General features: G+C 41.7%; 1 protein-coding gene across 1 annotated transcript; it reads right to left on the minus strand.

Moving 5' to 3' along the window:
- Positions 1-9,484: 9,484 nt before the first annotated feature.
- On the minus strand, positions 9,485-54,755 carry LOC126203074 (endocuticle structural glycoprotein SgAbd-8). The gene is made up of 4 exons (XM_049937312.1): positions 54,647-54,755; positions 39,361-39,611; positions 18,209-18,464; positions 9,485-10,103 (listed from the first exon to the last, which is right to left on the minus strand). Exons 1-4 carry the CDS (start codon positions 54,656-54,658, stop codon positions 10,002-10,004), a joined length of 621 nt encoding a protein of 206 aa, XP_049793269.1. The 5' UTR covers positions 54,659-54,755; the 3' UTR covers positions 9,485-10,001.
- Positions 54,756-72,089: the final 17,334 nt, after the last annotated feature.

Here is a 72,089-nt window from a genome sequence, read left to right on the forward strand (position 1 = left end):
AAAACTTTGTTTACTACCAGTAAAACTTTGGCATTTTTCCTTGTTGATTGCTTACGTAAGCCAATAACTTTGTTTACTTGCAATAAACATATTTTGAAAATTTTACTAATGTGTTTTGTTTACTTATTATATTCTTCTATGATGTGTGTAAACATGGCGCCATAGGTGCATAAACTTGCCCCATATCCGGGTCACACTTACGGACTCGGCATGATCCTATATAAAATTATTTTGCACTCTTATATGTAATTTTGAATTATAACTATGTATACAAAGTTGTACTTTGACAACCATACTAAGAGATTAAACAGATTTAAACACGATAAATATAACCGAAAAAAATTTCAAAAATTCTGGAGTAATTCGGCAAAAATCTGCCCCGATCTGCGCTATACATTTAACAAATCATGACTAGGACTGAAAACATTATGTTGATTTTCTTATCGGACCTGCAGCCTGATCATGCAGTCATCAATACACAGTGTTTCAGAGGTAAAGCAGCCATCTTCATGCGAGAACAGTCTAATATTGTCGCACCTGGGGATATTAGTCTACAAATTCTCACGTGAAGATGGCGGCCAGGTGGACCTCGCGAATGTTTTGTTCAGATGACTGCACGGTCCGGCTGCAGACCCGAGGAGAAAATAGTCAGTTTTTACGCATGAAAAGTCTGCAGAGTCAAAACATTATGTTCTTGTAATAGAATGAAAGGCATTCAATTACCAACGATCAATTCCGAAAAGTATTTGCATCGATGGCATCAATGGTGGAAAGTTTTATGTGGAGTTATTTATCTTGGAGTTAAATGTCATGTGAAGAACATTTCCAGAAACGATGACGTCTTATAAAGTTGTAATATTATATACACCCAAAGAACATATTCGAGAATAAATCAGCTAACAGTTACGGAGTTATACCCTAAGTAAAATAAAGGGAAATCGTTTTCTGTTATAGGCACATTTCGGAATATGATTGCAGAGGGAGTGAGTCAGTCTGCATATCGTAATTTGGATAAAATTTCCCTAGGTACAGAGCAGTGTTACATTTTCAGGAACCCTTCATGCAGTATAATGTTACTATGTCTACCAAGGACATATTTAAATGGACAGTGAAATAACACTCACTTTGCAATGAGATCATCAATTTGTTAATCCATTGAATTACCGCTTACCTAATTCTCCATGATTTTAAGAAATAACCAATGAATAACAGATACATTTTTGAAGTGTGCTTGTAATGCCCTTATCGTAATTAATTTTCGGGAAAGTAAAATATCTGTTTGCGAGTCCAAATCACGCTCATACTCTTAGTCTACCTGGAACATTCGTGATATCTTTCACATCAATAAATAGACCACTCATGATGCAACTCCTAGAAGCGTCAACAGTATTGATTTTAGGTACATTATAACAACTTTGATGTTATTTGTAAAGTTGCCCATATCATCACATTCAGAATAAAACTGTTACTATTTTGAAATATATTGTACACCAGCATTAGTTATCTGTAGTAATCCCATTAACAGGTATTCACGATCTGTTTCCCCCCACCCCGTGTTTTTTTATGAACAGGAGGCACTTTTGAATAGACAAATGTTTGTTATATATTGCTGAGCAGTAATGTACGGCAGGAATCAGTGTAACATAAGGAGAAAAATAGTTTAAGGAAAATACAAAATCAGGAGAAAGTAATACAAGGGGAAAAGTAATATAAGGAAAAAAAATATGGTTGGTAGACGCCTATGGAGCTACAGATGAGGTTTTTGTGAAGTCAGAACATCAGAAGGGGACACTTGTAGTTGTTTTCTCCATCGTGAAAAGCCGCAAAAAATCCGTAGATACGGTGGGTAATACATTTACGTCCGGCATTCTCAGAGATAGAAATTTATTGTAACATAGGGGTGACACACATCAGGTAAGTTTATCTGTGTGTGTGTCATGCCAGCAGGTAAGCGAAAACGGATAAAAGGCAAAAAAGTCTGCATATTTCCAATCGAACTAATCAATGTTTCATCTTAAGATACTCTTCACATAAATTTTTGCCTAGATTACATCTCTCTTGTGGTATATATTGTACCATATAGCCTCAAGTCCATAATTTGAACGACATATCTAGTTGTCATCTAATATTAGCAGTATCCAAAAAGACTTAACTGCAATTGAACTAAAAATTCTATCTACACGAAAATATGAATAAGTTATCGAAATAAGATCGCCAAATTATATCTGAAATTTATTCGAACGATTGAAAAAAAAGTTCGTTCTGAGATGTTTATCTTAACTGAGTGTACAATAAGAAATTTAGTTCTATTCAACGATATGTATATTTTACAGCTTTCGAAATGAACTGTAATTAACAGTAAACAGGCTGATTGGTCAGAAGCAATATTATGAATATATTTCAGCGTGTTTATCCGAATCAGCTTAAGTTTCTATAAGTATTTGTAATATACATGGAAGTAAATGGCATCAAGGAGACGTTGTCTATTAGGAGACGGTGATCTCAGATATAACGAATGGCGCTATACTGTATCCTCAGTACGAATGATAACTGAAAATTTAAAACGGGGACATTGTTGCGGAGAGCTCCGGTTGTGAAGTGGAGTGGCTGGAGGAGGAACATGCGAACGATAACCAATCTTAATGAATTTTAAAACATTGTATGTAAATCATGTCTCTCTGTTCTTTAACACAGGCAAATTGTTTGCTGAAAGACTATACGTGGGTTGAAATAGCCACAATAGTATTTAGGAGAGCGTTTCGCTCTGCTCCTGCACATTGTTTATTGTATTAAAAAAAGAAAATAACAGAATGTAAATTTCTTGTGACAGAAGTTGCAGAACGTAGACAACTACTTTCATCGACAAGAACAGTTCAAGCAACCACCAAGCACTATCGATTAAGTCCCAGCGATTCATGGTCTTCAAGTATAGTTTCTATGGTCATTCCAAAACAGTATACAAAATTGCATTCACCCTAACTTTCACTATGACTCCATTAGACCCGACCATCTTTGTCTAGGGGTAGCGTCTTCCATTAGTGTAAGTAACACTTCCTAGGTCCTGGGTCCGATCCACACACCTGTTTAAAATTTCTATAAAAATCATCTGCAATGGCGGCGGAAGATTGCTGGTTTTCAGCACCTTTGGTCTGTCAATTAAATTATGAAAGAAGGTGCTGGACAGAGGTACACGACAATGTCTTGCCCTTTGGGTGCGAAACTGCCCCTAAAAGGCGAGAGAACCTGCAATGGTCAACTGCATGAGGATGCAGAAGGCAACAAAAACCAGTATACGCAACCAATAATTGAGTAAGTGCCATAATGATCTCTCCAAGGGCAAATGATCCCATATCAGTCGCTTACTCGTATCTACCGGATGGGAGGGTCAAGGGAAGTTAACCAAGAGATAAAAGCTGAATAAACGATGAAAGGGTGGTGTGGAATGTGAGAAGTCTGAATCCGCTTGGAAAGCTACAATATCAATCTATGTGTACTGGGCGTCAATGGTGTCAAACAGAAAGAATAATTTCTGGTCACATACATTAGGGAAAAATCAGCAGCAGCAGAAAATTGATTAACTGGAGCAGCACTCGTTATGAATAGGAAGGTAGAGCAGAGAGTGAGTTACTGTGAATAGTTCAGTGATGGGTTTGTTCTCATCAAAATCGATAGCGAACCAACATCAACAGCAATAGTTGAGGTACACATACCGATGTCACAAACAGATGATAAAGAGAAAATATATGAAGACACTGAACGGGTAATTCAGTACGTAATGGCAGACAATATTCGAATGAACCTGGAGGACAGGAACACGGTGGTAGGGGAAGAAACAGAAGACAGAGTAACTGGGTAATATATGCTTGGCAGTAGGAATGAGAGAGAAGAAGATACGGGTAAGCTAGTAGTAGAGTATTTATTTATTTGCTGTGGGAGTCCACAGCCTCAACATGATTTCTTTTGAGAATGAAAGTATGGTCCAGGTAGAGTGTATTCTTTTTATTAACTATGCGATTGGCCCCTTTCAATCTTTGGACATTTTCAAGATGTACCCCCGTCCACATATAGCAGTGACATATTTATTATAGTGTAAAATGAGGGTGGAAGCTTAAGGTATCTACTTCAAAGCGACCAAAGGTTGGAATTGGCCAATCGCATAGATAATAAAGAGAATGCAGCATACCTGGTCCATGTTTTAACTGACAAAGAATGAAGTATACCTGGAAAAGCTCTGGAATACGGGACTGCAGGTGGATTACGTCATGGTCAAGCAGAGAAATCAGATGTTATGTAGACTGTAAGGCTTACTAAGGAGCAGACAAAGATACTCGTCAGAGTTTAGCAATGAAGAAGGGTAGACGGAAGAATCAGTGTAGGAGCAACTGGGATACCAAAATACAGATTAATGATAAGATATCTTTAAAGTTCTGTGAGGCTGTTGGCGCTGCAATTCAGCTGAAGGGTTAATAACACAAACAGGACAAACATAGCCCACTGGACATTGGCTGCGAAGAAACATTGCTTCATAGATGAAATTAAATAACTGACGAAAGAAGGAAATACGAAAATATTGATGGAAAGACAGGAAGGCAACAATACTTAGAAATGAAAGAAGTACGAAGTGCTGGGAGGATAAAGCGAATTGGCTGCATAAAAATTGTGAAGAAATTAAAAAAGGAATGGTCGTGGAAATGATACATCCATCAAATAGAAAATACGAAATGGACGTCGCTGAAATTGATAACAAGGTCGTCAGCATTAAGAATGCAATGTGAATTCCACTTTGAGGATACAGAGTACGTATAAATGGTGGGAAAATCGAATTTTTTAATGATTTTATTAATTTCTTAAGTCTTTCCTGATTACATTGATATAAACATTATAGAGTGTCAAGCGAAGAATGACATATAAAGTTACATTCATCTATGCCGCCACGCCCCCTTTATTTCTGTTACGGAAACCGGTATTATTTCGAAAATAACTGTGAATTTTCTGTTTACAGCGATAAGACGTATGATACATTTTATGTGTTGGTAACGGTGCAGTTTTCTCGTGTCTGTAAATGACTATCTTTGCTGGTATTTAGTTTTGTTTCGCTGAAGCAGTTTGTTCACGTGCTACTGAATGTTTGTTGCCCAAGTGTTGCATGTCTTTATGAAAGGTTCAAATGGCTCTGAGCACTATGGGACTTAACTTCTGAGGTCATCAGCCCCGTAGAACTTAGAACTACTTCAACCTAACTAACCTAAGGACATCACACACATCCATGCCCGAGGCAGGATTGGAACCTGCGACCGTAGCGGTGGCGCGGTTCCAGACTGTAGCGCCTAGAAGCGCTCGGCTTATCTTTATTGAAGTACATTTCCTTTAGTGTGCAATAAATACGAACTATGCCACGCATCAAGAAATTCAATGAAAGGTAATTCCGTCCCAACCAGTTCATAAACAAAGCAAGCCACACTAACCAATGTATCAGTTCTTCAGGGAAGAAACTCCCACACGGCACGCGTCTTGGTGATTCAAATTTTTGTGTGAACAATGACGCTGTTTCTAGTAGTTTCGTTGTTGTTGATGTGAACATCTTATCTTTTTTAATAAAGGAAGTGGTGAAATGTAAACAATCTGATGGTGTGGGCTGTCTGGAAATAACTGAACAACAAAGTACCAGGAACGGTTTAGCGTTATAATTAGTTGTTCTGTGTAGACCTTGCACTAAATCTACCCCGAAAATGGCTTCAAAACTTCACAATATGTGAATTTGAAGTTAGTGTTTGTAATGCGTGCAATAGGAAAAGGAAAAAAAGCTCCTCAAACGTTTTGTGGTTTGATGGACCTTCCTCCTCTTCCCAGTAGGTTGAGCATGTACATAAAAATACTTTTAGGCGCCTTAACGGTTGTGTCTAAAGCATCTATGAAACGTGTAGTAGAAGAAACTGTAAATATTAATGGAAAGCGAAAGATAGTGGTCACATTAACCATCATAAGCATTCTCTTTGTGAGCCTGTTATGAATGAAATAAAATCAATTTTTAGAGACCTGAGTGACCCTGTTTTGGTTATTAAATGCCCTCATGGTGGACGCTGAGAATACAAATGAAAGTTTCTACCACTGCATATGGGAAAGATTACCCAAGAATGTTTTTGTAGGACTAAATACATTAAAAGATGGTATACTAGATGCAGTGATGCGTTTCAATGATGGAGTAGTAGGAAGGTTGGAAATTTAGAAATTTTGGCGTAAAATGTGGCTCTAATATGGAAAATCAATTGCTTGCTTGTGACGGACAATGGGTGGGTGAAGCTGAAAAGTTCGCTCTTCAAATTACCAAAGAAGAAAGAAGTGCTAAAAGGAATGCCAAGGTGAAGCTTAAAGGTGAAGAAATGCTGCAGGATGAAGACTATGCTTCAGGAATGTTCTGAGGCATTGGAATATATCTTCATTCACAATTTCGCGCAAGTTGTATTTTTCAGAATTCAGGTACAAATATTTCCTAAAGTTTATAAGCATAGTTGTAATTTTTTTCTGTAACTTGTACTAGGTCATACGCATGTAGTAGACCTAAGGTTTATTGCAGAAACAACTAACTTATAAAAAAATAACAATTTTATTAGGAAAAAATTATAAAAATTGAAATGTAAGATGTGATATATTTTTTTCCTTGTAGTATACATAATAGGTGGAATTAAATAGGTCTACTACATCAGTCATTATGTCATGAATGGTAAAAATTTGGTCTCCTTCAAATGTGCAACATTGGGTTAAATGGTAGCTCAATTTGAGGAAGCACTTTGGAAAAATAATTGCATCAATTTCTTTGTAATTTTTTAATAACCCTAAACAGGTTCAAAAAATATTGATAATACTTCTAATTTATTTATAAACTGTGCTGCATTACCTGATATCAACAAAAATGTGTAAAACATATACATTACAAACAGTGTCTAAAAGGAATTGGGGTTGATATTTACATAACATTGAGCTGCAAAAGTATCCTGTATCCTTAAACACAGATGAGAGAGCAAACAGATGGAAAGAGTACGTGGAAGGCTTCTGTGAGAGGAAGGAATTATCTGAAGACTTGATTAAGGAACAAAAGAGTGTGGAGGGGAGTGTGATTCAATATTACAGTTTGAGTTTAGTAAAGCTTTGAAGACTTGCAATAAAAGAAGGCTGAAGCGATAATATAAAACTTTCTTTCGCAATTTATGAAATCATTAAGGGTAGCGGTAACCAGATATTGGTGGAAAGAATTTATAATTGTGGAGACGTACCTTCTGACTTTCGGGTAGACGTCATCCACACAATCACGAGGGTAGCCACGGCAGATAAGTGCAAAAACTATAGGCACGGTTAACAGCTTATGCGTCCAAGTTGCAGGCAAAAATGCTATACAGAAAAGTTGGAGAGAAAATAGGCGGTGTAGTAGGTGACGACCAAGTTGACTTTAGGACAGTTAAAGGCATGGGAAAGGCAGTTGTCATCCTAAGACTGATAACAAAAGCAACGCTGAAGAAAAAAACAAGATACCTACCTAAGATTTGTCAACCAGGCAAAAGCTTTGTGAGCGTAAACTGTAAAAGATGTCCAAAATTCTGAGGCTATTAGGAGTAAGCTATGGTAAAGGTTAGTATACAATGTATACAAGACCCGAGACGGCAGAATAAGACTGTGAGACCAAGAAGTAAGTGCTCAGACTAAAAAAGATATAAGAGAGATGCAGTCTTTCGCCCTATTTTTCAGTCTATAGATCGACAAGCACAAAAATAGCGGTAAAAGAAGCATTCAAGGGAGGGATTAAAATTCAGAGTAAAAGAATATTGATAACATTCACTGTTGACATTGCTATCTCCAGTGAAAGCCAGGAAGAGTTTAGGACATTCTTAATGGAATGAGCACACTACTAAGTGCAGAATATGGAATGGTAGTAAATCGAAGAAACACGACAGCAATGAGGAGTAAGATAACACCGAGAAACGATTCCGCTATCTTGGAAGTAAAATCACGAATGACAGTCGAAGCACGGAGGACAGCAAAGACACGGGCAAACAGGGCATTCCTGACCAAGAAACGTATACTAGTATCAAACACAGGACTTAATTTAAGGAAGAAGTTTCTGAGAACGTACGTTTGCAGCACACAATTGTATGGTAGTGAATCGTGGACTGTGGGGAAACTGGAAAGGAAGAGAACCGGAGCGTCTGTTACGTGGTACGATTACGAAAATTGGGTACTCTTCTACCGTAGGGAATTAGAAGGTTCACTACGGAGCTGGTGGAGAAAGATACGTATGCAAATTACAAACAAGAAAAGGGACAGGATGATAGGGCATGTGTTGATGGATCAGGAAATAATTCCCATGGCACTTCATGGTGCTCTAGAGGGTAAAAACTGTGGTGGTAGACAGAGATTGGAGTACACCCTAGAAATAGTTGAGGACATATAGTGGAAGTGCTGCCCTGGGATGAAAAGAGAATGACACAAGAAAGGAATTCGTGACGGATGGCATCAAAGATCTAGAAGACATATGAATCTAATAAAGTGCTCATTAGTTTACAGGTAGTCTCTTTGTGAATGTGTTAGTTTTCATGTTTACTTTGTATGCAAGACACGCAGAGAATTCGAGGTTAGGAATATGGTAACAAAATGTGCTTGTGTGCTGTACTTAGATGTACAACATAAATGTCAGGGCATGAGTTTAAACAGATACTGTTCTTACACCACATCAGATCATTATCTTGATATGTGTATTCCTAACTCAAGCGACACCATGATGTTCGTCCAGCAAAGCAACTTTTGAAAATAGTAGCATATGAAATTCTATTTTAGTATTAACTATGTTGTCCGTATTCTGTCCTGCGTCTGTTCCACAGATTTAGTGTGACACTAAAATACAGAAATTTACAAATTTTTTTCACTTCTTGGTGTAAAATACTCATTGTCAGCTTACATTCGTGTTCAGTAAAACATTCAATACTTTTTCCCAAATGAACGCTACCATTGCTGTACCTTACATCAGTTCCCTAGTATATTTTCCCGTTTTTTCTTGTTAAATTTTTATCTCAATTCCGACATTCCTTTGTAATTTACGAAATTGTCTGAGTAGCAATATTCTCATCTCTTTATTGTCCGTTGTAGAGTGCATGCTTATACAATATATACAATATTATTTTACGTGTGAAAGAAAAGTAACATCTATGTTCATCTAGTGCTGATGAAAATTTTATTGCTTGGCGTAAAGTTCCGGTTAACTTTGAAGGCCTTGTAGTATCGTATGTAGAACCAATAATTACTTGTAGATCAAGTTCCGGATACATTTCCTATTTGTACAATTTGCTACCAGTTACATGCTTGTATATTCATTCGTCGTAATAGCGATCGTATTGTATTTTCATGTAGTTTCGGTATAATGTAATGATGAGGAATATGTATGAAAAAATAAATTCTAATAAAAGATGTCGTGTAAAAACTCTGGAAAGAAACAATGTTTGCCTTGTTGAACAACATTTATTTCTGAGAATGAAACACAATTTTGGCACAGTTTGACGAATGATTATAATGGCAAGTCGTGTCCAACAATAGTTTACTTTATGTATATGTGTGTATAAAATGAAATGCACACTACAACAATAATGAGTACAAAAACACACAGAGACTATGTGAAATGCAAGAAACTTAAGAAAGTCTTAATATCTAAGACTAAGTGTCAAGATTCTCGCCTGTATTCTTTGTCATACCAGTTTAGTAGCAATGTCATCACTTCTTACATTCTCTAAGAACCTTAAATAATGCTACAAACGAATGGAGACCAGGTGCATAAAGTGAAGAGGACGCAGTGGAATGGAATAACTTAAAGCGGTCTTCCCAGGGCTCCGTCAAGTGAACTTAGTTGCTCGGATGCACTGCTTCGCCTTTTACCACTTGTCACGCGCGCACGCCCCTGTTACGCGTGGTGCGAGAATTGTCCGTATATACGCGGTGTCACCTCGTGCGCCGGATAGTCACTACTGGCGGAACCTGCTGGGTGTCGGGTAGTTGTCAGGTTCCTCTGGAAGGGCGCCATCAGCCAGGTTCTGCTGGAATTTTGGGTTTCTCGCTTCCTCCTCCTGAAACAAGACAGTAGTGATTATTTTTCAGACACTAAGTGGAACTTAAATTTACTCGTCTTTCACGCGTGAGACAAGGTAGCAGCGAACGATTTGCCTTCTCCTGATATACTTCCAAGATTATGTAGCACAGTTTTACTTGTGAGGCTAAGCAAAATCAAGCAAATCGTTATGTGGGCAAGCAAAGCCTTTCGTTTCCAGATGAAACTGTGCCGATGTTTGCTGGGCTCACTAGAACTCACGCCTTTTTATTACTGTTTCTATTACAACAAACTGACAAATTATATCTTATAATTAACCATTCTGGAGTGAACTGTCCACCCAAAACATTCTCCCAGGATCACTAATTCATGGAGAATGCAGGTATGCAGCTTTGTGGAATTTTGGAAGTGAGAATGACTTACTGATTTATAGATGAGCTAAACTGGGCAGTTTGTAATGGCTAGATGGCATATTGGGTATCATATTGGGTATCATAACGGTCGAAAATCGTGAAGTTCTGGATTATAAAGGGACTCAGGACACGGCACTAAACAGTACGCGTTTCCTGTCACTCACGTCTCCATTAAATGCGGAGACCAAGACTGTACATAATTATGTTAAGGATGTGATGTAGCGACAGTTATCACTCTTTGGAGGTAGTGTTGTCCACCTGTGTAAGGTATGCTGAGGTGTTACCCGATGGTTTTATTCCTATGTTACGCATGCGCGACATGGCGTGTTGTTGTGGGAGTGCATGTAGAGTCGCTAAAGCATAGGCAAAACTACGGATTTTGTTTTTGTCCGTTTCAGAGCATCGGTTGTAATAAAAGTTGATACAGCACTTTTCGACATTAGTTCCTAAATTTAACAGCTGCTGCTATATATGTATTTACTTATAATTTGCAAATACCAGTCTGGCATAACAAATAGCTTACACACCATACAAAAAATCTGTCTAAACATCTTGCTGTCAAGTAGTGAAAACTTTGTACTAACAAAAGTAAGACATATGTCTACGATAATATTCTGATATATTAGTTATTCATTTCAAGTTATTGGTTAATAATATACAGTTCTAACGCTATCAGATTGTGTGACTATGTGAGTGAAGAGTTAACCAGTGAAAAACTTTAGTACGTCAGACTTTAAAAGATGTTGTTGTTGTTGTTGTGGTCTTCAGTCCTGATACTGGTTTGATGAAGCTCTCCATGCTACTCTATCCTGTGCAAGCTTCTTCATCTCCCAGTACCTACTGCACCCTACATCCTTCTGAATCTGCTTAGTGTATTGATCTTTTGGTCTCCCTCTACGATTTTTACCCTCCACGCTGCCCTCCAATGCTAAATTTGTGATCCCTTGATGCCTCAAAACATGTCCTACCAACCGATCCCTTCTTCTAGTCAAGTTGTGCCACAAACTTCTCTTCTCCCCAATCCTATTCAATAACTCCTCATTAGTTACGTGATCTACCCACCTTATCTTCAGCATTCTTCTGTAGCACCACATTTCGAAAGCTTCTATTCTCTTCCTGTCCAAACTATTTATCGTCCATGTTTTACTTCCATACATGGCTACACTCCATACAAATACTTTCATAAACGACTTCCTGACACTTAAATCTATACTCGATGTTAACAAATTTCTCTTCATCAGAAACGATTTCCTTGCCATTGCCAGTCTACATTTTATATCCTCTCTACTTCGACCATCATCAGTTATTTTACTGCCTAAATAGCAAAACTCCTTTACTATTTTAAGTGTCTCATTTCCTAATCTAATCCCCTCAGCATCACCCGAATTAATTTGACTACATTCCATTATCCTCGTTTTGCTTTTGTTGATGTTCATCTTATATCCTCCTTTCAAGACACTGTCCATTCCGTTCAACTGCTCTTCCAAGTCCTTTGCTGTCTCTGACAGAATTACAACGTCATCGGCGAACCTCAAAGTTTTTACTTCTTCTCCATGAATTTTAATACCTACTCCGAATTTTTCTTTTGTTTCCTTTACTGCTTGCTCAATATACAGATTGAATAACATCGGGGAGCGGCTATAGCCCTGTCTCACTCCTTTCCCAACCACTGCTTGCCTTTCATGCCCCTCGACTCTTATAACTGCCATCTGGTTTCTGTACAAATTGTAAATAGCCTTTCGCTCCTTGTATTTTACCCCTGCCACCTTCAGAATTTGAAAGACAGTATTCCAGTTAACGTTGTCAAAAGCTTTCTCTAAGTCCACAAATGCTAGAAACGTAGGTTTGCCTTTTCTTAATCTTTCTTCTAAGATAAGTCGTAAGGTTAGTATTGCCTTACGTGTTCCAACATTTCTACGGAATCCAAACTGATCTTCCCCGAGGTACGCTTCTACCAGTTTTTCCATTCGTCTGTAAAGAATTGGCGTTAGTATTTTGCAGCTGTGACTTATTAAACTGATAGTTCGGTAATTTTCACATCTGTCAACACCTGCTTTCTTTGGGATTGGAATTATTATATTCTTCTTGAAGTCTGTGGGTATTTCGCCTGTCTCATACATCTTGCTCATCAGATGGTAGAGTTTTGTCATGACTGGCTCTCCCAAGGCCAAGTCAGAATCCACATCTGCCCCTGGAAATGTGTTACAATTTAAAACCTGGTTCCTAAATCTCTGTCTTACCATTATATAATCTATCTGATACCTTCCAGTATCTCCAGGATTCGTCCAGGTATACAACCTTCTTTTATGATTCTTGAACCAAGTGTTAGCTATGATTATGTTATGCTCTGTGCAAAATTCTACAAGGCGGCTTCCTCTTTCATTTCTTCCCCCCAATCCATATTCACCTACTATGTTTCCTTCTCTCCCTTTTCCTACTGACGAATTCCAGTCACCCATGACTATTAAATTTTCGTCTCCCTTCACTACCTGAATAATTTCTTTTATCTCGTCATACATTTCATCAATTTCTTCATCATCTGCAGAGCTAGTTGGCACATGAACTTGTACTACTGTAGTAGGCATGGGCTTTGTGTCTATCTTGGCCACAATAATGCGTTCACTATGCTGTTTGTAGTAGCTAACCCGCATTCCTATTTTTTTATGCATTATTAAACCTATTCCTGCATTACCCCTATTTGATTTTGTATTTATAACCCTGTAATCACCTGACCAAAAGTCCTGTTCCTCCTGCCACCGAACTTCACTAATTCCCACTATATCTAACTTTAACCTATCCATTTCCCTTTTTAAATTTTCTGACATACCTGCCCGATTAAGGGATCTGACATTCCACGCTCCGATCCGTAGAACGCCAGTTTTCTTTCTCCTGATAACGACATCCTCTTGAGTAGTCCCCGCCCGGAGATTCGAATGGGGGACTATTTTACCTCCGGAATAATTTACCCAAGAGGTCACTATCATCATTTAATCATACAGTAAAGCTGCGTGCCCTCCGGAAAAATTACCGTCGTAGTTTCGCCTTGCTTTCAGCCGTTCGCAGTACCAGCACAGCAAGGCCGTTTTTGTTAATGTTACAAGGCCAAATCAGTCAATCATCCAGACTGTTGCCCCTGCAACTACTGAAAAGGCTGTTGCCCCTCTTCAGGAACCACATGTTTGTCTGGCCTCTCAACAGATACCCCTCCGTTGTGGTTGCACCTACGGTACGGCCATCTGTATCGCTGAGGCACGCAAGCCTCCCCACCAACGGCAAGGTCCATGGTTCATGGGGAAAGCTTTAAAAGATATTGTTATTTAAAGATGGCTTTCTGTGGGCTTCTAATTTGGCAAAATTAGTAACAATACAAGGGGAGCAACAACGTTCAATGGCCACGGTTTGCCTCAGCCAATAAATAAGTAAATAAATAAAGCGCTGCCCCACGTTCTAGAGAAGACAATCTGACTGCGTAGATTAATGAGCGGCGAGTCAGAATACTCTTTCCATAGAAGAGGGTCGTGTCTCCATCTGCTCTGAAAATTTTGATAAAGCTTTTAATCGTGTATTTTGGTGTCGAGCAGTGTGACAGACGACAGAGTAATGCGATTATGATTCTATGAGTTTGATGATTTCTAAAATTTTTTTCAGCTAAACTGAAACTTACCTTTCTTGGTACAAATGGTATCATCATTTTACATATTACATTGGCGTTGCTTTGAGACACCAGCTAGAACTCTGTAACCTTCGGCAAGTAAATTTGATCTTTGACTACTGTGTGAACGTCTGGTAAGCTCATTTCTATTGAGGTTTCTAATCAAAATGTCGGTAGTTCGATATGGATGCTGACAGTGAGAGCATGTAGTTTTAGTGAACTAAATAGTTTAATTACAGAATGTTGTGTAGCCACCCTCGGCTGCACAAAATTGGTGTCAAATTGACCATGGTTTCGACAGCTCTAAGGCGGCCCTCATCAGAATAAAAATTACATAGGATTACATGTAGTAACACCCATAATTTTATGCAGCAGAGGTGGCTATACGTACGTTCTGTAATTAAGAGAACGCACTGTTGCTGGACTTTAGCCAATAACTATGTATAAAATTTCAAGAACTAAATAGTGTAACATGCTGACAATCTTGAATATTTTTTGTCAGAACTGTGCACTCGAAAAATGTACTCGTTGTTCACTAAGGACATGATGTCAGTGTTTGCAAGTTTGTGTCCAGTAGAGTTATTTGTCGAGGATGTTACCTCATTTTGTTAGTGAAACTGACAATGGAAGAAAGATACATATGTTTAACAGTACATTCGAAATTTTACAATTTTTGTAATAAGTTATACGGGATGTACACATGAAACCTTCCTAATGTGCAAATGTACATTTAAAGAACTATGAGTCGTAGATACTTGCTGTCTGCGGCATCAGATAAAGCAAGTCAGAAAGTCTTCTGTAGGTTTTCCTTTCCCACACGATTCTTTCTGTTCTGTTTCAGGCGATAAATATTTACCAGATATGTCTACGCTTTAATAGAGCTTAATGCCTGTTGGGGTATGCAGAAACGAAACCGCTCTTTGCTTCCAAAGAAATTTCAGACGTCAATTTCAAAGGCAAACGTGGTAAGTAAACACGATTAAGGCATGGTATGATAAGCACCTGGCTACTGGAAATGTAAACATACAGTGAGGGTCTGGCAGACAACGCATCGGATTAAATGGTAGAAGAGAGAGGCTTTCCAAACAAGTGAACAAGCCCACTGATCTCACTTCACCAAGTATCACGAGACTTAAACATATCCTGACCAACAGTTCACAAGGTGCTGTGTAAACGACTTCGTTTGCTTGCTTACTAAGTTCAAATCGCGTAACGACTGAAGCGGATGTATTTTCCGCTTCTCCACGAATTTGCTATTGAGATGTTGGACCGGACTGAGCAAAACCTCAAATATCAACTAAATGTCGTTTCCGTGGATGAAGAAACCTTCCGCGTATGTGGGAAGGCCAATCGCAATTATTTTGCATATGTGGTTCGGTAAGCCGACACTGTTTTTGGGAACATATCAGAGTCCGCAAAAAGGTGACTGAGTGGTGTGCACTGCTGGAAAACAGTATATTTGTATCGTTTTTCTTCTTCGAATAAACAGTAACAGGAACCGTTCGTCTGAAGTGGTTGAGAAATGTGCTGTCCTTGAGCTTCATCCCCTTCAGCCAAATGCGAACGAGCAGGATAGTGAACACTGAACTGCGGTTTCCAATGTTTCCACCCTGATTTCGTGGACTGAACGATTCCTCAGCGCTGGAAAGGATGCCATATACTAAACAAAAGGCCATCACGACCTGCAGACGTATCCGCTCTCGATTTCTTCCAGTTGTGTTACGTGAAAGACATTGTGGATGCCTCATCTGTACGTCACCTTAGTAACACACAGAAGAATTCGGAATGCAACAGCCTACATCATCCCAAACATGCTTCTGCACTCGCAGGTTGAGATATATTGAGAAGCATCAAGCCATTCCGAACATGCACTTCTCATTCTTTTATAAAAGTGTTCTATTAGATTTAGATTAGACCCAGTAACTTTCTAATTCGAGTGACGAGTTTGGTAACAGTGATTGTAAGGATCAAGCCAACTCTATATTCCTCTCTCTATTCTATCTCAGCTTCTGTGCATGTAATGCTAGATTTTTCGCCTGTGTCACCAGAGATCTTTGAAAGTCAGCAGTTACACAGAGCAGGGGATGCGAGCCAAGACGTTCCAATGCGTTATTCTGTAGACAGCAGGAGTGAATTGAGAAGAAGTGCCAGCAGGTGGTAGAATGCACTGATCCAGCTGGACACGGCAGTTACGTGGTCAGCTATTGCTATTGCAGATCAGATGTTGGTCTCGCGCCAAAGAACAGAGCACTAAAAGCGATGACCCACGGAGACTCATTCCAGTAGATGTGTTTTTACAGCTAGATTCTTCCGTCAAAGTACTTTCTCCAGAGGGCAGTGTACTTTAGGTACTGAATTCTCAGAAGGAAACTGAAAAGAGGACACATTCTAACAGATTACTATGTGCCTGCCGGTCCTGAAAGCAGATTAACAATTCAGATTCTGTATTTTTTCTTTCACTGTTCGGTGAAAGTGTCGCAACAAACATGCGCCAAGACCAGATGGAACAGCAGATATTTTCTCTACCCACAACCAAAAACGAAACGTGTTCTCAAAAAAAACAATTAGAGAGAGAAGTCAAGAACCATTTCCTGAAGTTTTGTTTGAAGAAGAATAAACATATGACATGATGCAGCCTCAAAAGTCCGGAATTTTTTGGGAACGTGCAGGGGAAAGGTCAGCCGACAGCAGAATAAGAATATTGCGCTTTTGGTTAGAGCTGGACAAATTTTTTCTCACTGAGAGTGATTTATTATATGAGAATCCAGTGCAGAGCAGACACAGGAGGCACTGCTAGTAGACACCCACTTGCTTCCATAATTTATGAGTTGTCATTTCGTGGCAGTAGAAATGCGAAGAGCACAGATGCTCTGGAGTTGGAGGCAGATGATGCTTGTACGTAAATTACTCGCTACTTGTGAGGCACCTGAATTAGCACACGAGTTGTGTTGTTGTGATGGCATCCATTGGAACCATCCACAGTCCACTCGTCAATTAACACCAATCATATCTGGTGGCATCAGCTGGTCAATAAATTCATTAGCACAATCGCTGTTGCCTACCTACGGCTGTTTGTGATAAATTAATATGTTACGAAACTGATTACGGTCGATCCCATTCCCTGAGATTACATCACCAAATATGTCAGTGTTTATTTTAACTTACTGTCAAGTTTCTGTTGAGTGTTCTTTGCCATACGATCAGCTAATATCTTTGGACGGTCAGCAACGTTAGCTGGGTGGTCACCGTGTCTGACTGCCTGGCATCGGGCTCGGGTTAGGTTCCCAGCCGGGTCGGGGATTATGTCTGGTCAGGGACTGCGTATAGTGTTGTCCTCCTCACCATTTCATTGACACGAAAGTCGCCCAATACGCCGTCAACTGGAAAGACTTGCAGTTAGACAACCGCACTTCCCGAGGTGGAGGACTTCTGACCACCAATGTCACACGATAATTTTCATTTCTATGCAGTGTCGTTCATTAATCTGTGTGCACTCAAAACTTTCTTTATAATAAAATTGGGTACACTTAGGCCAGATAATTGATTTTACAGTTAATGAAGCCTATTTAGCCTATTCATGCCGTCGGCCAATATTAAAATGTGGATATTTCAATACCGGAGACTCAGTATTAGGGCAACCTTTCTAATTAATAGCGTTCATTAAAATACATTTATAGGGTATCTAAGTGCTGTGGGGACGAATATACTTCTCAGAAGCGCAATTGATACAGGTCACTGTACCACTCCAGAGGAAAGCATCAGGTAGACTGGCATTTCGCAACGTTATAGTGTAGGTATTTTACAGTTTACGAAAGGAGCCCATTTAGAAATGTAGTCACACGTTGTAGAAAACTTTTTAAGTAGCTTTGCATGAAGCCACAAGTATCTATGTCTCACAGTTTTCTTAATTGCTTTTGGAAATCGGGGAAGCCTGATGTGTATTGTTCGTGAACTTAATCAGGCGGCAGATATGTGTTGCTTATTGAGGTAAGTGAACAGTGGACAACAAATAAACTGGACAACCACGAGGGTGTGGCGTGGTGCAGCTGATGTACGCACCTGCTGTTGCTTGATGCCTGCATAGATGAGGTCGAGCGACTTCTGGATCTCCTCGGGCACCGGCGGCGGCGTGGGGATGTGCGAGCCCTCGGCGCGGAAGCCCTGCTCGTCGGCCGTGTACGTGATGGTGATGAGCGAGCCGTCGGGAGCCGTGTACGAGTAGGACCCGTGCTGCACCAGCGCCTCCGTGTCCTTGTCGCCCACGTTCTTCAGGAAGCCCGTCTCCTCTGCCACGATGTTGTTGCCCGTCTCGTAGCTGGCAACATCGAGTTTCAGAGGTCAGTACATTGATTCTACTAATTGTGACATAAGCTGTTCACTTCAGATTTGCCCTAAGACAGGAAAACTTTGCGTTTATATCTACAATGTTATGTTTCCGGCAGCATCACGTTTCGTTTTGTTGAATATTGCTCTGCTTAGACTTGTTTTCGCTGTACAGTGTCGGTGCATCTATTCTGCAATTATTGAGTTACGTGCATTCAGTTTGTTCACTATTATTTCAAGAAATAAGCTGTACAGAAACTGCAAATGTTTGCAGCATATAAATCATTTTATGTTGTTATAATGTCTGTAATTATACTCCAAATCTTCTGTGTAACAGAAACAGTTATTTTAAACTATCTGAAAAGGAACCTGTCCCTTTTGTTTCCTGAACAGGAAGAAAAGTATTGTGTTAATGATTTTATATGTACACCATCTAACTTAATCAGAATATTTCCAGAATGAGATTTTCACTCTGCAGCAGAGTGCGCACCGATATGAAACTTCCTGCATATTAAAGCACACAGTTTTAATCTGCCAGAAAGTTACTCAGAAGAAATTGTTATAAAATACATTTGCTGTTTTGCTTTCGGGTGCAAAGACGAGTAAGTTTCTCTCAGGAGTGTTAGTTCTGCAAAGTCTTCAGGAGAACTTCTGTGAAGTTTGGAATGTAGGAGACGAGGTACTGGTGGAATTAAAGCTGTGAAGAGGGCTCGTCACTCATGCTTTGGTAGCTCAGACAGATGAGCAAAGGTCCCGAGTTCGAGTTTCGGTCCGGCACACAGTTTTAATCAGTCAAGAAGTTCCAGTAAATTACGTGCTTGTCTAACAAGCAAACATGGATCATATATGATCATTTCTTTAGTGAGTACCATAGACACAATAAAGGTATTAAGTTTTAATTGAAAAATAAAGATTGCAATCTGCACGATGACGTGTTATGTAGACATGTTTCCCAGTTGCACCTGATACTGGCTCAAAAGCCGATACTGCAATAGTGAAAATAATAAAAATAATACATTCAAGTGTCAGCAATGTTATCTTTTAATGTTCGGTTGTCTGGCCGACACGATTCATTTAACTTATTTCCACAGCATTTCAACATTTCTTATGTGCATTATTGACAATCATACAAGATAAACTAATTTCATCAGCTATTTTCTTCTTTTCATGAAATTTCCAGTCATCTAATGTGCATCTGAATTTCAAAAAAGTTCAAGCTATCTATTTCAGACCTGAATAAGTCGAGATTTTCCTTGTTGTAATTCACGCTTCTCGTCGTTATGTATTACGCAATAGAAATGGGAACCTTTTAAATCAGTATGGTAAATTTGTTGAAACGGATTGTGTTCGTGGGAAGACTACCAACCTTTCTTTCTTTTTCCTATTAAAATTTCCGCTCAGGTAATCCCGAGCGGCTCAAATTTAGACGTGACTACCAGAGAAATGTATAGGTTTTACTCAGAATGTGCCACTCATGGTGCTTCTCTGGAAGTGACAAATGGTTAGCAAGCTATGTGCAAAAAAATCGCTGCTTTTTTGGCGGAATCCTTTTTAGATACTAACGGAAGCAGAGGTGGCAGTACATCTTTTTGAATGGTCTCCATGAAAGTGTGCGCGTGGAGGGGCCCAATTTAATAACTACAAAAAGATGTGAGTGTAGGCTTCGTTTAGAACGGCGCTTCCACTCCAGCGCTCGGCATTTTCCCTACAGCCCTCTGAGCGACCCCCCACCACCGCCACTCTCCCCTCGCTTCCCCAGCCGACTGTGCATCTCGTGTCCACGGCCGTTTGCGCGGAATGTATACTTTGTGATGCCTACACCGTGACGAAACCTGTTCCCGAGCGCCTGCCAGCTGTTCAGCAAGTCCAGCGCTCCAGTTGCCACAGAGTGCAATTGTTATTCGCCGGAGCGCGGCCGAGACCTTTGGCGAGGCGCGGCCGCGACATTCGCCTTGCAGGCGAGAAAACCGGGGCCGCAATTGTCTTGCGCGCCGGCGGTCGCAGAAACTGGTTCAGCTTTCACCTCTGTCTTCGCACTCTGACGCCGGTTCGATTCCCGCTGCCGTACCTACGCGCTTTCCCCATCGCCGCCCGCGCGGTGGCATTTAGGCCCAGTACCATTTCCCTGTTGCGACCCACGCCTCTGACTGTCCGGGTCAGCCGCTGCTCGTCCCTGTGTGACGCAACTCTCCAGTGGAGAGTGAAACCCAGGCTGTCTGTAGCCGTCGTGCGGCCGCCGGCTGCGCGAGGCTGCGGGGTTGCGCAACAACCGGTGCCGCATCTCCCGCCTCCTTCTCTCTCTGTCTTTCTCTCTCTGACTCTCTCTCTCTGTCCATCCCTCTCGCACACTCACTCTCTCTGGGACGAGTCGAAGAGCCCGATTTACGACGGTACTCCCGTAAAGGTCGCGCCGGCACGACTCGCACGCCGTAGCCTCTTGCGTCACCCTGCGACCAACCGCCGTTATCTCGCTAGGAGCACGCCAGGGTTGCGAAGAAGCCGCGACCTTTCGCGCATGAATAGCTCAAGCGATTTAGTATGCTTGTACTTCGCTCATCACAATAACAACTACTCTTCGATGATCAAAATAGCAACTCCCTGCTGGAGAAATTACGGCATTTGATCAAACGGCTGTTACTTCGCGTTAAAGGGTTCTGTCATATGTGAACGACCACAGTGCGTTTCAGCTGCTGAGCCATAAGTGAATGTGAAGATCCTGGTTCAATTACCCGGTGCCAGAAATTTCATCCAGGAATGTTTCTAGTGGGAACAAAGCAAGGAAATAATACAAAAACTATTTGTTAATAGAAGCCCGCCGGTGTGGCCGAGCGGTTCTAGGCGCCACAGTCGCAGGTTCGAATCCTGCCTCGGGTATGAATGTGTGTGATGTCCGTAGGTTAGTTAGGTTTAAGTAGTTCTAAGTTCTAGGGACTGATGACCTTAGAAGTTATGTCCCATTAGTGCCCAGAGCCACTTGAACCATTTGTTAATAACATCTTTTAATAGTCCGCATCGCATTTAAGTAACATTAAGTGATAACTAGCATGAGTCGATTACACAGCTAGATTCAGATCTGTTAAACAGGTTTAGTGTCTGCTTGTAAAACGCCCTCTGCTAACGATTCTGAATGTGCCACGCACTACTAGACCCACTAGCACTGTGCATAGCCTGCTTTCGTTGACAGTTACTGTGCAGCGATACTGCATGCAAAATTTCGGTATCAGTGACGACTTGTTAGATGTGTCTTGTATACGTAACATTTTATCTCAGTGATGTACGCCATTGTTTTATTGAGATCCGATTCTTCCATGTGTGTCCACTGTGTCCACTGTAACAGATAAAAGATGGCTTTATAATAAAATGCAACTAGTCATCACTTAATGTTATTTACTTGCGACCTTGACTGTTAAAAGATTTTATTAATTTTTTTTAACTTTATGCAAAACTCTTTAAATCGCACGTCTAAAGAATCAACTGGAACACCTAGTTATCTAGCTAGCCAACGCGTTCCGCTTATTAACTTCCGAAGTTGCCTACCCGTTCAATTTTCTTTTCAAACGCCCTTTCAGTTCATTGTATCATTGACATCTTGTATCCATTGCATCCATCTTCTACGTGGTCTTCCACGATTTTTCCTTCAGCTGGTGGCCGTTTATAGGTTCCTTTCGGTAACCGGCTATTGCCGATGTGCTTATACCAAGTTCATATTTTGCTATGGCATCGAGAGTAGTATCTGCTTCTCCTGTAATTTCAAAGTACTCTTTAATTTCCGATGTGTTGCAGGCTGAAGATGTGATAACTGCTTCGCCAAAATCCACCTCAATGGACATCAGTTCATTGTTCTCCTCTTTAGGATTTTGTTATTTTCAATATTTCTGCGTCATATGCTATGATACTCTCTGCCATTTGTGTGTACAACAAGACTTTCGTTTTCTTCGTATTTTGTGATTTAACAGCATAGAGTTATGATGGCTAATTACTTTTTCTTACCCAGTTTTATTTGTATTGTCTTGTGTGCTAATTCCATTTGTTGTAAAAGTGGCCCCCAAGTATTTAAATGCACATACATTACATCTTGTAGGATCCTACATCCAATTCCTCTCGACAATCTTCATCTACTACCAATTATTCCCTGTTTTTGTGTTTATTATGAGGCCCCAGTTTGAGTGTTCATCGTGCCGTTCTCTGAACATACAAATGGAGTCGTCATTGTTTCCGACTATTGGGAACGGGTCATGTGTACAGAGTAACGCGTACTGTATTCCTTGTCCTACGTTTCCTTATTCTATTATATTAGAACGAGAATTTTATTGTGAGGGTGCAGATAAGGCAGTATTTCTACAGAATCGGCAGCTCCGCAAGTGTGATAGTATTTTTGTAATCGACAGCGTATGTCAAGAGATCGTGATCTCTGTTGGTATAATGAATGAATAGCGCCGCCTGGATAGCTGCTCTTTATGTTGATGGGCATAACCAATTATTCAATCTGCCAAAGATGTATGAGACAGTTGGACAAGATCTTGTAGCTTAAATTAAGGAAGGCGATTCCTCGATAGGTGTCACACTTCAATTTGTGACCCTTCCTATTGAGTGGAAAAATCAGACCCGCTTTCCATTCTATTGGTAGTTCTTTGGTCCAGATTATTTGCATCGGCCGGTGTAGTCCTTCTGCAAGCTACTCGCCTCCTGCCTGGATCATATCGGCTTGTATTCTTTATTCACCAGGGCTCTTATGATTCTTAATCCATTTTATTAGTGTTTCGATCTTACACAATGTAGATGGGGTGTAATCTGAGTCAGGTGTGCTTAGATAATGGAAATCGATGCATACATTGGGTTCATCACAGATGAGAAATTGGTGGAAGTAATTCTTCCCTCTTACGGCGATTTCACTATCATTGGTCAGGATTTCGTCTGCCGAGTCTTCGACAAACTTCCGTCTGGCCTGGTACCCTTTGATAAAATACTTCACCTTTCTGAAAACTTCCCTCGTCTTATTTCCTCTAAGAGCCGTTTCCACCTCAACGATGATGTCTTTGACGTACTTTTTCTTTGCTCTTCGAGGAAAGTTGCTTGGGTAGCTATTAGAACTTTCTTAAATTGTGCTTCACTCGGCAACAGCTCTGTCTCTCTCACTCACTTGCTCTTGGCTCCCTGACTCAGTTCCAAACTATCAGCGCCTTCCTTCGCAGATCACATTTGCTTGACAACTGGGTCTCGTTTGAACGTTTCCTTTGCTGTGTCTGGCTCTGATCTCCATATGTCCCTCCACTGTCGTCCCGTTTCCTGAATGCTTCAAATCGGCCGTTAAGATATTTGTGCTACATCACTTAAGATGTACAGGAACTTCCCTTTTTCCATTGCATTGTTTATTTATCTGTAAAGCTGAGCAACTTAAATCGTTTATGGTCAGTCACCAAAACGGCAGGCAGCTTCTAGCTCCATCTTCTCTGCTTCTGAGTTTCCCATATTCTAAATGGTTCAAATGGCCTCAAGCAGTATGGGACTTAACATCTGAAGTCATCAGCCCCCTAATCTAAGGACAAGACACACATCCATGCCCGAGGCAGGATTCGAACCTGCGACCGCAGCAACAGCGCTGTTCCGGGCTGAAGCGCCTAGAACCGCTCGGCCACAGCGGCCGGCTATATTCTAAAGACCGACTGTATTAACTCATAAAAATTGCAATTTGTAACTGACCTTTCTAAAATCGTTCAACACGATAATGTCAAAAATCTATAACTAAGGAGTTATTATAGTGCAGAAATTTAAATTTTTTGTGGATCCGGTACCAAACATCCCAAGGCTGGGTGTGATTAAAGTTAACAGCAGGCTCTGGGCGCCTACGGTCATGTGATCTGTCTATTGCCCTTTTCACACACGGCCATTGTAATTACTAACACTCAAGAGATGCACTTAACACAAAATCCTTCAAACCACTGTAACATGAAGGAATATATGTGATCCGCAGTAATGATGACACAGTGCATAACTCCCACCACTTCCTTAAATTATTACCACAAGTACGGTGGAAGCTCAGGTGAATGTCCACCACGGCAAGATGTTCCAATGACCCTCGTCCGTGGCGCAGTGTGCGTTTCGAGCAGCTGTTCACCCGGTTGCCGGTACACCAGGACACGAAAATGAAGTTAGTGGAACAATAGATGTGATTCATTCGACCTGGAGACAAGTTCCAATCGATCCACCACCCAGTCTCGACTATCATGGGCCGACCGTATTCGCACCTGACGATGTAGTCTGGTCAGTTACTGCGGAGACCGATGTTCAGCAACGTACGTCGAGTAGTATGATCCGAAACACTTGTCCCTTCATCAGCAATATATTCTTTCGTCAGATCCGTCAAAGATCGCTGCAACCGCGCGTTAACAGAACGACAAAGCATCACACGTTGAGTGACGAAGCGTTGACGTCCTACAGCTTGTCGCCTGCTAGTGCTTTCACTGTCCTTTCACTGTCCTTTCCATAGATGCTCTTGACAGTGGCACGCCAAATGTTGACAAGTTCCACGCTTTCTGAGATTCTCGCTACCAGGTGTCGGCCCATAACTATCTTTCCTTTGCCAGAGTCGCTTACATCGATGGATTTTCCCATGCTTACCGCGTCAGAACCCAGTAACGCTATGACGTGGCAGTTTCGCGTTAGGCAGTGGTCGAAATATTTTGGCACGGAAATGAAGTACACATTTCCTTAAAAATAATCGGAAGATTGTTTAGCCTACTTTAGATGACGATAAATGGCTCTTGTGTCATATGCATATGCAAGCTTCTTCGGCAAATGGTACTGATTAATTCTTCGAGAACATCTGCCAAGCATTGCCTTAGAATTCGACTTGACTGAATTCCCGAAAACAATGCAACAGAACCGTTCCTAATACGAGGGGAAGTCAAAATACAAAGGGAATTTTGAGAAAAGGGCTGTTAATATTATTGATAGAAAACTGAAACATACATTATTTTTGTACGTAGCCTCCCTACACATAAACGCACTTTGTCGAACGTTTCACGAGTTTCTTTAATCCGTCGGAGGAAAGAAAATTGGTTGCACCCGTAACCAATTTTGTACCGCATCAGTAACTGGAAATCACTTGGAGTCAGCTCTGGATTGGATAGCGGGTGTTCCAGCAATTCGAATCTCAACTCCTTTTTTGTTTCGGCTGTCCGCTTGCAGACTACCATTCCGCAGTTTTCCGCGAGGTTGGGATCTGATTGCAGGTTTCAATTTAGTTCGCAGCTCAATACTTGGCACTGTTCACAGTTCACCTCTTGGGATGAAATGAATGACAACCCCACCTTTCATTTCCCAGCATAGCGTTAGAATAATCTTACTATCTATCGTCTGATATTTAAATCTCTTAACTGTGATGAAGGGGTGTTTCCAAACAATGCACGCAGCCTTACTTTTCGGTTCGTGATGATGTAGTCACGTTTCGTCTACACGAACGATTTGCTGTAAGACTCCATCTCCTTCGCGATGATGTCCATTCCTTGCGTTTTATGCTGCGCAGATAACTTTTTCGGTACTTAACTTCCAAACATTTTGCAAAAATTTAGCCTGCCCCAACTAAAAAATTATCTAATCTGCCCCTGAAAAGGCCATGAAGGCCCAACGGTACCGACCGGCAGCCGCGTCATCCTCGGCCCACAGGCGTCACTGGATGCGGATATGGAGGGGCATGTGGTCAGCACACCTCCGGCCGTATGTCAGTTTACAGGACCGCAGCCACTACTTCTCAGTCAAGTAGCTCCTCAGTTTGCCTCACAAGAGCTGAGTGCACCCCGCTTGCCAACAGCGCTCAGCAGACCAGATGGTAGCCCCTAGCTAGCCCGACAGTGCTCCGATGATGTGACGGGAACCGCTGTTACCACTGCGGCAAGGCCGTTGGCATTATATCTGTACTACCTGAATGAAATTACGCCAATCAACTATAACAGCTTAATACGCGAATAATACCTGTCGGTTATAACTGAAGCCCAAGTACCCACGGACGTCCAGTGCGGGCTGTGACTATCATATCGGAGCGATACTTGATAGATATACGCTGGAAAAGAGTTTGTTCAAACTGTAGCCACCATATGCAAATGCAGCACTGCACAGCATCTCATCGACATTCCGGTGCTTATTTGGAACAAATTGTGAAATTGGAGGTTAATATTAAAATCGACACTGTACTTGTCTCACTCGTTTTACCTTTTCTGCCCACGCCCCTTACCTAACCCATTATACAGTATATAGAAGCAGTTCTGTACGTCTTTCTTGCATTCACAGCGCCAGATTTACACTTCGTGGCGAAATTTGGAACTAATTAATTTCTCGTGTAAATCGATTCCGCATCAACACATCACGGTACCTACTAAGTTCCGGTGCCATATGATAATTACAGACGACACTGGACTTTGGCGATTAGCTGTACTTTAATTATAACTACCCAGTGCGCCATGGACAGTCAAAGCGTGAAATTTTTTGCCACGTAGTGCTCAACACCACATCTGAACCGCAGCCACCCTCCTGAAGTAGACTGCTTCACCATATTTATGATCCGTTTGTGACCTCTCGAAGGATAATGACTGCTTTCATCGCAATTCGTATCATTCGCTTTATTATGTAACGCCACTTGACTCTCCCTTTGAATGAGCTTACAAGCGGAATGAGTAATGAAAGTGTTTCTGTCGGCATTGTGTTGCTCCACAGCAGCGGATTGTCACCTGTTTTTCGACCGCAGACCGCAGCTTTCGTGACCCACGACGGACGCGCCACGCCACGTGGCGCGCAACCTTCACGTGGAGCCGCCCCTCCCAGATCTGTTACAGCGGGTGACTCCACTTTCTCCAACGTCTCAGGTTTGGGAGTGGCCGGACAGATGGACAGACAAAGACGGCATTGGTCTATTGTCTCGCCGGCAGAGGGCGCCCTCCTGCAGAACTGAGAGCCGGAGGCACGTCCTCCATCACACGGGTGGCGCAACGGTCCAGCTCAACAGTGTCTCCCTGCACGTTGATCACCAGTTTCTATTCCAATACTCGGCTCGTCAAAAGTGCAAGTACACAAGGAGGCAATAGTAAACCACCATCGACATTGTTGTTGTTGTGGTCTTCAGTCCTGAGACTTGTTTGATCCAGCTGTCCATGCTACCCTATCCTGTGCAAGCTGCTGCATCTCCCAGTACGTACTGTAGCCTACATCCTTCTGAATCGGCTTAGTGTATTCATATATTGGTCTCCCTCTACGATTTATGCCCTCCACGCTGCCCTCCAATACTAAAATTATGATGCCTTGATGCCTCGGAACATGTCCTAGCCGGCCGGTTTGGCCGAGCGGTTCTAGGCGCTTCAGTCCGTAACTGCGCTCCTGCTACGGTTCGAATCCTGCCTCGGGCATGGATGTATGTGATGTCCTTAGATTAGTTAGATTTAATTTGTTCTAAGTTATTGAGGACTGATGACCTCACAAGTTAAGTCCCATAGTCCTCAGAGCCTCTTAACATGTCCTACCAACCGATACCTTCTTCTAGTCAAGTTGTGCCACAAACTCCTCTTCTCCCCAATTCTATTCAATACCTCCTCATTAGTTATGTGATCTACCCATCTAATCTTCAGCATTCTTCTGTAGCACCCCATTTCGAAAGCTTCTATTCTCTTCTTTTCCAAACTATTTATCGTCCATTTTTCACTTCCATACATGGCTACACTCCACACAAATACTTTCACAAACGACTTCCTGACACTTAAAAAAATGGTTCAAATGGCTCTGAGCACTATGCGACTTAACTTCTGAGGTCATCAGTCGCCTAGAACTTAGAACTAATTAAACCTAACTAACCTAAAGACATCACACACATCCATGCCCGAGGCAGGATTCGAACCTGCGACCGTAGCGGTCACGCGGTTCCAGACTGAAGCGCCTTTAACCGCACGGCCACACCGGCCGGCCCTGACACTTAAAGCTATACTTGATGTTAACAAATTTCTCTCCTTCAGAAATGCTTTCTTTGCCACTGCCAGTCTACATTTTATATCCTCTCTACTTCGACCATCATCAGTTATTTTGCTCCCCAAATAGCAAAACTCCTTTACTACTTTAAGTGTCTCATTTCCTAATCTAATTCTCTCAGCATCATCCGAGTTAACTCGAGTACATTCCATTGGCCCCGTTTTGCTTTGGTTGATGTTCATCTTATATCCTCCTTTCAAGACACTGTCTATTCCGTTCAACTGCTCTTCCAAGTTCTCTGCTGTCTCTGACAGAATTACAATGTCATCGGCGAACCTTAAAGTTTTAATTTCTTCTCCATGGATATTAATACCTACTCCGAATTTTCCTTTACTGCTTGCTCAATATACAGATTGAATAACATCGGGTAGAGGCTACAGGCCTGTCTCACTCCCTTCCCAACCACTGCTTTCCTTTCATGCCCCTCGACTCTTATAACTGCCATCTGGTTCTTTCCACGAACAATACGAGACTGGAATAGAAGGGAGAACCGACAGAGGTACTTAGGGTACCCTCCGCCACACACCTTAAAGTTTTATTTTCTTCTCCATGGATATTAATACCTACTCCGAATTTTCCTTTACTGCTTGCTCAATATACAGATTTTATAACATCGGGTAGAGGCTACAGGCCTGTCTCACTCCCTTCCCAACCACTGCTTTCCTTTCATGCCCCTCGACTCTTACAACTGCCATCTGGTTCTTTCCACGAACAATACGAGACTGGAATAGAAGGGAGAACCGATAGAGGTACTTAGGGTACCCTCCGCCACACACCGTCAGGTGGCTTGCGGAGTATGGATGTAGATGTAGATGTAGATGGTTTCTGTGCAAATTGTAAATAGCCTACCGCTCCCTATATTTTACCCCTGCCTTCATTAAACTGGTTGTATTCCACTGATCCCGCAGAATGATTGGATTCATGACTTCGTTGGAGATAGAACACAACACCTACTTCTTAACGATACAGAGTCAACAGATTCATTATCATTATTGTATAGGGTCCCAGAACTTATACACATGAATATACTCAAATTAAGACTTAAAAATTAATACTTATATATGACAACAAGATCGCAGGTGTTACCTCCTGCAGGTCATTCAGAGGGCACTTCTCCACGATATATCCTATAGTCTTTGCCTATGTACCACAGTAACAAGCAATACTTTCAGATTAATCCCACTTCCTCTGTATGTGGCTACTTGTCCCTAGTATCAAGAGGATGCGGTTGAGAGTCGACTATTCGTGATGGGCGATGAAACCCGGCAGCAGCCTTCGTCCTTAGGTGTGTGTGCTGTGAGTGGACGTTCATATCACTTCTCGGAGACATGGAAAAAGTAACCTGTTAAGTGGCCAAGGTGGCTGGCTTGACTTCACGGATATAGCTGGTGAATTCCGGAACGTATTACTTAGAAATTTCTTATGTGAGTCTGTAATCTTGAAAATTTACACAGCGGGAGGTCATCTGAGATCCAGGAGTATAGAACAGGCAAACACAGAGTGCGAGTAGATCTGATGTATGTGTGCTGTTCTCCCAGCAAGGAGTTCAATATTCAGCAGCTAAGTACACGAGTGAAACTGCAGAAGTACGTAGCGTACCCGAAGTGCTTCTGAAGCTATTTCCGGCTTTTCTGGGGACCGGATTTACTCTTGATCTAAGCTACTTTGACAGTTTCCCGTAGCGTCAGTTAAATGGCTGTGTCAGATCGAAGATGATATACAGTTAGGTAGTGAAAAACACTGCCTCACAAAAGAAGTGAAACAACTAAAGACATAGCCGGATGGCAATGTAAATGTGAACCGGTACTCACAATCGGTAGGAATCTAAATAGTTGTGATTTTCCGTGACAAGTAGAACAGTCACCACAGTGCATTACGGTTCTTCGTGTTTGGTGTTATTAGTAGGCCTAGTACATTGTGTAAGGGAGGTGAGAAGGTTCACATGAAAGACAGATATATGAGTAGGTGACAGAGTGAAAGGCGTATTATTGTGGGTCTCCATTTGACCAGATAGTCTAACTGTGCTGCATCAGGTTTCGGGGCGTTCGTATGGTACAGTGGCTAGATGTTAGACTTCATGGGAACTTGGAGGCAGGCATACTCGTTGTCAGCTTTCTGGTCGATCAAGTCTGACCACAGCAAGGGTGAATCACCGTATTTTCCGCCAAGAACAACTTAGCCCATTCACATTTTCATTGGTCATCCAAGAGCAGCTATGTTCACCCTGCAACGTTCTTTATTATCCTACTGTTCCACACCATTGGTGGAAGACTACCGGCTGCCGTATAATGGGAATAGAATTCTACGCGTAAGTAGCCTTTAACACTACAACACACACAGCTGCGTTCGGTCTGGTTCCTTGACTGGGAAACACTGGACCGTTGCATTGTGTTCAGCGATTATTGGAGGTTCAGCTCTACTCCAGATGACCATTGTCACTCGCGTGATACCGATCTATGGGGAGGTTTATCACCTATCATGCTTTTCAACAGGATAATGCTTTTACACACGTGAAACATGACTATATGAACTGTCGACATGCTTTTGTGTTACGCCTGCGGCCCATAAGATCGGTCGGCGACAGTATATGTGTGGAAGCAGCTCAACGTCCAACCCGAAACTGTGTCAGTATCCAGGATATCAACTACCCATTCCAAAAGTGTAGAGCCAACTTGCCTCAGCAGACGATAAAACGGCTTTGTTACCCTTCCTATCCAAACCAGTGCATGCATCCTGGTCAGAGAGGAACTTCGTATCGATACGTGGGCTTACACTGCTAAGTCCTTGTCTCGTTTTATTGGTCACTGAAATGACATTACAAATCCTCTCAAACCGTGAAGTTTCATTACGGCTCCTTCTCCCCACATCGGAGTTTCACTTCGTTGTCATGCTGTATAGTTATGAGGACCTTCGCGCCTATCAAGTAACACATGTAAATTACTATTTGTGTATATATTATGGAAAATACACTCTTTGACCTCTATTTTACTTCGCCTGTGGAAACTACCATCGAGCGTTCCTCAGGTTACGATGTAATATCCACAAATTTTTAGAAACAGATGCTGCTACGCAGCAACAAATGCTAGGGTGTGCAACACAGCTGTAGGTAGTTCGTTCAGGATCAATCAGAGATAGTATGCATGGTTACACCTGATAAATCAACAAATGTAAAGCTTACTTCGGGAATACTCCGAAGGTAGTGTTAGTGTGGATATCGTTGAAGGCCTCGTGAATTTGTTCGCGAACGATGCTGTTGTCCGCAGGAAGGCTACAGAGGCAGAAGACTTATGTAAATTGCTTGTAAAACTCCAGAGGATCGATGAGTGGTACAGGCACTGGCAGTTACACTTGAACGTAAATATCGTAGAAGCAAGTGAACAGTTCCACTATTTTCTGATTACACTTTTGGGAACAGATCACTGGATATTTTTATATGTATACTTATAGACTGCTTTGATACAGACTGCTGTGAGCTGCTCTCTTCTGCTAGCTTCTTTGTAATTAAGTAGTGTTTGCACCGTACTTCCCCATTTACCTGTGGAATGTTCGATATGATACCTTCTGCAGCTACTTCTAGTGCCGTGGAAGTTATTCCCTGAAGTCGCAATAAACGCACTATAATTTTTTTTCCTTGTCAATTTTATTACATTGTTCGTTTCTTCGCTGATTCTGGGGAGAATCTTCTCATTCGTTGTCTTACTGTTCATCTATCAATATTCTCCTAGCGCACCACATGTTAGGCACCTAGTTTCTTTTATTTTCAGGATTTCCCATAGTCCACGTCTCACTATCGTACAATACCGTGCTCCAAACTTACGTTCTCAGAAATTTCTTGAATTAAGGTCTATGTCTGATACTATTAGATTCCATTTGTCTAGGATACTTTTACTGCCAGTACTAGGCTGATTTTCAGTCCTCATTGCTACTTCTGTTCTTCGTCTAACTCGTGGTCACCAGTTTTGATGTCAAGTTTATCGCCAATCTTCGGATTTATCTCGACTCCTGATATGATCATTAGTCTGCTCATTTTGTACACCACATCTTGTAATTCTTCATTTTCCTGAGGACGGCACTACCATCGGCGGATCTTGTCACCGACATCCTTTCACCCCGAATTTTAATTCCACTTTTGAACTTTTATCCCCGCTAAGCTTCTTCGAAGTACAGACTGATCAGTAGGTGAAAAGGAATACATACTTGAATTACAAACTTTTTCATCGATGGACTACGTTGCTGGTTTCGCACTCTTATTGCTCCCTCCAGTACCTGTACGTTTTTGTATTACCTCTTTCCGTATAGCTTAATCCTACACTACTCATAATTCCAAACATCGAGAACGATTTTCAATTTTCGAACGCAATATCTACATCGATAGTACCTTGGTTATTCACAAATTTTGTATCCGTTACAAATCAAGCCGCTAAAACGACTGTTCGGTGCCTTTATCATTCCTAAAGCCAAACCATTTTTCCATTCTTTTGCATATTGCTGTTGAATGAATGATGTTTTAAGCACATAGTGCCATAGTTCTCACTGTTCCCTGTCCTTGCTATCTTCACTGTAGGAGATCTGATCTGTGCGGCTGGTCCCGGCGGAGGTTCGAGTCCTCCCTCGGGCATGGGTGTGTGTGTTTGTCCTTAGCATAATTTAGTTTAAGTAGTGTGTAAGCTTAAGCTTAAGTCCCATAAGATTTCACACACATTTGAACATTTTTTTTGGAGATCTGATGATATGCCTCTAGTCTCTTAAACTCTACATAGTAAATTCTATAGTCTTGTGGTTGGCATTTCTCTCAATGGAGTACAGAAGAAATGTCCCGGAATCGTATTGTGCTCTGTAAAATCATAATATGGAATCGCTGCGCCCTCTGGATCAGGAGCAGTAAACTCGTTGTACCTACCGCCCGCCTTTGTATCTCTGTTAGTACAAAAATTTTCTAACCGCCCGCAAGATCACGAATAAAGGTGATTTATAAAGTAAGTAAGTAACTTCACATACAATTTATGATTTAAAACTTATAATAGTATTTACTTACTAAATATTCTTTTCTTTAAAAATTTCGTGATAAGCTAAAGAAAATACTTATATGCCTTAACCGTCTACCACCCGCCATGAAAACTGGAGCGCACATTGATCGTAAGGTACCAGGTTGATCACCACTGCTCTAGATCGACACATGTTCCTTAATGAGATATTCACTCTGCAGCGGAGTGTGCGCTGATATGAAACTTGTTAGTAGGCTGTTTATGTTTTCTTACTGGCAACGTTACGTAGCGCTCTGTATGAAAATCACTGGCTGGTTTGCATTGTTGTCGGCTATTGTAGTGTTGGGCAGCTGGACGTTAACAGCGCGTAGCGTTGCGCAGTTGGAGGTGAGCCGCCAGCAGTGGTGGATGTGGGGAGAGATATGGCGGAGTTTTGAAATTTGTAAGACTGGATGTCATGAACTATGTATATTATGATTTTTCAACACTATTAAGGTAAATACATTGTTTGTTCTCTATTAAAATCTTTCATTTGCTAACTATGCCTATCAGTAGTTAGTGCCTTCCGTAGTTTGAATCTTTTATTTAGCTAGCAGTAGTGGCGCTCGCTGTATTGCAGTAGTTCGAGTAACGAAGATTTTTGTGAGGTAAGTGATTTGTGAAAGGGATAGGTTAATGATAGTCAGGGCCATTCTTTTGTAGGGATTTTTGAAAGTCAGATTGCGTTGCGCTAAAAATATTGTGTGTCAGGATAAGCACAGTCTTGTATAATTGTTCAAAGGGGACGTTTCAAACCTCCTGGCAGATTAAAACTTTGTACTGGACCAAGACTCGATATCAGGACCTTTGCCTTTCGCGGGCAAGTGCTCTACCAACTGAGCTACCCAAGCACGACTCACGACCGGTCCTGACAGCTTTTCTTCGCAGGAGAGCTTCTGTAAAGTTTGGAAGGTAGGAGACGAGGTACTGGCAGAAGTAAAGCTGTGAGGAGGGGGCATGAGTCGTGCTTGGGTAGCTCAGTTGGTAGAGCACTTGCCCGCGAAATGCAGAGGTCCCGAGTTCGAGTCTCGGTCCTGTACACAGTTTTAATCTGCCAAGAACTTTGTCACGTTCCTTATTCCATCAGGTCATCAGACAGCTCCTCTCCCTCGCCAACGCTCTTAGTTTCCCTTTCCCACATGTCTGATTTCTGCATTGCATCCACAAGCGAAAGTACTTTTGCATTCTTAATGTTTTTCACGTTAGCTTTTACCATACCAGAAAAATTTTCTCGACTTTTCTTCATCTGATTCCGTTCTAGCAATGACCATTTCCTTTTCGATTTCCTCAAATTGTTCCTGTTGTAATATTGTTTAAGCTTCTTTGACTTCTTATTTATTTCCTGTATTAGTTTGATTTTACGCCATCCTTATTACGTCCGTTGTGGTATATTGCTCTGAAGGTAGCAGAACTTAATTTTGTCTAACTCGCCGTCACCAATTTTCGTGTGAAATTTATTTCACTTTCGCTACTCTCCCTTACTTATATACTTCTTCGGCTTAATCTCAACACATAATGTAATTATTAATCCTTCATTTTTCTTGAACATACCTGTACTTCCTTCTTTCGCCCATTATTTTATTTTCTTTTTACTTGCAATTTCTTCATGATTTCCTTTCTTAAACATGTATTTGTGTGGCTGGCTTCCATGATTCCCTTTTTTAGTGACGTTCAGTCGTCCTCAGTTGAATAAGCTAGTGTGTTATTCTTTATTGCAGTATCTATATCATCAGAGAACTGAAAGAGCATATCATTTCCCGAACTTCAAAAGCCCGTGTCCTAACTTACTAATTCATGCGGATGATTATCTCCTACTTCAAACTACTCTTCGTCTTTACATACGGATTACAATCCAGAATTTTATTTCATGATTTAATCATCTGGTCTTCTCCATGTTTCATATCCCCCCTGTGTTTTTAACAGTGTTTTTATGTATCTTACCCCTCCTTACAAGTGCTAAACTGTTAACACATTTGTATAGCTTGTTTTGAGTTTATTATTATGTTAGCACTTTGCATTATTTTTTAAAGAGAATTCTTCGTAAAGGCGAATCACATTTATGACTGCTTTGGAGAGTAGTTGTCCAAAAAGCAAATGTTTGATGTATAGAATATTCTAGAACTAATATCAGAAAGCACTCTTATAAAACGGTTCTCTGTTTTGGAGATAGGAAAGGGGAAAGAGAATTGTTGTATGCAATGACGAAGATGGTCATTCGCTACCAGTAGAGACAATGTTTTGGCAGGTACTCAAACTCGGCTGTGGTATGCGAAGGTGAAGTACAATTAGAAAAACAAAAGACAATCGTTGAAAAATAGATTTCTACTGGTACAGGAACCAGAGCAGTGCTACATGTATATAAAAACAATGTGGCTTGGACTTAAACTCTGTAATTGCTATACTTTCGTTGTGGCTAGTCTCTCGGCAAAAATTACGAAGTAATTTAACAGAGTTTCGCTATTCCTTGTTTAGCACAACAGAATCAAAGATACTTTGAAGCAGGTAATACACATCGGAGGCCAACACGAGGTCATCCAAGACAATCTACCCCGCAATAGGGCCTATATCTGGCGATTATTTGTCGCGAAAGCCAAAACATACGTGCAAAAACAATGGTGTCTAGAGCTTCCACTCCCCCAAATAATTGGAATTTACCAATAAACTTTATATTTAGCAGTTGAAATGAGTGTCAAATGTTCATTACGTGCTCATAGCTCATTTCCATGAACTGACGCATGGTCGCACAAGGGAACTGGACACTGGTTAACCCCAGGTTCGACAGAATATGTGTCCCTTCAGTGACTGACCAGTGACTGTTGTTCCACTACCGTTTATCTCTAGAAGTTACATCTGCTTACAGTTTACTAGAGCGCATAGTAATGCAGCGCCGTTGATTATAAAATAAATAAATAAAAATGCCTTTGTGTGAACTAATTACAACACCTGTTTCTCAGGACAAACCATTATATCTTGTTACATGACTGTCAAATACCACTATGCAGTACTATTTCATTTTACACCACTATTTCGTGGTTATTTTATACAGTGTAGTGGACATGTGGACATGATAGGAACACATTGCGACAGGAAGATGCACTCCCACTGAGCTCTCGGGTCCAGTTTGTCGGCAGGAGACAGTCGGCGAGTCTCGTAGAAGGGGCGGAATCGCTAGGGAATGAGGCAGCTTTCGTAGAAGTTCGTCTTTGGCCTGCTCCGTGCTTTTGTTGGCAGAGTCGGAGTCTCACTTGTTGATAGCAGAGGACCATCACAGACGCCCCCCAGAGAATACAGGACGATGTTTATGCCTTTTCTGTATGTACATCAAACGGCGGCATGTCATGTGCCAGCTGACCAGTGTGGGAAAGTCAGTTGCTATTGCTCCAAAATTTGGTGTACCCACTTGAATGCATTGCCCTACACCAATCTAGGACTTGCTGCTCCGGATGAGTACCAATCTCATTTTTCTTAATCTGGATTTTCTACACCAAGACTGGAAAATTCATGCTGCGTTATCATGTTTCCGCAAAACAAGCGATATTTTCGTTCATCACATTGGCAACAATATTAGGTCATCCACTCTATTGAGAGTTATTTTTGGAACGTGTGCAGTTGACGGTTGGAACTAAGATTCCGGATGATTCGTCCCCCGACCACCATCTGCTGTTGACCAGCACATGGTAGCTGATTTGTAGGGAAATATTCATGTCGGAACTGCAGTAGCACGATTTATATTCTAAGCAGTTCTTTACTTTCTTCCTTTGCCAAGCAATTTATGTTGTTTAATTGGCTACAATATGTCTTTGCGTAAATTTGTGATTTCATTTAGGCTTTTAGAGAATTATACTCTGAGTAAATGTTATGTCAATTATTTCAATCATTAAGAGGACATAGATATGTTACTCTACGTCTTCATTTAGATTTCGAGATTACCTTACAGCCTCATAACCTTTCCATGGTTAGGTGACCCGCAAATAATAAATGTAGCACACTGTATTCCTCAACTCTTAATGTCACGGTTATAGTGTTCTCGTTGTGCACAGGGCTGATGCAGTACTCACAGATTCAAGAGCTTCATAGCCTCCGCATGATTAAATGAGCTTAATCATTCGTTATATTCCGTGGGAAAGTTATGTAATAACATAGTGGAATTATATATTTCAATCTGAGGTTCGAGAAAATCCTTTTCTGTGTTCTTAAGTGACCATGTAACGAAAATTTTTATTCAGTAGCGGAATATTCGCGGAACACACATATACGCTCCCCATAGATTCAAACATGGGTACCTGTTTTTGTAGGTAGTATACCGACGAGAGAGCATCGAAGCAAACATAAATGACGAAGTTCCAAATTCTTGGTATTAGTTCGTCGACATATCTTTCAAATTGTGAAATGTATGACAGGAAACTCGGGGCAAGATTTTAGTCTAGTTGTGAAGCCTGTTGTTAGTAGCTGGTACGCTTGTTCAGGTATAGTGAGCCAAGAGGGAATAATAAGAGTGGACAACCAAGAACGAAGCGCTCCGGTTAACAATGGTGTAAGACAAATGGTTCAAATGGCTCTGAGCACTATGGGACTCAAGTTCTGAGGTCATTAATCCCCTAGAACTTAGATCTAGTTAAACCTAGCTAACCTAAGGACATCACACACATCCATGCCCGAGGCAGGATTCGAACCTGCGACCGTAGCAGTCGCGCGGTTCCGGACTGAGCGCCTAGAACCGCTAGACCACCGCGCCCGGCGGTGTAAGATAGGGGTGTAGTCTTTCCCCCCTACTGTTCATTCTGTACATCTAAGGAGCAATGACAGAATTAAAAGTAAGGTTCAGGAGTGAAAGGATATCAATGATAGCATTCGCTGATGACATTGCTATCTTGAGGGAAAGTGAAGAAGAATTATATGATTCGCTGAGTAGAATGAACAATCTAATGATTGCTGAATATGGATTTAGAGTACGTCGAAGAAAGATGAAAGTAATGAGAAGTAGCAGAAATTAAAACAGTGAGAGACTTAACATCAGGACTGATGGTGACAAAGTTGATCAAGTTCAGGAATTCTGTTACCTAGGCAGCAAAATAACCAACGACGGGCGGAGTAAGGAGGACATCAAATGCAGACTACCACTGGCAAAAAGGGCATTCCTGGCAAGAGAAGTCTACTAGTATCAAAGATAGGTCTTAATTTGAGGAAAAAACTTTCTGAGAATGTACGTGTGGAGCACAGCATTGTATGGTAGTCAATCATAGACTGTGGGGAAACCGAAACAGAAGAGACCAGAAGCATTTGAGACTTTGCGCTGTAGACGAATGTTGAAAATTAGGTGGACTGATAAGGTAAGAAATGAGGAAGTTCTGTGCATAATCTGAGAGGAAAAGAATAAGTGGAAAACACTGACAAGGAGAAGGGATATGATGATAGGACATCTGTTAAAACATCAGGGAATTACTTCTGTGGTACTAGACAGAGCTGTAGAGGGCAAAAACTGTAGAGGAAGGCAGAGCATTGGAATACATCCAGCAAATAAATGAGGACGTAGGTCGGCACAGAAGAGAAATTCATGACTGGCCGCTTCAGACCAGTCAGAAGACCGATGAACCCCCAAGCAAAAGCTTGTAAGAATTTCGGATGGTCTCCGTCTAACGTAATATCACTGAAACCCTTTCGATAGTTACGAAAGGAAGAAGGTGGATTTTAGCAACAACTTAAACAAAGATATCCCTGCAAGCGTTTCATTGCAAATTATATTTACTTAACTTTAAGGGCCGAAAGAGAACCCTTTACTTTGGACAGTCTTCCTGTTATTCACATATAATACAGTGGATACGTGTTCGGAAGGTGTAGGGAGGGATGGGGACCTACCTAGTCTTGTAACTGCCGTCGGCACTCTGCTCCTTGTCGAAGCGCACGATGGGGATGGGCGTGGTGTAGCGCTCATCTCTCGGGCGCGGGTCCGGCTGTGGCTGGCCGATGGCTCGGGGAGACGGCTGCGGGGCCGAGAAGGGTTGCGGCTGCGCCCCGTCATCCTCAGGGTACTGCGGCAGCGCCTGCGGCTGACCCCTCAGCGGACCGCGCTGAGCCACAGCGCAGGACGCAACAATCGCCAGAACCACCTGCCAAACAGTAGAGCTCCAGTCAACATCCCTCCTGTGGTTGTTTATACATAACAACTGCCGAAAACCCATTCCCCTCAGTCCACCTGGAAAGAATTTGTTATAGAAGCCCTGAGTTGTTAGATTACCCACGAGTTTAATTTTTTTACAGTGGTCAACACCTTTGACCCACACTGACAAATATTCCGATTCATTTATTTTACGATGATTTGTGGTCCTGATAACCAAAGGCATCGACGACAAGTAATACGAATTACCCCTATCTCTATTGTACACCTCTGTGATCTGAAATTTCCGATAAGCTATGACGTTATGGCTGTTAAAATTTTCTAGGCCAGCAACTTTATCGATTTTCGGACCACGTACTAGTGCAGCAGTGACCTAGCCATTACCGTGCTGCCTGGCATCATTGTTGATAAAGTGTAAAGTTCAAATCTCCACCATAGAAAACTGATGGACCATGACCTAATTTGGAGTATATATGAAAGTTTATTTTGCAGAAACTGCTTAAGAGCTACAAGATGAGGAGTAAACATTGGAGGAGGAGTAACTTTATGCGAAGAATTGCAGCTCTGAAAATAATGAAAACTTTCCTTCATCGGACAACATACATTCATCACTGGGAGAGCTCTGTTTGGATACAGTAATGACAGCTATAAATGTGCAGACACTATCACGCTGAAGGATTGGCTCTGAGCACTATGCGACTTAACTTCTGAGGTCATCAGTCGCCTAGAACTTAGAACTACTTAAACCTAACTAACCCAAGGACATCACTCACATCCATGCCCGAGGCAGGATTCGAACCTACGACCGTAGCGGTCACGCTGTTCCAGATTGTAGCGCCTAGAACCGCTCGGCCACCCCGGCCGGCGCTGAAGGATTGTTAGGGTCTATCGATAAAGGTAAAATTCCGCCGTTGTGCGATATCTACTGAGCACTGTTGACCTCCATTGGGCTCCACACTTCTACTGATTTTCACAACTCTAAGGGGAAACTGTGCCCATGATTGAATGTTATGTGTAACGAGGTAGAGTCCCTACGCTCAAGTCTTAGTGAGTGCATCTTGTAGTTATTTTCCTGTAAACCTTGTCCCACAATTTTGGACCTCAGGGGCACATTTACGCGTTGACATACTTGTTCATTGTAAGAATAATATAATCGCGACCCCTCAGAAAATAGCTCCACCCGACATCCCCCGCCTCAGCCACTGACACATTCGTATAAAATATTAACACCTTAATTTTCTGATCAAAAGTATCCAGACACCTATTAGTAGACTTTAATATTACGTGTGTCTACCTTTCGCCTTTGAGATGGCTGGGGACACTTTCAGTGAGGAGTCAGTGTCTGTCAAGGATTGGCAGACCGTTCTTAATGAAGACCCAAATCCAGAGAAGGCATACTTGACGCCGGAGTCTGGAGCGAAGCCGACATTCTAACTTATCTCAAAGGCGTTCCATTAGTTTCAGTCCGAGACTCAAGACAGGATAGCCGATTTCAAGTATGTTATTTTTCACAGACCGTTCCCTCAAGGGTGAGTATTTAAGAGAGGATGCGCTGACATGCTGAAATAAACAATTATCGTCACCGAACTGGTTCTGTCCTGTACGCATTACATAGTGCTGTAGAATGTGTTTACATGCTTCTTCATTAAAGCGTTTTCTTAAGCGCTGTATGAGCACGACATCTTAAATCACGAAAAATACTTCCCCCGTACTTCACATTTGACACTACGCGTGATGGCAGTTACGTTCTTTGGCCAAACCCAAATCGGATAGCCATAGTCTGTAGTGTGATTAACCACTCCGTATCACTCGTGCCCAGTCAAATGGTTCAAATGGCTCTGAGCACCATGGGACTTAACATCTATGGTCATCAGTCCCCTAGAACTTAGAACTACTTAAACCTAACTAACCTAAGGACATCACACAACACCCAGCCATCACGAGGCAGAGAAAATCCCTGACCCCGCCGGGAATCGAACCCGGGAACCCGGGCGTGGGAAGCGAGAACGCTACCGCACGACCACGAGATGCGGGCACTCGTGCCCAGTCATCCATGTCACTAGCGTCGCTTTTTAAATCAAGCGTCGCTTAGCATTGGGTCCACAAGAGAACTGCTAGACTACTGTAATTCATTCTTTTCAGATGACTACGCAGAGTCATTATGTCGGCTGGACTGCTGGTATCTGGAATGAGTCCTTCCACCGATTTCATGCAATTTTTTTACAACGACTCTCATCAATGCTGGACGCCTATTGTCTGTCAGTACATCAGGTTTATAGTTGTTCCTTTGCCTTTTCACTTCATAATTATATCTCCAAAAGTCGTTTTTGTTAGGTTTAGGAAGGCTGAAATGTCTCTGATGGATCTGTTGCTAACTTGCCATGAAGTGACTACGTTTGAGGTCTTTGAGCTTTCCTGACCGACACGTTCTGCTATTACTGCTCTCTACTCGCAACACAATACTGAATTTTATATTGGTTGGCTCCACCTATCAAGTTGTCTACTGGTCAGTCCGGTCTTACATACTTTTGATTAGGTAATGTATGTATCGCTTTCCCACGCTGAGTGACCAGCTTCTAACGTACCATTATTTCGCAAAGCCACTAATTTTGTCAGTGACGTTAGCACTTTAATGTATAATCTGAACTTGTATCAAAATAATACTTAATGCCAAACGCAGCCCATTCATTACATGTGCTTCAGCGTTTGTATAGTATAGCCCCTTATTAGTCACGTGTGTAGTTGACTTACCTCTTTGAGTGAAATAAGGAAGTGAAAATATACTGCAAACGGCCACAAATAGGCACATCGTACAAAACATTTATCACCCCACGAAGATATCATTTCAACACCTTATAAAATCCCCCCTGTCCATCATAATGGCCTGAATATGACTAGGAGAAATGTCCGTAAGTCTCTACAGATATGTCACATCCGGATGAAGCTGTTCGTTGCAAACAAGATCTCGTAGAGCTATCGAGGTTCAGGAAGCTGAGTGATGCGTTTCAGCCAATGGTCCAAAGAGGATCAGAAAATTTCTATGAGATTAACTCGAGTGATTTAGCGGGCAAGTTGGAGGTGACGCAGGCTACTTGAATGTTTCTCAAACTGGGAACGTACGATTGTAGCCCAGAGAACACGACTGTTGTCATCTTGGAAGTGTCTTCAGGACACTTCTCATGGAGATACAGTTGAAACGAGAATGTTTGGTCAGCGAAACGTCGACATAAAGATCCCAGTTCAGATTCAAGGTAACCTGGACGAGCAGGCCCAAGTCATAGAGTGAAGCGCTAACTTGAACTGATAACATTAAATCGCAACGTTGAATATGGACCATCGTCATCTGTAGAATGGAATGACGACAATGAAAACGGTCACCTTACCACTTGGCTATCCAGGCATGATTCACATCCAGTACCAGACACAGGGTTGAGGATCTATCCATGAGTCGTGCCCTGGTAACCAAATGGTAAGACGACCGCTCGCAGTAAGCCGGAAACCTAGGTTCGAGTCCTGGTACGGCACAAATTGTCACTGTCGTCTTTCTATTGTAATACAGCTGACGGTTGCCCATATTCGCAACAGCGAACACGTTTCATATCTTTCATAGCGGCTCTACTCGCCGCAATGCCTGTTCCTCTGGACATGCAAGCACATCCAACGGAGCATTGCTTCATAATTCGGAATTAAACAGGCATTGCAATATTGTATGTATCCACCGACACCAGGCAAGTGATTTTCAATGTGAGGGTACGAGTGTCACAGTAAACGTGAAGTGGCTCATCTGGAACAAGCTACTGTACTCCTAGGAGAGGTTCCATGCGGCGACCGTAGCCGCGTTAGTCGCTTCGAGAGAAGGCGGCATTGCAGCCTGTGGTATTCAATCTCGACGCAAATTCTTTCTCGCATCGTCAACGTGAGGGTATGAGTGTCACAGTAAACGTGAAGTGCCTCATCTGAAACAAGCTCCTGGACTCCAAGGAGAGGTTCCATGCGGCGACCGTAGCCGCGTTAGTCGCTTCGAGAGAAGGCGGCATTGCAGCCTGTGGTATTCAATCTCGACGCAAATTCTTTCTCGCATCGTCAACGTGAGAGTATGAGTGTCACAGTAAACATGAAGTGGCTCCTCTGAAACAAGAAAGGTCTCACCCGTACGGGAATATGTATAACAGATGTACGAATACAGGTTATAGACACATCGTTGACGACATTCGGAGGGTTCGGTATGGCCGTGAATAGTGGTATCGTGGTACAGATGGCCAAACGGTAAGGCTACCGCTCGCGATAAGCGGGAAATACGGGTTCGAGTCGAGGTCCGGCACAAAGTTTCGTTGTCGTCATTCCATTCTACAGCAGAGGGTGGTTCATACGCGTAAATGTGAATACGTTCAACGTATTTTATGACGACTGTAGTTGCCGCAGTTCCTGTTCCTCAGGACATGGATGCATGTCCAAAGGAACTTTGCATGGTAATTTAGAATAAAACATGCACTGCAATATCGTCTCAGGTGATAAACTGTGGCCTGAACGACTCTCTCCACAAGCTGTGGGATAAATGATTCATTGTACTTTCGGTGTACTCTACCGCCTTCATTATTTGTAGGCAGTCAAAATCTCACCCGACCACACTACCAGCCTCCAGTCAGCTATACTCTAGTTTCTTTGTCGTTTGTCCCATTAAAGTGTGGGATTATTTGCTGCTGTAAGAATAGGCATTTCTGATGTGCCCAACTTCTGTTTAATACAATAACCCCCGCAAAGTACGCTCGGGGTTAAACTGGAATGGACCTACTTTCATTGGCACCAGCTAACCCCATTGGTTCTGAAAGCGACTGCCATTGACGAGGCGTGCCCTTTGTTCAGTCCTTGTCGGTTAGCACCTCTTTACGACCACTGTTATTATTTCGTCTTACATGGCCCCGAGCTGTACACCATTCCTTGCACACACGTCGGACAGTCCACATCAATACACCAACAAACAGGGCAACTTCATTCACATAGCGATAATGAACGATTTCTGCCTTTCTGTAACGTTGTCCCATGACTCGAGCCGCACACACAACATATATATATATATATATATATATATATATATATATATATATATATATATATATATATATATAAGGGATAACCAATTTAGTATTGGAGGGCAGTGAGGAGGGTAAAAATCGTAGAGGGAGACCAAGAGATGAATACATGAAGCAGATTCAGAAGGATGTAGGCTGCAGTACGTACTGGGAGATGAAGCAGCTTGCACAGGATAGAGTAGCATGGAGAGCTGCATCAAACCAGTCTCAGGACTGAAGACCACGACAATATATATATATACGCATGATCAGACACTCACACTGACATGAGCGCTTGTGGGTCAATTCTACACCACGGCTCCAGCGTGTGTCACTAATATTTTGTCCTGTGAGATTAGTTTCTCAACTAAGATATTCCAGTTCTCCTGACTCCCGAAATATTTGGGCCATTCAGCTGGATCTCTCTATGTCCGTCGTTGTAGCAGATGGTTAAAAGGACGTCAGTTGTTCAGTATGAAATGAAAAGTAAAACACATGCAGCCGTTCCTTTTGTGTTCCATTTAGTTACACAACCACTTTCATTTTCCATTACACCATCTGCAGGCCCCATGATCAACGAAAATTCGGCCGAAGGTACTCTCGTGTGCAGTCATAACAGGAGACAATGTTAAATAACTGGAGTCTGTAGATCTATGGTTGTCACGACAATATTCCTTCCTTCATCAATTTATTATTGGTTCCTGTTGTAATTGCAAGCGAGACTGGATTCCTTCCAATTTACGTTGCTCAGGGCGGCTGAATATGATATAATGGAACAGCGAAACTGGTTAAATGCAAAAGATACGGTTGCAGGTACTTTAATTTTCATTTCATTCAGCTGAATTGTTGCTGGCAATAGCTGCTTGAGACAGGCAAAGAGGTCTTCAACTACAGCGGTACCTGATATTTTCCTTTTGTTTAGTGTCCCAATGTTCTCTTGATCTGGAGACCCTGTCCAATGTGAGGAGCTGTTCCGGCAATTCACCTGTACTATTAGGGAGATCAGACAGCTAATCTGCAAATTTGATCATTCCACAACGAAGCTGACGATCAAGACCTGTTATCATAAAGATTTTTCTCACTTTTTATTAAGACAATAAAATAAATACTTAGCCTTCTTGAACCGTTACCGATTGTAATCGCCGAAATGGTGTCATATCAAAACAATTGTACCAGGCAGCTAGACTCCACGAATCATGAATTCTGGCCATAATATGCCAAACGAAGACATATTGTGATACAGGTTGGCTGAGTCAATACTGATCCATCAGTTTCATCATGGCGTCAACTCAAATAGTCTCAGTCATCTTACATTTTATTCAATATAAACGGTCCAGTCACATTAATCTAATGCCTGTGTTCGATGTTGACGAGCAATTGCTACTCAACGACGGCAGGTGGCACCACTGGTAGTAATGTGGTGGGTGGTATAGAAAGTGGATCGGGGAGACGCAGAAAATGGTGCAGTCGTTGTCGTAATTCGGAAAAGAAGCGATTTATCTGACGTCCAAAAGGGTATGTTCAGTGGCTTTTGGACCACTGGTGGAAGAATTTCCAAAACTGCTAACTTTTTAAACTGTTCATGTGCTGCCATAGTTAAAGTATATCGTGCGTGGCAAAACTGCTCTATCCAAAACTGGCGCCGAGGCAACTGCGGTGCACCACCGGCTATAGATGACACGGGTGAACGACGGCTGTGTAGATGTGTACGGGCGAATAGACGTACAACTGCTGTGGAACTGACTGCCCAGATGAACCAGGGTACCAACAGTGCCTCCTCAACAATCGTTCAGCGGACTTTGCAGCATGTGGGACTCCGCAGCAAGTGACTGGTTCACGCACCTATGATGGCTGCTGTTCGTCGGCCACGAAGACTGGACTTTGCATGCCATTACCTCAAATGAACGTCCACTTAGTGGCGAAGGGGACCTTTAAGTACGTCACGTTATTATGCCGCATCACACAGAATGTCTTTGGCATGTACGGCACTGCAACAGTCGTCTGAAGGGGTCTGACCGAAGGAGGAAGCGTTATGGTCTGGAGGTTGTTTTCTTGGCATTCGCTGGGTGATTTCGTCAAGGAGGGCAATGCAACACGTTGCACAGCTCGCGGCGTGCTTGCGTGTGTGTGGTTCAGTGAGCTCAAGGATGAGTTTACTGTACTGCCCTGGCCACTGAACCCACCAGATCTAAACGCAGTCGAGAATCTGTGGGACCACATCGATCTGGCTGTTCGTCCCATGGATCCCCAGCCGTGAAACCTAGTGCAGCCGACCACAGCACTGGAGTCGGCATCGTTCCATATCCCTGCTTGGACCTCCAGAACCTCAGCGACTCTCTTCCGGCACGTCGGTGTTGCGGAAGGTGGTTATTCAGGCTTTTGGCAGGTTCTCACATTAATGTGACTGGACCGTGTTCTTATATCACTGTTGGAAGTATGAATTTCATTGTATCGGTGACGCCAGATAAAGAGTAAAGGAAGAACTGACAATCCTGGACGTGATCCAGAAGTAGATGCGGCCAGGAAGCGCTGGTGCATAGTCTTCAGTGTGTCGCGGACTTCTGATCTGAGTTCACTACTACATTTTTCAGGAACATTTCAGCGTATTTGGAATGATCTCCTCTATTACTGAAGTAGATGATCCCAAATGTACTATTGCTACTGTATGAAAGTGAGCTATACGTCTGCAGAGGTTTCATTCCATAGGGATCGAAACGAAACAGCTGGCCCATATTGTGCTAGGCTTGACCCCACGTGGCTTTGCGTGGCTTTCCTGCGGAGGCCACATTTCACTCACCAACAGGCGATTAAATATTTGCCTTTTCTTGCGAAATCCTTTTGCCTCTTCTCTCTTCCCTTTTATTTCACCAATAGAGCTCTGTGGTAAGTCATCGTTTGGATATAATGTCGTATTAAAAAAAACTAGCACTGAAAGTTCTTAGAATGACATATTACGGTTTTGAAAGATGGAGAAATGCTCTTGTTACATGTCTGCGGCTGTGGAAGGGAGATCTCAAAAAGAAAAAAGACTACGTGTCAAGCTTATTCCGTTCTCAGCCGTAAGGGTTGTGTCTAGATTATGGATGAACATAATTTACATTTACATGATATCAGGGAATGTAGGCATTCCCGGTGATGTCGATAGGGGAAACTTCCTCAGGTTATCAGGCTAATCGTGACGTCGATTACGTACGATGATATAAAATACACCCTTCCTTATTCGTAAATACATAACATTTCAGAGAAACATATAAGGAATTTATAACTATATTTTTATCATTAAGCTTGCGTTCCTTTCTTCCTGTTGTCATGTAATTATCGACTTTTGTTTGTATGAAGACATACTTTCCATGATATGTAGTGCTTAGTAGTGAAGTATTTTAAATATTAAATTAACGAGGATATCTTAGTGGCTTAATGCACGTCATGGAATATATATACTGCGGGAAATCACGGAAGGAGTGTATAGAGGAAAAGGATTTAATCCTTTGTATTCAGTCACAATTAGTATGGCATCTTGACGGAAAACAATGTGTGTACTTGTGCCAGATGTCTAGTGGCATATGCTCCACTCGTGCATGATATTTGCAGGCCAACTATTTTATTTAGTAGCCAGACTTTTGTACGTGACTGAAGTAGCCTACATATTCTGAGGGCGAGTAAATGTCCATAGTTCGTATGCTCACAAAATTAGAAATGTTACGCAGCCACCAACACTAGACAACTAAATGGGTTGTGGGGCTGACGGCATGTCGACGATCACAGTTTGATTTTATGTGGATACGATTAGCCGCCTTCATTTAACTAAAACGAGGATTTGTCCAGTGAAGAACCACTGCGAAATATGTAGCACCCGGGGTGTTATATCAAGATTATCTTCGATGAACACGTGCTCGGTTCCGTCATAGCGCCTACAATAAAATACACTGACTTCAGCATTAAACTGCCCTTATGTTTCTGACTGAGTCGTTTTGAGGCAGATGATCTATTGACAATGACGAACATGTCCTGAATGAGCGTTTCTCTGTACAGTAATGATTCAGGGAATGCCTCCTAGGTAAGAAAACGCCTAAAATCTGCACCCAGGTGGTCCATATCCCAAGCGAACGAGTATTAATCCAGCAGTTAGTTTCGACTTGTACCAGTTCACTTCCCTGTGTAGCTATGAGTGATTCATGCTGCAGCGAAATTACACCAAATTTATTACAAGTAAAGTTACATCATTAACGGTCCGAACGTTTCATATGCAATGGTGAGACTTCATAATGGCGACTGGCGTGAATCTTACAACGGAGGCAACGAAAGAGACCCGAAATCACAGAGACGCGATTAGAAGCTGCATCAAACGCCTGAAGTCGGTCCCGTAAACGAGTTGTGCTTACTCAGTTTCGTATCAGTACTTCTGACCCACTTCTGCGAAATTTTAGGGACATCTATACTTGCGTTATTGACGGAGAATCATGAGGCAATCACGCCTAACAGTAGTTTCCTCTTCATGACAGTACTGGTGAAAGTTAGATGTAATTATAATCTGAAATTAACGTGGGTTTGAAACCAAGAAAAGAAAATGTTTTCAAAGCTACGAGTGCGAAAGACCCCGAGTACCTACTCAGGATTACTAACGACTCGCATGCGCTGCCCAGTTCATTGACCAGGAGCCGGTTCGCAAAGCGAAGGAGCAACCAACGACTTTCTCCTACAGATTCCCTGATGCTTCTCGGACCGTAAACAAGTCTTCTATGCGGGGAGACTCCTTTCGGCTTCTCGCATTAGCGCCTACGTGCGTTCCACTTTTGACGGAGAGCGACGGCGTGTTTATGTCTACCAGCCTGGTCAATGGAAAGTAGTTGACTGACAACTTACGCTTTTCAGACCGTTCCCACAATTATTTTTTAGACAGTTGCTGCAGTTGTACATGACTCTCAAATCAAAGAAAGTAGAGCAGTGGCAGGGAGAAATGTGACTGTTTTCAGTATGCTAATGCTGTATGCAGTTCTAAACAGGACTGAAATTCAGTTATACAATCATTAACGTAAATATTGATTTAAGAAGTACAAATGATTAACTGAAACTTTCTGGAGAATAAAAACTGCGAACCGCACTGGGACTTGAACTCAGGACCTTGCCTTTCGCTGGCAGTGCTGTTATCGACTGAGCTATCCAGTCAATATTCAGACCCGAATTTACAGCTTTACTTCTGACAGTATTGATTCACCACTTTCCACAAAAAAGTTGGTAAGAGCATAATTCACTAAAAGCAGGATTTATGTTCGTGTCCGAATGCAGTTAATAATTTTCTCCTCTCTTCAATTCTGAAAATAACTCTGACTCTAATTCAACTGCATTCTGAGGGGAGATTAGCCATTCGAAACTGTAAACCGTTTTTGGTCACTCCTCCTGTTATTGACACGTATAAGTAAAAATTAGGCACCTGTGAACGACCTTTCCATAACTCTTCCTGTAATAACGGTGAATTGATGATTTTGTTCATGTAAAAATAAACAAATATTTCTCCGGTATAATCTTGTATGTTAGGGACTCAGGCACTTCCTATTCCTCTTTTTTCACCGATAAAAATGCTCGCATACAGAGTGTATGAGTATTAAGCCACTGTGAGGCTCTATTGCTGGATATAAACTTAGAAGTGAAAACGTCAGAAAGGCGAGATCGCCTTAGTACAGCATTTGTTTCGATTACCGATTTCTTCAACTAATATTGTCATCTTCGGATCTTTTGCAACAGACTGCAATGAATCTCGACCATGTACGCATTATACTATATATCTAGGACATGCTGTCTGAAGTTCTTAATTCTAATTTTATGTTAAACTAGATCGCCTCCATAGTACAAGTATGTCAAACATTATGGAATACTTTTAATAGGGGTCGTTGGGTAGTTTCTTGGTATACTATCGACCACAGCGCTCTTTTACGTCTTCCATAGGCATTATATCGTTCCTAACTTGAATTCTAAGTGCGAAGGTATCTTTCATTCATAAGCATCTTCGTTTCTTAAGATCGTAAATTTCTAAGTAATCATTACAACGAGATTCTATTTGTCGGATATAATCGGTGTTTCCGTGTACACGAAGGCTGGGCAACGATAGCGCTCCTGTCTTAACCGTGTATCGAAGTCTCCTGAGAAATCGGTTCCTAGCCCATATTATTACTATGATGAATGAAAGTAAAGATGGCCTATGTTAGTGATGTATACATTGGCTAAAAGATAATCGTGAACGTGCCTTACCTTTCTCACTATCTTAACAGAAAAATGCACAATTTCCAGCTGACCAAATACAACTTGCTATTCTTTTTCTTACGAAGTATGATCTGCTTGCGCCTCACAGGCTAATTTTAACTAAATAATTTGCAAGTGAATGTTTAATTTCTCTTTGACAGCGCCCGTTTCAGTTTCTTAGGGAGGGGTGAACATTATGCCACGATCGAAGAAGTGCTCCAAGCACTAATTACGATCCCTCCCACCACGCTTGTTACAGCTTGCACTTTCAGTGTGCGAAATTGCTGAGAATGATTTCTCAGGAGACTTCGATACACGGTTAAGACAGGAGCGCTATCGTTGCCCAGCCTTCGTGTACACGGAAACACCGATTATATCCGACAAATAGAATATCGTTGTAATGATTACTTAGAAATTTACGATCTTAAGAAACTACAGGCGATGACACAAAATGCTGAAAAGACGGAAACTGGTGTTTTAGTCAGAGAGATATTGACTGACCTGTAGAAAGTTTTTTGACTTTGTTGAGTATATAACATAATTAGAAAACTTAATTAGAGTATCATATTAAGAAAGAGTACGTAGCATTGTTTGTATCCACTGCACAATAAATGCGTACGTATATATGAAAGATTCTTATATTTGATAAATAAGGAGCCCAGAACTCTAATATTGTATGTACTTTTGACCAGGTATTACAAGGAAAGATGCTATACCTCGAGTAACAGTTGAGGGATGGAATCTCAGGCTGTCTGTAAATCTACTATGGCAACCAAATTATGAAATTTTGGGAAGAACGAGAGCAGTAAAGCCGATAAATTGCAAGAGGAGACAAAGACTGACATATACAGGGTGGAAATTATTGAACTATATGAAAAAAATCATAAATTACTTACTAACAACGGCATGCCCTCACATTATTCAACATGTATACGTCACTAAATATATTCGGATTTAGGTTATGACATGTACGATATGCCTGCCATCATTGGCAATGGTGTGGCGCAGACGAATAGCGAAATTCTGCATGAATCGCTGAAGTGTCGGAACATCGATGCTGTGGATGACCTCCTGAATGGCTGTTTTCAGTTCAGCAGTGATTGTAGGATTATTGCTATGCACGTCTTTAATACGGCCCCACAAAAAGGAGCAGTATGTTTCAGACCGGGAGAACATGGTGGTCAATCGAGGCACAGGCCAGTGGCCTTTGGATACACCAGGGCGGGATCGAGCTCCAAGTCGCATGAACCACATCCTGTCGAAATCAGGGGCACTTTGGATAATGGGGATGAAATCATCTTCCAAAACCTTCACGTACCGTTCAGTATTCACCGTGCCATCAAGGTATATCGCACAGATAATTCCTTGAATGGACACTGCACACCACGAAGTCTCTTGTTGAGAGTGAAGAGTCTTCTCGATCGCGAAAAGCGCATTATCAGTAGCCTAAATGCGCCAGTTTTGCTTATTGGCGAGCCCATCGAAATGAAAGTGGGCTTCGTCGCTAGAGCGCGTGCGCATCATGCCCCGCGGCCAGGCGCGCATTTTGAACGTTCTAACGCAAACCGTTCTGAAGTTATGACGAATTTATTTCTTTTAGTCCTATAATTGTGACCCTGTATAACGTAAATTACCCAATGCGGGAGGACCGCAAAATACAGAAAGATACATGAGTCCTGCATCGGAGAAAATGGTGAAGTGCAGCAGACCGTTGCAATGGCATTGAGAACGTGGATTTTCAGAATGAAATTCAAAACCCAAGTAATGATAATAATAAATCATCCAACGTCTCGTTGTATAGAAAGTAACAGGAACACATAAAGATGCCACTTGGACTTTTCAGAGAATCTAATGGGTGAATCTGATCTGAAATTGGAATGACTGTTCCCAGGGAGAGGTGTAGCTCTTGTTGCTTCCATATCGCTGGAAACTGGGAAGTCATTTGTTAAGATTATGCTACGGACAACATGGTCACTTTGTTACTATTTTTCTCCACTCTGCTATGTTTACTGCTTTTGTAATTTGCCATCGATTTCGAATCAAATACGGTTTACTCTTTCGGCTCTTTAATACGCTCGTTGATGTGAGCCACCACTGAAGGTTTATCTGGTTACTCTACTACATCACCCCATGTCCTAAGATTGCTTAGCATTACACCGGAATACATTAACCGGAGATGTGGAGGTACTTGACTTTGAGCGCAGTGTTAAGATGACAGAAGAACCGTAGTTGCTTCGAAACTGATAGCAGACAAGTAAAAAAATGAATAGTTAAATGGAGAAAATATAATAAGAGTATAGCCTTTGTTCGCCATAAGAGTTTCATTCAGTTCTCCGGAACGAGATCAAAAACGTAAATGACTGAAAGGCAAATCGTCCAGCTTTTCAGCGCGAAGGAGTTCATGAGAATAAATTTCATAGCGATGTAGGCCTCTCTAGGTGATTGGTAATTGGTGAAATGATGGTTGACAGGGAACGATTTCCATGCTTTTCAGAACGGAATCGACAAGCCAAGTACTGGAAAAGAAATCCAGCTTCTCATCATTTACATTGACACGGGAGACTGGTTGGTTTAAGGGATGGGACCAAACAGCGAGGTCATCGGTCCAGTCCGATTAGGGAAGGGTGTGAAAGGAAGTCGGCAATGCCCTTTCAAAGGAAACATCCCAGCGTTTGCGTGTAGCGAGTTAGGGAATTCACGGGAATCCCAAATCAGGATGACCGGACGCGGGTTGGAACCGTCGTCCTGCCGAATGCTAGTCTACTGTGTTAACCATTGGCCTACCTCGCTGGTTGGTGACACAGGAGAAAGTGTTGTAGAAACGGATGAGTGATTGGAAATTTAGAGGATTGTGACTGAGTGTAAAATGGCTCTGAGCACTATGGGACTCAACTGCTGTGGTCATAAGTCCCCTAGAACTTAGAACTACTTAAACCTAACTAACCTAAGGACATCACACACATCCATGCCCGAGGCAGGATTCGAACCCGCGACCGTAGCGGTCGTGCGGTTACAGACTGTAGCGCCTTTAACCGCTCGGCCACTCCGGCCGGCGACTGAGTGTAACTGAGAACTTGTGCCACACCTGTTGGTGTTCGAAGAGGGATGTGAAATCCATGTAACGGAAATGTAAATAGCCCAGTTTCAACCCTCCTGATGGGAATGGGATAAAAACTGGGGAGTTGATGTGGGAATTTGGAGGTTTGTCGTTGGGTATGACGAGAAATTGGTGCATTGGTTGTAGGTCTTCGAAGAGGAATCGAAAACACAATTAACTGAAAAGAAAATTGTCTGATTTACCAACACAAATACGTACATGGGAGAAGAAAGCGGGGAAATGGGAGCTCGACAGAGAATTTAGAGATAGAATGGAGATTGATGGTAACGGAATACTGCTGCAGGCTTTTCATCAACGAAAATGACTGTAAGTAGTCAGTTTCCCAAAGTTTTTGGAAGGATATTTTCGGAAACGAAGGATAGATTGGGAATTTGGAGAAAAATAGGTGTCTGGGTGTGACGAGTAATTGGTGCAATGGCTGTTGGTACTGGAAGATGTACTGTAAAGTTAAAGAATTGAAACGCAAATTGTAGAGTTTTCGAAACTTCGCAATGGGATTAGAAACAAATATTGGGGATGTCAAGGATGGACAGTCAATTTGGAGAGAGGTTAATGAGAGGATTTCATGGGGAAATGTTAGGGCGTATAGGTGGTCGCGCTTACCAAGATCCTCATGTTGATACGGCTGCCGTGTGGGTGCGACTGGGGCGAGCAGAGCAGAGTGTCGTGCGGGGCACTACAGCTGCGCCTAGCGCGCGCTGCTATTTATACGGCGCCGCGGCGCAGCGCGTCCGCCGGCCTGACCCTGTTATGGCGCCCCTCTCTCCGGCCTTTCTCCTTCTCTCTCCCGCCCATCCCGCACCCGGCTATCGCCATCTCGTTCTCCGCGGCTGCTGGCTGCACTGCCAGTGCTCGTCACCACGAGACTGTGGCAAATCCATTCCGTCACTCATTCATCCCGTACCACTTTACGAACGTTACCCATTGTTGCTCGAGTCGCAGCAGGTTTCCTGTGCAGTTTTACTCAGAGCACGCTAAGTTACGCATCCGTCATGGTCGTCATCTACTGTGTCCGGCATATTTTACGGCAGTAGCAGCTTTGTGGAAACACCTCAAGGGCGTCAGGCAAAGTGCGCTGTTTAGTGGACGGCGGCGAGGACAGATTATGCGGATAGCGAAAGATAGCTGCCGTTGTGACCTCTTCCGTATAGTTAAACGTGCTGTGAAATGTACTCATGTGTACAGCATAAGTATACATTAGTAATGACTGACGTAATGGCAAGGTCAACAAATTTTACCGGACAGGGCATTTATTCCCATGTCTGGATCTAGTTTTCAGTCTTGACAGTGAAGTAAGATCACCTACAAGCAGTCGTTGTCTCTATAGCCGTGACAGTGTGTGTGGATTTGAAAAAGAGCGGAAACATTTTTTTCTTATTCTTCTTCTTTCATTTTAAGGACTTGGTAATGACCCGTACCAAAACCAAAGAAATTTAACAAACGTCTTAATCCCTTCATTGATCATCCATTATCTCGCTTTCCACTTTGGTTGAAATGTCATATGAGCCATGACACGTGCTCAGGTGGCGACCTTTTGATGTGATCGTATTATTATTATTCTTCAGTGTTCTGTTCGGTCATTGTAGCCTTTACGTCCAGTTATTGCGTTATATGTTATTTTGTTATATGTTATTGTGTTATATGTTCTCTTTCAAATTCTGAAGGTGGCAGGGTTAAAGTACAGGGAGCGAAAGGCTATTTACAATTCGTACAGAAACCAGATGGCAGTTATAAGAGTCGAGGGACTTGAAAGGGAAGCAGTGGTTGGGAAGGGAGTGAGACAGGGTTGTTGCCTCTCCCCGATGTTATTCAATCTCGATATTGAGCAAGCAGTAAAGGAAACAGAAGAAATATTCGGAGTAGGTATTAAAATCCATGGAGAAGATATAAAAACTTTGAGGTTCGCCGATGACATTGTAATTCTGTCAGAGACAGCAAAGGGCCTGGAAGAGCAGTTGAACGGAATGGACAGCATCTTGAAAGGAGCATATAAGATGAACATCAACAAAAGCGAAACGAGGATAATGGAATGTAGTCGAATTAAGTCGGCTGATGCTGAGGGAACTAGATTAGGAAATGAGGCAGTTAAAGTAGTAAACGAGTTTTGGTATTTGGGGAGCAAAATAACTCATGATGGTCAAAGTAGAGAAGATATAAATATTTGTATGGAGTGTAGCCATGTATGGAAGTGAAACATGGACAATAAATGGTTCGGACAAGAAGGTAATAGAAGCTTTCGAAATGTGGTGCTACAGACGAATGCCGGTTAGGTGGGTAGATCACGTAACTAATAATGAGGTTTTGAATAGAATTGGAAAGAAGAGGAGTGTGTGGCACAACTTGACTAGAAGACGGGATCGGTTGGTAGGACATGTTCTGAGGCATCAAGGGATCACCACTTTAGTGTTGGAGGGCAACGTGGACTAAGCAGATTCAGAAGGATGTAGGTTGCAGTAGGTACTGGAAGATGAAGAAGCTTGCATAGGACAGAGTATCATGGAGAGCTGCATCAAACCAGTCTCAGGACTGAAGACCACAACAACAACAACATGTTCACTCAGCACTGTGTCTCTTAGCGTTAGTCCATGAAATTACCTGAGAAACCTCGGCTGTTTTAATTCATCGTTCATCTCCTCTTCTTAGTATGCAGTTTTCACTATCATACATAAGGGCAGGCTTTCTTTCATTTCTTTACTCATAGGTATTCCACGATACTTCCTTATATATTTACAGCATTACATTTCTGTATACTTGTTTCCACACCTCAGTTATGGCCGAGCGGTTAAAGGCGCTACAGTCTGGAACCGCACGACCGCTGCGGTCGCAGGTTCGAATCCTGCCTCGGGCATGGATGTGTGTGATGTCCTTAGGTTAGTTAGGTTTGAGTAGTTCTAAGTTCTAGGGGACTTATGACCACAGCAGTTGAGTCCCATAGTGCTCAGAGCCATTTGAACACCTCAGTTAGTTCTGTATGTCGATATCTCCGTCCAGAGGTAATTAAACGAGTTTACCAGCAACATCGTTTTTCATAGTTTTTTCACTTCTAACGTGTTTCCCTTCCACTGCCATTACTTTTCTTTTATTTACAGATACAGCGTTATTCAATTTATACTCATTACTTGTGAAGCATATTCACCGTCTGCTAGGAGAACTTGGTCGTCTACAAATAAAATGATGTTAATAAATTAATTTCATTCCAGGTCCATATTCAACGTGTTTTTAAAATTGCATTCTTCTAGAACTCTGTTTATATGCAGGTATAAGTGAAGACGTTTTTGTATGTGGTACCTTAATATGTACATACATGAGTGTGTCGATGTTTTCTCTGTTTCTAACAGTCTACGTCACGTAATTTACTACCCGATATTTTGTGCAAGGTTGTAACTCCATCAATAAGAGCTCTACACCTCTCAGTATAGAGAAACCGTTTTATCTCTGCACGTCCACCGTCCACACTTCAGCAGCAGACCTGCTGCCCATCCGAAAATAAGCATGAATGGCTTGCTCTTGCCTGTTGAACGTGGAGGTACTGACAGACCTATAAGCGTATGACTTGTAACAGCTGTAATTATTAGTCTACATATGACGTAAACACTGATGTAATGGTGTTCAGAACACCATCTTCAGTCACCAATGGAAATATCGGCGGCTATTCTCAATACAACCTACAGTATGTAGGATTGATAAGACTTCTCACTCTTGGTCTATCCCAGGTTTACAGTCAAGTTAGCAAGTTTCACAAACGCCGCTTAATCCCTAATTTCTCTTTAATTTCTCTTACCATCCAGTGATATCTCAGTTACTGCTTTGGGAATCTTAAGAAAACCAAATCTTACCATCAACCGCACAACATGCCAAACAGTTGGCTCCTAGCGAGGTGACGCACTTAGTAAGGCACTGAAATTAGAGAGGAGTTGGAATTAAATCCAGCCCCCCATTTCTCAGCAATGCAGCCACACGGATTTAGATGTTCCGTGGTCTCCCCTCTATCCCTTAAGGCCGATTTCGTTTCTGCTCCAAGTTCATCCGAGCTTTTCCTCTTTATCCTGATATCTGGACTTTGATTGGAAGTTAAACCCTAAACGTCATCTCTTTCCTCTTACGTAGTTTTGAAATCGATTTTTTGTTTGTGATCTATTTTTGCTGGAAGACAACTCCGAGGTTCAGCTGTATTTACTGATAATTTATGTTTGGTATCTTCGATTCAGCTTTAGTCTATGGTCTCTCACATTAGAGTGGGAAGATTGAGGTACATAACTCGGAAATCGTTAACGTAACGTGATCACAAATAAAGATGAGTGAAATTCTGAAACCGGTATTGTTAGTCGATATTCAAGGTCACTGTTGCTGTATCTCAACCCTTCCGTGGAGTTTGTAGGGTAGTCGTCTAGACGATGTGTGGCTGCGGAATTAAAAGGAGCGAGGCACTCAAATTTTCGTCTCCGAATGTATGTCCAGAGTCACGAGTGAGCATAGAGGTAGGTGAAGATATAATGAATAGTCTCTGACACGAACAACCCTCAGCGTGCTGTGATTCATCTAACAGTTTGTCAACACTGCACAATTCACGGCAACAGAATAACTCTATACAGCCATCAAAGAATCAAAATATTACTGAGCTCCAGAGGTCCCAGACAATACATTGTATTTTTTAGTGAGTGAACAGTACATTATATGTTTCCATTAACATTTCCAGTGCAGAGTTGGGGAGCAGTCGCCCCATTTGTTTAGACGGGACCTGTAAACCATCTGAAAGTACCGTTGATGCTACAAATGCGTCAGTCCGTCGTTAAGGTGTGCGTGGATTCGAAACCGATTTCATTATCTACAAGTTTGTTAGCTACTCTAAATAACTGAACGGTTATGATCAATTTATTATAAAAAATTATCTGCTCTCGATCAAGGTATATTTCATACCACATCTCTCGTACTTGTAGAAATAAAGTGGTGTAGTGATGTGTTTGCCGGCCGGAGTAGCCGAGCGATTCTAGGCGCTACAGTCTGGAACCGCGCGACGGCTACGGTCGCAGGTTCGAATCCTGCCTCGGGCATGGATGTGTGTGATTTCCTTAGGTTAGTTAGCTTTAAGTAGTTCTAAGTTCTAGAAGACTGATGACCTCAGAAGTTAAGTCCAATAGTGCTCAGAACCATTTGAACCATTTATGATATCGTGTTTAAGAAATTGGAATCTCATCTCACAGTAATCTAACTTTTTCTCTTGTTTGCCAGAATCACAGGCAACACGCCAGAATGTTCATCGAATATAGAGACGCATGCTTTCCGTGCATTTTCTATTAGTTTCCTAAGTCAGGTGGCACCAACATACCCTTACTTCCACTACGTATGTTATGCCACATTATTAGTTTGTTTGGTATTTAGTTTAAATTCTCTGTGTAGAAAATGATAATGATAATTGCACCTCTAGATGCATTTTCTTAAGTGAAATGAGCAGCCTACATTGACTGGTTAGTAACCGAAAGTACACAAAACAAGTAATCTTTCGAAACAGTCGCAGTACATTAAAAACAATATGCTCAAATTTGATCTGTTGAATTCTTAATTTTTTTCTGCGTATTTCTTACAGTACGACAGAGAGCTAACGAGAAAAATGAAAATAGCTCTGAAAATAGCGTCATAGTATTAAGAACTGTTCTAAGTGTTTGTGTTTGTACTGCTTGTTCCTTGTTGCTTTTCTGATCCTTGAAACTTCAGGTCAGCCTTGCGTAATTCGTAAATATAGGTGACTGTCTTGTTTAAATCGCCAAACGGTTTTCTAATCTAATACATTATGACTGGTATCTTAAGTCACTCGATATCCGAAATGTTAATTGTATAATAATTTTTTGGGCTTCTATGCGAAAGTGTGTAATTGCATGATAGCCTAATACATGAACGACGCCATTAGTTGGATATTTCTACGGCTAGTGAAGTATTTCAGCCATTGACTGTAGGTCATTTCAGGACCTGAAAGACTATGGAAAATTGATTATGCTCAGGACTCTTTAGAGCTCAACTGTCAGGTAGACATAGAAGATTATATGCCGGGGATAGGAAATACGATGATTGGCAATGTATAGTCTCACGGCGATATGAAGTAACAAACTTTTGGATTTGCTTGAACTGGTCAGTAGTTGATTAGTAGTTAATTGATTATATAACCGCCAATCATCCAAACGGATGATCGAAAACGCCATTATTTTTATAAGTTTGAGAAAAAGGATTTATATGGACACACAGACACACAAACACACACACACACACACACACACACACACACACAAACCTAGATCAACAAACAAACAATGAAACAGGAACCGGGTAAGTTGGCAGCACGTATGAAAACAAATGATATTCTGAAACGAAACTTCCTGGCAGATTAAAACTGTGTGCTGGACCGAGACTCGAACTCGGGATCTTTGCCTTTGCGGGCAAGTGCTCTGCCAATTGAGCTACCCAAATACGACTCACGCCCCGTCCTCACAGCTTTACTTCTGCCAGTACCTTGTTTCCTACCTTCCAAACTTCTGGACATAGTACTTAATAGTTAAACTGCTATGTTACGAAGACACGGTGACTACACGAAAAAATTGAGGCTTTCAACCGGTTTTCCACGTACACGAAAACTACCTGGTTTTCAGATGGTGGATCTGACGCTGATCCGTCAGTGCTTTTCCGTTTTATTATGGAAAACGACAACGATCCGTTTTAAGTCTCTAATCAGTACGTGATAAGGAAAAAGAACTTACGAACTTCGAACATGCTGGAGTAGCTTAGTTCTACTGAAGGAAAAAAATGATCTAATATTCCAGACACCCACTGCAAGTGCCTTGTTAAAAAGGCGAAACACGTCCTGGTGCATAAATGAAATAAAACATTAATATGCAAAATTTACTTGCCAAAAGTCGTTTTTCTTGGAAACCTATGGAAAATGGTTCAAATGGCTCTGAGCACTATGGAACTCAACTTCATAGGTCATCAGTCTCCTAGAACTTAGAACTACTTTAACCTAACTAACCTAAGGACATCACACACACCCATTCCCGAGGCAGGATTCGAACCTGCAACCGTAGCGGTCGCGCGGTTCAGATTGTAGCGCCTAGAACCGCTCGGCCACCCCAGCCGGCTATACACAAATGCTGCGAAAGTGGCCACCACAAAAACCTTTTTAAGCTTTTCTTAAGCTTCTAGCCGTGCCAAGTGGTTAAACAGCCACGAGTTTTTGGATCCGTGCTCCTCGGCCATTAAGCACTAGACAATAGTCAAGGAGCACTCGTCCGATAGCTCGTGGATACTTTATCACCTGGTAGTCTGGAAGCTCAAAGAAAATCTTATTACCATGACTACTTTCTAGTCCCAGTCTCAAGGTTCGCCACAATTAACGTCAAAATTAATCCGTTACATCAGTTGCAGGTGGTATTACATCTCCATGAATGCGGGAAGTGTTAATTACACGAGGAAAGGTCGGTTTAATGTCCCTGGCGATAGTGGTTATTAGCAGCGAGCTGAGGACTGTAAGGCAGCAAGCGGGCCCGTTGGGACTGCAGAGTGGTGGTCTGGAACAGGCCAGGCCGGTGAAGAAGCGGCAGGGATTTGCGGTCTGGAGAAAGGTCAAGCTGGCGAGGGGGCCAGCCGGCGGGCGGCTAGTGGCTGGGTGGGCGGCTCCGCGAGGAATGCCGTCCTTGTGGGGCGGTCGCTGGTCGCGTGAGCACACCGGCATCCGCCACACCACAGCCTGCGACCCGCCAGCCTGTACCCTGTGTAGCATCACTTGAATATAGAATGAGTCGAAAAGGACTTTACAGTTTCGGAATGATATAGAAATTTATTGAGGTAACTTACCCAATCGGTAGATGTGTCATTTTGTAGCAAACAACCTGAAGTTTCACGTACAAGTGTCAAGCGTCACTTTGGTTCTATTTGAGTATCATTTATGATGTGGCTAACGTCCCATAGGTAATCAGTTTCTTCCCACACTCGTTTTTCACGTCGTCTACATTGTCTGAAGAGGAGGAACTTACACACGCTCTTTAATGAAACACCAGAGAAAGAAATCCAGTGGTGTCTAGTCTGGTGAGCGAGATAGCCATGCGTTTGAACCTTCACGGACATTCCACCGACATGGGAAGCGATTATCGAGGAAGGCTGGAATGGCTCAAATGGTTCAAATGGCTCCGAGCACTATGGGACTTAACATCTGAGGTCATCAGTCCCCTAGAGCTTAGAACTACTTAAACCTAACTAACCTGCCCGAGGCAGGATTCGCAGTCCCGCGGTTCCAGACTGAAGCGCCTGGAACCGCTCGGCCACCACGGCCGGCAGGAAGGCTGGAACTTCTGTGTGTCAAGAGTAAATTCTAGGCCTACTTGGAGATTCCATAGCGCATTCGGAGTGAAATTCACGCAGGACAGGTGTTGCACATTTTGTTTTATGAAACCAAAACACAGAGTGAACACACATCGCACCAGTGAAAGTCGCCAGTCTAACTGTGCATTGCGTTGGCGCTTCCAGTGGCGGAATGGCGTACTGACTCACTACGTGACTCAAATTTTCTAGCAAATGATGTATCTACCGATTCTGTAAGTTATCTCAATCAATTTCCGTATCGTTCCAAAGTCCTTTTAGACTCACCCTGAATTAAATATGGAATCTGTTTAGGAAGGCAGAAATCGACAATTTCCAGTGGCTCCGTGATCGTGAAGTATACGCACTTAAGGAATATTGCTGTCTTGGAAGCAAAATAAACCATGACGGACGAAGCAAGAAGGACGTAAAAAACTGACTAGCAAAGGCAAAAAGGGCAGTCCCAGCTAAGAGAAGTTTACTATTATCAAAATGGGCCTAAATTTTAAGTAGAAATTTTTGGTTGGCTCAAATGGCTCTGAGCTCTATCGGACTTAACTTCTGAGATCATCAGTCCCCTATAACTTAGAACTACTTAAACCTAACCAACCGAAGGACATCAGACACATCCATGTCCGAGGCAGGATTCGAACCTGCAACCGTAGCAGCAGTGCGGTTCCGGACTGAAGCGCCTAGAACCGCTCGGGCACAGAGGCCGGCAATGAACAGGGCTGCACGGTTTCTGCATTAACTGATGCCATGACCAAAGGACATTTCACTAAAACTTTGTAAATTTATAAATTTCTCAAACATACTTAATATACCAATCCTTTTCTCTTTCGTCCGAAACAGTGGCTTCCTTAATAAACTTATTTGTGCCAGATAGCGGAAGCACGCTGACAGGGTAAATATATTAAACAAAGAATTGTGTTAGTATCTATCGATTATGATTATTGGTTTCATTAAGTACTTTATTTTTAAATAAGTAATTTCATAATCCATTGCGAGTCTTTTATTAGGTAATCGTCGATAGAATAAAATATCTGTCTAATTTTAAATGTTTGTTAATCATTTCTGTGCCTTCGATATCCTTTTTTAAATTCTTCTAAATATTAAAAATGGCGGCCGATATGTCTAAATGCCGATATTTCTCGATTGCACCAAATTACACAATAAATATCGATATTATATATATCGATATTTTAGAAAGTTTTTCGGCACCAGAATCAAACATAATCCCTAATTTGAGGAAGAAATTTCATAGAAAGTACATTTGTGGCACACCATTGTATTTAAGTGACTAACGGACTGCGAAAAAACCGGAAAAGAAGAGACTGCAGTGTTTGAGATGTGGCGATACAGAAGGATGTTAGTATTTTGGTATACTAATAAGGCAAGAAAAGAGCTGCACCGTGTAATCGGCTGGTGGAGGAACACGAAGGCAACAATGGCAAACATAAAATAAAGAAGCGGATAGGATGATGCCACATGTGCTAAGGAACCAAGGAATAACTTCTACGGCAGCTGAGACAGTTGCATAGCACAAAAACTTTATCGAGAGACACTGAAACGTCCCCTTTTAACAATTTTACACGACTGTGCTTAACCTGACACACAATATTCTTTTAGCGCAACGCAATCTGACTTTCAACACACAATATTTTGTTAGCGCAACGCAATCTGACTTTCAAAATTCTCTACAAGAGAATGGCCCTGACTAACATTAACCTGTACTTTTCAGAAATCACTTACCTCACAAAAATCTTGGTTACTCCCACTACTGCAATACAGCAAGCGCCACTACTGGCAGCTAAATAAAAGATTCAAACTATGGAAGGCACTAACTACTGATAGGGATAGTTAGCAAATGAAAGATATTAATAGAGAACAAACAATGTATTTACCTTGATATCATGACAAATTACAAAACTCCACCATCTCTCTCCCCACATCCACCACTGCTGGCGGCTCAACTCCAACTGCCCAGCGCTACGCGCTGTTCACAGCGAGCTGCCTAACACTACAATGGTTGAGTATTACAACAATGCAAAGCAGCCACAGACTGCACACGGCACAGCCGGTGATTTTCATACTGAGGTGGCGTTATCAATAAAAAAACCTAAACAGCCTACTTACATAGCCCCCATGCTCCCCACAAAAAATTTTACAAATTTTGTTGGGCACTGGCCAATACATATTTGTTAAAATTTTTTTTCACAATTACAATAACAAAGAAATCAAATGCACACACTTATTGATACAATGTTGGTCAAAAGCTAAAATTTTCTCACAGTCCATAAAGACAGTCCTGATCATTCATCACATTGCAGTGTTTTTCTCAAAGTCTGAGCAGTAAAAGAAAATGCACACGGAAGTAGTGGATTTCCATGCAGTCTTGAAGAAGTATCGTTGTCCTTCCAACGGAAAGACAGTGCTGACTCTCGACATGCTGACAGGTAATGGGCCACAAGAGAGCAAACTCACAGCGGAGTCAGTCGAAGTTTTGAAGAGTATTGGTGGGTAGGTCATCACAGAGCAGACCCACTGTAGTCCTGGTAGAGATTACATTATTGGTGGGCCACCAGAGGTGCAGACCCACTGCAGTCCTTGTAGAAATAATGGTATTGGTGAGTCATCAAAGGTGCAGACCCACTGCAGTCCTTGTAGAGATATAATGGTACTAATTTGATGACCTGGTGTCAATTACAATTTTATAACATAAGAATACAATTACAAAGGTACAAAATACATCATTAAAAACATAATAGTAGAGATAACATTCGTAGTAATAGGGGCTTTACAAAAGAATAAAAATATATACATCAGTGTTACAAAAATAATGACATAAGTACATACATAAAGATCAGAACAACTTTTGAAATATCAACATCTCACATGAGCATTAAAACAGAACAGATAAATGTCTAAACATCTTTACAAAGTAAATAACATATTATCAATGCAAATTATATTTGAGGATCACAGTATTCCTCATCATAGTGAATGTAGCTTAGTATTAGAAAAATTCTACAACATAAGTATTATCAGATATACATATAAATACAGGAAAAACATAAATACACAAGGGAACACAAATACATAGTGGGATAACACAAGGAAAGGACAGGGTTTCTTTTACTGCAGTATGTTGCAAAAAAAAACTTTCTTTACTTCTCGGAGATCTCTTTGGTGTTGATTCAGATTTTGTTTCAGTTTCCTAATTTGTTCGCTCTCTTCTGTGTCATTAAAGACTACCGGTTTTGTGTCATTCAGATTTTCATCTACCTTCGTAGATAAATTAGTGAACTGATCCGAAAGTTCGGCTACTTTCTCTGATAGTGTACTTATTTCCTCAGTGTATTTTTCTGAACCAAGTTTCAGAGTATCTACTGTGTCCTTTAAATTTTCTTGAGTTTTTGCAAGTTGCGTAACCGAATCGGTAAATGCAACTGAGTCAATTTTAGCCGACAAGGTCTCATGATTTTCATGAACAATGGTTTGCAGTTCTTTTATAGCTGCTTCGTGATTCTGTAATGCATTTTCATGCCGCGAAAAAATAGGTTGAAAATGCTCACAAATTTGTGTTTTTACGTCATTACAGACTTTTTGACATTTCGATTCAATGTTATGTAACTCAGTAGTTAAATATTCACGTGTTTGTTCAACCGTGGAGTCTAACTTTTGAAGCTGTTGCTGTGTTTGACTCTGATTTTGTTCCATTTGTTTCTGATTTTGTTCCATTGTGTCTAATTTTTCAAGCTTTTGTCCCATTTGTCTCTGATTTTGTTCCATTTGTTGCATTAATTGCAATAATAATGTGTTAGTGTCTGGAATCTGTTTCTCTATGCTTTCTGGCAGTGCATTTTCACCGGCAACATTCACATTTTGACAAGCAGAAAATGTGTCTTGACTCATTTGAGAAAACGGTGATGACCCAGAACCTGAATCTACAGTATTTGCGAAATTGTGTCCTGTCATTTCGGATTCCTGAGGCGCGCTGTTGCCGACCGATCGATCGATAATGCTTCCCTGTTCTCTAATTGTTTCGCTGTCTACACCATTGTTTGCAACCCGCTCCATTTCCCTATGCACAATTACCAAATTACTACTTTGAACGTCTGTTAATTCATTACACAGTGGTGCTGGCAAACTACGCTCGTCGTCACTATTATTTCTCAGTTTGCTTTGGAGCCTAGTGTTACGTTTTTCACACGCCATTATTGTCACAGTATTTCACACGACAACACAGAAAAACACAATTTCAAGAGCAAAAATAAGAGAACACATTAACATAACACTGAAAATAATATCTAGTTAATTGCAGCTGCGAAATACTTGGTGCAAATCTACATGCATACCACAACTGTTTTATTGTACAACAATGAAAAACTACAACTACAAAGGAGATTTTCTCTAAAATTACGCGCTAGCAATAAACAAAAGCTACACTAATTACACAAACTACAAGAAAAAAATCAGAAGATTCCAGTGAGGTATCCTGGCAGGGTCGCCATATGAAACGTCCCCTTTTAACAATTTTACACGACTGTGCTTAACCTGACACACAATATTTTTTTAGCGCAACGCAATCTGACTTTCAACACACAATATTTTGTTAGCGCAACGCAATCTGACTTTCAAAATTCTCTACAAGAGAATGGCCCTGACTAACATTAACCTGTACTTTTCAGAAATCACTTACCTCACAAAAATCTTGGTTACTCCCACTACTGCAATACAGCAAGCGCCACTACTGCCAGCTAAATAAAAGATTCAAACTATGGAAGGCACTAACTACTGATAGGGATAGTTAGCAAATGAAAGATATTAATAGAGAACAAACAATGTATTTACCTTGATATCATGACAAATTACAAAACTCCACCATCTCTCTCCCCACATCCACCACTGCTGGCGGCTCACCTCCAACTGCCCAGCGCTACGCGCTGTTCACAGCCAGCTGCCTAACACTACAATGGTTGAGTATTACAACAATGCAAAGCAGCCACAGACTGCACACGGCACAGCCGGTGATTTTCATACTGAGGTGGCGTTATCAATAAAAAAACCTAAACAGCCTACTTACAACACAGAGAAGAATATATCCTATGAATACTCGAGGACATTGTCTGCAAGTGCTACTCCTTTGGGAAATGGGTGATGCAGGAACAGAATTCGTGGATGGTCGCATAAAATCCATTCGGAAGACTGATTACGTGAACAAACAAAAGATACACCGGGAACAATAATGACTAGAACATCCAAATTTTAAATACTAGTTGGTAGAAGAGAGGCAGAAGCTTCATCTACATCTACATGTGCTTCTACATGTATGCTCTGCAATTCACACTAAAGAGCGTTACAGTGTGTTTTCCCTACAGTTTCATTCACCAATAGCGTGCAAGAGAAACGAAAACTCAAATCTTCACGTGCTGAGCTATAGTTCCTATTATTTTATTACGATGCTCATTTATCCTAATGCAGATTAGTGTCAAAAACCATTATTCCATTCAGAGGGGGAACTTGGTGAGTGAAATTTCGAGAAAAGATCTCACCGCAACGAAAGAAGAGTGTTTGTTTCAAAGAGTGCCATTCCGACTCGCGTATTTCGTCTGTGACACTCTCCACTATTTCGCGATAACAGAAAACGAGATACTCTTCTTTGAACTTAGTCGATGTCTTCCGAGAATCCTATCTGGTACGGATATCATACCACATACAAATATTTTCTAAACGAACGGACAAGCGTAGTGTAAGCAGTCTTTTTAGTCGACTTGTTTCATCCTCTAGGGTTCTGCCAATAAAACGGAGTCTTAGGTCCGCCTTCAAGACGATATTTTGATCGACCCATTTTAACTTCTTCGTAGTACCTAAGTATCTAGGTGAACTGAGAGCCTTTAGATATGTGTGATTTATTGTGTAATAAAAATTTAATGGATTCATTTTAATACCCATGTGGTTCATTTCACACCTTTTATTATTAGGAATCTACTGTCATATTTCGCACCATACATATATGTAAAATGTAGAATCAAAACACCTTGACCCGTCTAAAATGCAGAAGTTATTTACCGAGGTGTAGGAAGAATCTTACCTCAAGTCCAGTGAAAATGGGGTCATTGACTGTTGCCGTACGTGTTTGGCACATTGATTTCTTCGATCATCACCTCACTGGACCAGGGGTGGGATTATTCCTACACATCGTTCAGGAAGCCTGAGGATGTCGTAATGCAGCACTGAAACTGGTTGCTAAAATAGAATAACAACTGGATTTTAGGGGGCTGAAGGTGCTTGGATACGACATGTTATATTGCACAGCCGAGATCCGGCAACCGTCTGTATGAAGACGAACGTACAGATCAAGATGTCTTGTCTAAATCATTTTTTCAGGGCATTGCAGTCTACTAGGCACTGCGTAATGAGCTGCAGTTTGGCTTTTGAATGACGAAGCTTCGTTTTTCTATAGACAGCCGAATGAGAGCATGCAGACCGTCTAATAGATATACCGAGCAGAAGTACGTGACGTGTTATGGAGGAGAGGAACTGCTCGGTGCAACGACACAGACGAAAAATGACGATCCAGTAAACGAAGAAATAAGAAATTAATGATAAGCAGAAGAAAGGAGAACAGCGAGAAACTTAACAGCGAAACTGGGGATCACGAAGTAGACCATGTTAAGGAATTCTGCTACCTACATAGCAAAATAACACGCGAGTGACGGAACAAGAAGGATATAAAGAGCAGACTAGCACTGGCAAAAACGAGTGTTCCTGGGCGAGAGGTTGTGCTAGTATAAAACATAGGCTTTAACACGAGAAAGGAATTTCTGAGGATGTACGTTTGCAGCACAGCACAGTATGATAGTGAAATACGTACCCTGCGAAAACTAGGACAGAAGGGAATCGAAGCATTTGAGATGTGGCGCTACAGACGAAAGTTGAAAATTAGGAATTTAGGTGGACTGATAAGGTAAGGACTTAGGAGGCTCTTCACGGAATCGGGGAGGAATGGAGTATATAGAAAATACTGAAACGAAGAAGATATCGGGGTGTAGCTCCTATGGTGCTAAAGGGAGCTGTAGAGGGTAAAAACTGTAGAAGAAGACAGAGACTGGAATACATACAGAAAATAATTCACGAACTAGGTGGCAGTTGCTCCTCTGAGATGAAAATTTGTCACAAGAAAGGAATTCATGGTGGGGCGCGTCAAATCAGTCACAAAACTGACTGACTCGAAAAGGACGTAAAGATCAAGTTACTTTCCATTAATAATGTGTGTGCACTCAACAACTTTCAGGTGATAGAGCACAGCAATCAGTCGTCCTTTCCTTTCAGGTTTAATAGGTAAATCTAGATTTCGGCTAGTGGCTCGTCATTATCAATGCACTACTTCACAGCACCAACGCATGTCCTAGTGCTTCAGCCCCTGTAGTTAGCGCTTCTGTCACAGTTCATTCAAGACACTAGTTTTGAACCAACTGTGACAAAAGCCCTAACAACAGGGGACTTATGTACTAGCACATGCATTAATACTATGAAACAGTGCATTGATAATCTCAAGGCAGTAGCCGAAATCTAGATTTGCCTAATAAAACCTGAAAGAAAAGGACGACTGATTGCTGTGCTGTATCATTTGAAAAGTAGATGATATTTGTTTAATGTGAAATTTTAGTTGGTAGTTTTAGTGGATGAATCAGTACTAACCCGTAGCTAAATATTAGATGGAGCAACCTCAGAAAAAGTGTCGGCGGAACGGTCGTCCGACGGTAGGTAATGAAATCAGTGGTATACATTACCGATTTTAGCAAATAATGGTGAAACTGTATGTGTCCTTTGCAAAATTGTTGCGAAATGTTATGTAAAAAATGAGTCATTAGTTAGAGAGGTGGTGGAATATCACTGAAGATAAATGAATGTAAAGGAAGAGTGTAAACATCCGAATTCTGGCCTCTGCTCACACTCTGAAAGTGCTCAGAACCATCACTTATGCGTTAAGTCTCTCATAACAACGTTTTGTTGGCAGTTACTGGTAACAAAACAGCATGGAAATATGGACCAACCATTCAACATCTGCAGAACTCCTCCGATTAAAAAACCACCACCATACCAGAATCACACCAAAGTGAATAAAAGTTGCTATTGAAGAAAATGCAGACTTCAATAACGCAGCTAAAACTATATCACATATGCTATATTGGCCTCGTTTTAAAGAGGGAGTTTGAAATGTAGTGATGTCTATTGCTTCGACAGTCGAGGTGGATGGACATCGAGAACTGTGTATGTACAATCAGCCTACGGTTTTCTACTTTTCGCACAGATGACTTTACGTGGACATACCTTATCAGACAGTAGAGCGTATTGTTTTGAAGAGGAATGTATCGCATGAGCGCTATAGGCCAATGTTCAGGTAACTTAAGGGAATGCAAACGGGTTACGTCGTCGAGAACCGCCGATATTTCGAAAGCATCACGCCCTGACATTCTCAGGACAAGTGTAGCAAGTAATCGCTCGGCAAGGGAATTTAGAACCTTGAGTCCCAAAAAAACTCAAATCTGATTGAAGCTCAGTTTTAAAAGATTAGTCGGCCATGCACTGAATACGTATGTACCTAGTGGAATAGTTAATGATAGGAGGGACCCTACGCGGTATACAGTTACTGAAAAAACATCTAAAGATAAAGAGATAACTGCATTATAGGTCTAAAAGAATAGGCATGTAATTAGATAATTGCTGAATAACACACTTTTCACACAGAAAACGACTACCATATCGGAAGTTCTTTCTCTCTCTCTCTCTGTCTCTCTCCCTCTCTCTCTAAAAATAATTTTAAAAACTAAAAAAAAAGGTAACAAGGGAAATCTGCAACTGAACTGAGACACTTGGTAGAGAGGACACAGTATTTTAATTTGCAAGGACAATCATCGATAGATGTAGAAGTAACCTCAGATGGGCTCCAACGAAGTGTATTGGGAACCTTGCTGTTCATGTTCTGTATTAAAGACATCGAAGACCAACTAAAAGCAAAACCACACTTACCGCAGGTTATGCGGTTATCAATACCGTACTGCCACAAAAGGTGCATAAACATTCAGTCGAATCTTGATGTGATTTCAAAGGTGCAATGACTGGCAACTTGCTTTAAATTTTCAGAAATGTTAAACAGTGCACTTCGCAAAACGAAAAACAACTTGGCGTCGCTTGTTTACAATAAGAGTGAGTCATAACCAGGATTTATCAACTCATACAGATATCTGGGTGTCAAATTTTTAAGGATACAAAATGGTATGATCTTTTACGCTCTGTCGTAGGTAAAGGAAGAGAAAATCTAAGTCTTGCGTGTAGTCTACTAGGAAAATGAAATCTGCTACAAACGAGATTGCGTTCAAAAAATAAGGAAAGCCTCGTGTGTACCATCCTAGAATATTGCTCAAGTTTGTGGCACCCACACCAGATACAGGAGTATTAAATGTATACAAAGGAGATCAGCATGATTGGTGACAAGTCTAACCCATAAGAGAGAGCCACATGTATGACACTTGAAGAAAGGCGTAAACTATCCCTGAAATATAATTCTATTGTTTCACAAACTAGCATTAAATGGGGAATCTAGTAACACACTACAAACCCTTACGTGTCTTTCAGTAGGGATCTCAAAGATTAATCACGTTTCTGACAGAGACGTTTAAGCAATCATTCTTCCCATGCT

This window comes from Schistocerca nitens, chromosome 9 (genome assembly GCF_023898315.1).
Source record: "Schistocerca nitens isolate TAMUIC-IGC-003100 chromosome 9, iqSchNite1.1, whole genome shotgun sequence".
NCBI classification, from domain to species: domain Eukaryota; kingdom Metazoa; phylum Arthropoda; class Insecta; order Orthoptera; family Acrididae; genus Schistocerca; species Schistocerca nitens.

Coding starts and splice junctions, on each gene's coding strand:
- LOC126203074 (XM_049937312.1), bottom strand. Junction 18,465..39,360: donor GACGGCAGTTACAAGACTAG/GTAGGTCCCCAT, acceptor CGATGTTGCCAG/CTACGAGACGGGCAACAACA. Junction 10,104..18,208: donor CAGGCATCAAGCAACAGCAG/GTGCGTACATCA, acceptor GTCTTGTTTCAG/GAGGAGGAAGCGAGAAACCC.